This window comes from Pongo abelii, chromosome 3 (genome assembly GCF_028885655.2).
Source record: "Pongo abelii isolate AG06213 chromosome 3, NHGRI_mPonAbe1-v2.0_pri, whole genome shotgun sequence".
Classification (NCBI taxonomy): Eukaryota; Metazoa; Chordata; class Mammalia; order Primates; family Hominidae; genus Pongo; species Pongo abelii.
Genome location: NC_071988.2, coordinates 108,991,491 through 109,063,579, shown reverse-complemented (window position 1 = coordinate 109,063,579; position 72,089 = coordinate 108,991,491). Strand labels below are relative to the sequence as shown.

The window sequence follows — 72,089 nt, the reverse complement described above, 5'->3', positions numbered from 1 at the left end:
CATAGTTAGAAAATATTATATTTAGAACTGTTGCCAGGTAATTTAATCTAACATCATTTCCTTCCATTCCTAAGTAGCCTGAAAAGTTAAGAAAGGTCTGTTTAATTACCTGTTCCTCTGAGCTAACTTTACTTCCTTCTGATGACTCACTGCTCTCCTGAAAGGGGAAAAATGTTTACTTTTCTTTTTAGTAATTTCTTAGGAAAGAAAAAAACATGATGCACATCAATTGCTTCCAGTCTGGATTTACTACTTTCAAAATTGTAAAAGGCAACTGGAAGAGTGTTAAAGTTACTTCATGAGATGTTTATGACAAAAGTAAATGAGATAGTTACCAAGGGTGGTGTTGGTGCCTGAGCCAAATGACCCTGCAGAAAAGGAAAGGAAGGAAAACAAATTACTCCCTCACAGATGGATTTCATTATTGTAATTATTTACAATAATTTTAGGTGATTATTTTTAGTTTCTTGGTAGAGATCTTACATTTACATGAGTAATAGTGAAATTTTATGATGAAATGGTTCCAAAATGAAAGTAAAATGACTAATGGCTTGAAAAGATCTTGGGATATAAGAGACCTAGACAATGTTTATGTTTCTGATATTTCATTTACAGAAATAAATATGCTTTCTTTGAACCTGGCCGTTCATACAACCTAGAGGAAACGTAACACAGGAAAAGCAGCATTGAAACTCAGAATCCAGATTTAAGTCTCAATTAACTCACTGGTTTTGGTTTTAGCCCTGAAAACCAATCATCTTGGTGTTAGCACTGAAAGTCATGTGTTCCAGAAAACCCCTAAGTTCCAGGTAAACCGAGATGGTTGGTTACTCTAGGTGAAGGTGGGCAATTCACTTCACGTGTCTGACCACCAGTTTCTTATTCATAAATTAAGGAAATTAACACCCACTGTGCTTACCCCACAAGGGAGTTATGAGGATGAAACCAGCTAATGCCTATGGAAGTATCTCGAAAACTATTCATTCAACATGATATAAACTAAAGAAAAAATCCATTTGACAACATCCACCTTATAAAATTTAATAGTAAACAAAACTGAATTGAGAAAGCCATGAAACCTTTCTCGAGTCATGTAAAAGCCCTGGTATTAAAAACAAATGCTAAATCAGAAATTTAACTAGTCATACTTCTAATTTATTTCACTATCTTTAGTCTCATAAGCACTATAAGAATGCCTTAGCAACTTCTGGTACCCCTCCCCATCACTTCTCCCCCTTCCCCTTGAGGGAGGGCAAAGTCCTGTGTGGAACACCCAAGGCGCAAAGTAGAGCAGGGAGGAGCTGCTATTGACATGTCTTCAACGTGCGTCTCAGCGGTGCTGGACTGGGGGTATCTCCTTAGAGAAAGGAGCTATAATCACTCTGTCTTTGGCCTGCAACACTGCAGGCAGGCACAATGGCAGGCTGTGCTCCAGTCAATTATCATTTGGAATTAATGGGTAGAAGGGAGCAAGACATTGTTATTTTTCTCATGCCAAGGCTAGACTTGAGAACAGGGCATGTTTGTGTGTCTCTGGTTAAATGAGAGAGAGGATCTAGAGCGTCTGCTTTTAAATTAACCAGCCTATGGATATCTCTGAAGAAAGTTCATAATAAATACTGCAAAGTCTATTCCAGACTCAGGCATGGACAGGACCCCACCTCTGATCGCTGACATTATCTGGCCACCACCAAAAGCACTGGGGCCAAGCTTTATCATATGTAAAAGCCAGTAGGAAACATGGTAGTGAACAAAATGCTCTGATTTCGCATAAGATTTTAACCCTTAGTGCCAATCTTGAGAATTTTCTGACCTCTTAGACCTGGCTCCTTCCTGAGAGGGATATAACACACTGGTTAAGAATGTGGATTCTGGAGCTAGAGTGACATAATATCAAAGTCTGGCTCTAATACTAATCGACCATGTAACCTAGACGATTGAATTACTCTCTGTGATCAGTTTTCTCATCTGTAAAGTGAGAATAAAACATAATGCCTAATTCACAGAGGTGTGAAAATTAAGGAAGTTAATATGTGTAAAACACTCAGAACTGTGCCTGGCAATGATTCTTGAGTTATTGAGAGTTAGTAACTCTCAATATAATAACATGCTAGCAACATTAGCTCTCATTCCAGAGACTCTAGTGTCCTCTCATTCTTCTTTCTTTTTTCACCTTCCAGAACTTGACCTCTTGCCCACCAGATAACTCTTGTTAAAACAGATTTCAAGTCATAATCTCTCCTGAAAACTCTTGGTTCATTGTCATGCCTCCCCTGGTAATATTATACACATCCATTATAAGAAGAAAGCTAACAGAAAATATGCTTCCTTGCCACAGTATACTACTAAGTTGGAATCACAGCATTATTTTCTTCTATGAACTCTATAGCTTAGCTTATTAATATGCTCGTGAAGTCATTAGCAGTTTCAACATTTGCAATGAAGTCAATTTGGTTATAATCATAATAAATTAGAATTAAAATATTTCAAAAAGTCATATTTCTACTCACCTTCCATTCTTCAGAACCCTCAGATTCATTATTTTGATACCTGGCTACCTAGAAAATTTAGTACACATGGTAAATCCAAAGAGAAATTTCTGAAGCAACAGTTATTAACACTTTTCATACATAGGAGTAGGGATAGTCAAATTTTAGGCTGCATCAGAATCACCTGGAGGCCTTGTTAAAACACTGATTTCTGTTTCCTATCCCTAAAGAGTCTGGTTTAGCAGCTCTGAGGTAGGGTCCAAGAATTTAGATTTCTAACAAGGTCCTAGTTCATGCTGATGCTGGTGGTTCCAGGATGACTCTTTAAGAACCACTGCTTATAAGGAAGGAAAGTATGAATGACATCTATATGAATGGCAACTGAACAGAATAAAAAACAACTTGAATGATATTTCTTAAGAAAACAGCGTGCTAAGAAACTACTATTTTTACTGGACTGGAACATACACAGCCATCTTGGTTCGTAGCCAATGAAAATTGTGGAGTTTTAAGTATGAAAGGGTTTTTTCATATATCCCTACCCTAATACTTACTGGGAGAGCACAGGATAATCCCCAAAGGAACATGAGCAGGATGCTGATCTTCATAGTTGGGTGTGATACCTCTACCTGGAATGAAGGACATAGATGTTTCTCTCCATGTTAAAGAAATAAAGTAGCTTCAACTTTTTGACAGTTTCTTCCTACTAAAAATTCATCCAAATGTCCGTGAACTGATGAATGGATAAATAAAATTTACTGTATCTATAAAACAGAATATTATTCAACCATAAAGAGGAATGAAGTACTGACATGTGCTTCAGAGTAGAGGAAGCTTGAGAACACTATGCTAAGTGAAAGAAGCCAGATAAAAAGGCCACATTGGAATGATTCTATTTACATGAAATGTCCACAATAGGCAAATCTACAGAGACAAAAAGTAGACTAGTGGTTGCCCAGAGCTTATGCAGATGGGAGGTTGAGGGGTGACAGTTAATGGGTACAGGATTTGTTCTGGAGGTGATGAAACTGTTCCATGTATTGTGGTGAAGGTTGCACAACTGTGTGAATATACTGAAAACCACTGAGCTATACACTTCAAATTAGTGAAGTATGTGGTGTATAGATTATAACTCAACAAAGTGGTTTTTAAAAACCTCACTCCTAAGAAATAAATTGAAAATGTTTCAATGAGGAGATGTACAAACGCTAACACATAAAGTATGATAAATTGACGAAAAAGTAAAGAAAGAGGAATATAGAAATTTCTGTCCATTCCCTTTTACAATAGTTATGCAGCTTGGTATGGCAGAGCACCCTAGCAAATGTATTCTCCCTAAAAAACTACACTTATTGACACCAGTGATAGGTGGTGGGCATTTGTTTTCACACACACACACACAATGGCTTCTAAGTCACATTTATGACTGCATAATAATGTCTACACAAAACAGATTGTTTTTGCATTTTTTTGTGATCTGCAAGAGATGTGCTAGAGTAGGCTTTGTATCACAACTTCAGAAAGCTCTTAATATCTATTGTGACACATTTAGTCATACATTATACATGATTATGCTAAATTATTTTTGCTGTCATTCACAGTACTGAAGGATTTGGGGAAGATTACAGGTTTGGGATACACTTGTAAATCATGCTGAGAGAAACATGCCAAATCAAACTATTTTTCTGGAGGGTAACTTCATTTCACACTTCAAGAACTGTTGCTTTGGAAAACACTTTGTTTTGTATTTAAAAATAGAAGTACTAGATGCTAAAGTAAAAATTTACTGAAATGGTTTAAGGAACGCAATTTACCCTGCACTAGTAAGCCCTGGTAGCTGCCGTAGCATACTTGTCTGATGAACTTCCATACATTTCACAAATAATCCTGCAAGTTTATTTCACATTTGTTGATTTGTTTCATTTCTTTAAATGTTAAATGTATACTGTGAAAGGAAAATAAAATCTTGGGACCCCAAACTCACTAAGTCAAAGGGAAAGTCAACCTAGGAACTGGGTCACTCCAACCTGCCTCCCATTTTGTTCTTAAAAAGATAGCTACAAGGATAAAAGGCTACGTACCTCCCTCACAATTTTCTCACAGGGAAATTCCTGTGGGCCCTGAAATCTTTACCCTAAAACAGTCTGGTTGAATTTCACCCTCACAATATAAATTAACAGCTTACCTTCATAAGTTCAGGACAAAGGACAGAACTAAAAGTCATTCCTCTTCTCTCCTGAGACAGATGCATGTCTGACAGCTTCCTCTAGTCTATGTTTACTTTATCTTATGTAGAAATGCAGATTCACTGAGCATGAGACAAATGTGTAATTGACTATTCCTCTACCCTCTCCTTTCACATATAAAATGTGGGTTCAGTGAGAACTAAACAAAGACTCAAAGGAATGCAACCACTCGCCTCTTTTATCTATCCTTCCTTTCTCCTATTGCCTGCTCTTTCCCCTTCAAATACTGAAGTCCCCGGACTCTCTTTGTAAAGAAACATGGACCATAGATGTTTCTGGTGGTTTTGTGTTCGTTTTTCCCAGGTGCCTCCTCAATTTTGGCAAGATAAGTCTCCAAAAATAATTGAGACTCACCTCAGTCATTTTCTTTGATTTGCAATAGTTTACAAGTATAGGAACTCAGAAAACAATACTCTATGATGAAGGCCTCAGAAGCAGCCTCAGAAGCAAAAGCTTCTCTGACTTTCCCCTGCCCTCCTATCTCTGGCCCCTCATTCTCCCCTGAGACTAACCATAGAAACTAGAATCCCTCTTCCCAAAGGCAGGTTATAGAAACCGGAACCTCTTTTCCCCAAAGCCAGAAATAAAACCTAAAAATATTACCCTAAGTCCCCCTATCTTTATGTGTAACAACTGGCCTTAAAGAAATTCTCTGACCCACCTAGTTTAATTGTAGGTCATAAGACCCCCATTCCAGAGAAGGTCCTGTCCCATATCGAGAAGGAAGAAATGCTGCACGGAGAGGCCAAGAAGAATCTGGACAGGCTTTGCTGGGCCACCCCACTTGGTCTACTAGTATAAGGTTGAAACCTTTTTGTCCAATCGTATTTCTACCTGGCTGCCCATGTTTTGTTGGACATAAGCATAAAGATGGACAGTTTCTCCTGTATCTTTAGGTCTTCGTTCTGAAGGCTCCTGTGTCACATAAAAATAAATTTGTATTCCTTTTCTCCTATTAATCTATCTTTTGTCAGTTGATTTTCAGCAAACCTTCAGAGGGTGAGGGGGAAGTTTTCCCTTGGCCCCTAAACTAATGATAGGAGTTAAAAGCCAAAGATTCTCAACCCTAAATGTATATTACTATCAACTGGGAAGGGTTTTAAAAATGCCAATGCACAAATCCCATCCCAGGGCAATAAATCCATTCACTTGGGTGGGCACAGGAATAGGTTTGTTTTTAAAGTTCCACAAGAGATTTTAACACTTGATCTAAGAAATAAAAATATCATAATTAGCCAGGCTTGGTGGCATGTGCCTGTAGTCCCAGCTACTCAGGAGGCTGAGTGGGGAGAATTCTTTGAGCCAGGGAGTTTGAAGCTGCACTGAGCCATGATTGTACCACTCCACTCCGGTTTGGGTGACAGAGCAAGACCCTGTCTCAAAAAAAAAAAAAAAAAAAAAAAAAAAAAAAAAAAATATATATATATATATATATATATATATATATATAGCACTCAGTAATGCCTGAATATGCTGAACATTGTCTGAAACATTGGGATCAAGAAGCCATCTAATCTTATTTTTAATGTATTCAAGAAAATAATAGAAATCCTAAGATAAAGAGCCTGAACAGGATTCTCATTTCTGCTTTCACACAACTCAAATGGTCAAACAACCTCTCATGTATATTATGGGCATTATCTCTCCTCAGCATAGTTATTCTTAATTTGTGCTACTTTCTTTATTCTAATTCAGCATAGTGTATATCAGTTCTTATGTTTGATACTATCTTAATTTCTTTTAAAAATCCTTCAATTAATATCAACAGAGAAAAACATATGAAAATGCTTAACTACACCAAAATCAAGCTTAATTTAATAGATGTTACTTCTCTTTAGATATCACAATCAAAACTTTTTAAAAAATTTGTTAGGTTTATTTCTTCAGAAAGCAAAATTTTCTCAAATATGATATTCTCAAAATAACCCTTTCAATGGTTTCAGCTTCACAGATCAAATGAAAATTACCTCATCATTTTAATTTTCAAAGTGAAATTTGAATATGGTTATAATTTCATGATTCTCTGAAAACTAGCAAATATTAGAGCCTTGACAGAAGGTCAATGACTATTGAATTCTCTTGTATTTTCTTTAGCTTCTCTAATCTAAATAATTAGAAAATTGGGAATGCCATTTTGCATTTATTCTAAACCAATGAATGTTGTGTTTTCTCACAAAGAAGTGCATGCCCCGAGTGCTCAAGTTTCTTAGGGATGGAAGATTCTAAAACACAAGAAAGATGCCCTAACTTGCTCAGGATTCTAGAAATACTAGTTAGCACCCTGACCTAAAGCAATAATTTCCCACATGCAAGTCTAGTAAACTAAAATAAGAGACACTCTAGAGTTCTGAGAGAGCTGATGTTGCCACCCAAAAAATATAGTCCAACCTTTTAAGCATTAAAGAAAGTCAGATCTTAAACCCCATATTAGGTTTGCATTTGGTATTTTTGATAAAAATAATTATAATTTTGTGAAGTGCATTTCCAAACAAGAGCTCCAAACTTTTATAAACATTTTGGCTACTATTCAAAAAAGAGTAGAAGCAGATAGGCAGTAGCCATATTCTGAATAATAAATGTGAACCACGGCTACAAGCCTGCAATTAAAAGTCCAGGACTTTGAGTTCTTATTCAGTGATTGGTTAATGCTATTTCTACATTCCACATGCTGTCATTCTACAGTGAGATGACGTAACAAAAGGAAATCAACAACTTGAATTCTGTCTGTTTGGAAGGTGGTGTATTAGAGAATTTCTGCCTTTGTGAATTGTTTTCATAGAGTTGAAAAGAGCCAAATGTTTAGAATGTGGAGAGGGAAACTAAAGTCAAGATTTCAGGTGTGTAGCCAAAACTTCTTTTGGTTCTTCAGTAAGGAAATTTGTTCTAGCATTTTCTCAAGGTTAAGATACATTTGTAAAATATATATCTTCTTCTATGTAAACCAAAATGAAGGAAATAGGCCAAAAGAAGAAAATAAAGGTTTGAAAAGTCATAGACTCTTTTTTCTTTTGGAAAACAATTCATCATATTAAGTTGCTTTATTTGTCTTAGTATTGTTATCTTCAAGAACACAACTGAACAATACATTCATTCATTAGCAGTCAGTAAATATTTATGAACATGCTATGTGTTAGGAACTTTTCTAGCCCATATTCTCGAAATCAACAATTTAAGAAACTCTAATATTTTAGTAGCTTTCTCCATGTACAACCTGTAAATGTACATTAACAGGAAACTTTAATAATAATAAAAAATAATAATAAAATAAGCTGGTTTTATCAAAAATAAAATTAACCAGAATCCAACTAACTGGAACCTGCCATTTTCTATTTGAAAATAGAATCAAACTTGGCCAGGATATGAACTCTACCAGGAATCCAGAGAAACAAACAAACCAAAAAAAATTCCAATTCTTCCTATTGTGTGTGACTTAAGGTCAATTATGATGAATCCAATATTATATGCTCTTAACCACAGGAAAATAACTCTGAGGTGCCCCCAAAATTAAATATAGATTTGGAAGGCCTCTAAGCATCTGAAGCACGTTGTTTTACATCACAATTTTCGGGTAGCTAAGTGGACTAATACCCTTTAGAAAATAGTTTGTTCACATTTTTAAACAACAAGGTTAAAATAGGATAGTCAAGCCTCAGTTAAACAGAAAGTATGGTTAACCACAAGTTACTGCTCTTAAGGAAGACAAGTTGCTAAAACACATGTACTCTTCTAAATGTCATACAGATGAAGAAGTGCACTAAACACAGTAAATAAAAATACATATGGACATTTTAAAATATATGTTTTAAAATGCAATATTTTAAAATACAATTATATTCAACATTTATTGAATTTTAACTGTATTCAAGGCATCATGCTAACATGAATACAAAAAACATAATTATCACACCCTCGGTTATTTCAGTAGTTTAATCATCATTTAGTTACTTATGCAGTTCATAATAAATGTTACTAGGTGCTCTCTAGATGAATAACACTACATTTTTTAATTTTAAAAAAATTCTTTTGAAAGTCCTGCCATTCAATGAGTTCAGCTTTTTTTCACAATCTTGTAGGCCGCAAACATTCCCATATTCATGAACACACTGTAAAAGTTTTATATGTTTTGCTAATTAAAACTAAATTTCAAAATGACCTTCCATCTGCCTCCTGTTCTATAAACTTTCCCTGTTAGAAGTATCATGCAGAGATCTAATTAAAGCATTACCAAGAAAAACACCTGGCTCTGTTGACTTAACGTGTCATTTTAATATCATTATTTACTGTGGCATAAACAACAGGCACGAAAATAGAAACTGTTTTTACCCAAAGCACAGCTCTCCCATCTCTCTATATATGGTATAATGCCTCAAACATGTATACATATTTAATATTTTCCAAACAACCAGCAAAAGTCATTTTAAAAAATTAAATGATGAAAATGACTTACCCTCCGTAGTTCACAAAGAATTTTTTCAAAAAGTCTCAAAAATCAGGTTGTCGTTCTCACAGAGGAAATCTATGCCCAATGAAGCCACTCTTGTGTTGATATCCTGGACACTTCTCTGATGGTGCAGGAATTTAAACTCTGCTGCAGCTCTTCATAGCCAATCAACCTCAGTCTGGGGGTGACTGACATCACAAGGTGTCACCGGGACCCCGGTACACCCACACTTCCTCCAGCTGGCAGAGGCATACTTTCCCTAAAAAGCTCTTGTGGTTCCCAAATGACTAGACTAGTTTCCATTAAATTGAAGATCTTCCCAAAACTTTATTTTGATTTCTAAATATATGTCATTCACATTCAGCAGGCTTATGAACATTATAAACAATGACAATGTCTTCTACCCACCGACAGATCCCAGCAGACCCACGGATGGGAAAGGCGGAGGCAGGGGTGGGTAGAAAGTTTCCTGTTAATGTACATTTCCAGGTTGTACATGGAGAAAGCTACTAAAATACTAGAGTTCCTTAAATTGTTGGTTTTGAGAATATGGGCTTTTATTTCTTCCTTTTTCCTCTTTTAACAACCTCTACTACTCACCTCCTTTTCCTCTCATCTCCCCACCCCCATATACACACAAAGATCCCAAACTCCTACTAATCTAATAAAGCATCCACTAAAGTACCCCCCTTAAGTAGCTATTGTGTTATTCAAGAAATTTAGATCTAACACTTAATCATTCCCCATTTGCCACATTTTAATGATTCTTTGAAATCAGAATTGGATCAAGGGGAATACTAGCTGGGTAGCATCCAAGGAAACTAATCTTGAAGGGACTCTATGCCACCACTGAAAATGTAATGAAATGGATAAAATGATATTTACCAAAACATTTTCGAGGAAGCGTACTAAAAGTTGTAGGGAGCTGGAAATGGGTTTGGCAATTTCCCAGGAGCGTGTTCAAGTGACGGCAGGATGGCCACTGAACAAGTATTTAGAGAATATCAGCTGCTGAACCTTAATTTCCTTAAGAGCAGAGATGTTTGCTTGTTTACTGATCTATAATCAGTGCCCGGATACCAAGAACAGTTCTTAATAAGCACTCAGTACTCTTTGAATGACTGAGTGGATTGGCTTGAAAATTAGCCAAACTATTAACTTGATTACAGTATCTGCATAACTCACTGTGACTTTTTAAAAAATGCTTTAATTGTTAAAAAAAAAAATTAAGCTGATGCTCCTAACATGGATCTAGAAAATTAGAGTGCCCAATTTATTCAGGCAACTAATGTCAGATATATGGGTTATCAACATATTTAGTGTGAACTATAATATGGGGGGGTGGTGCAGACAATGAGGAAAGAGATGTCTATTTTCATTTAGGGTTGATTAGAAAGCCAAAGTCCATATGGGGAAGCTACAAATTCCCTGTGATTTGCTCTGGTTCTGAATTACACTCTCTGATGGTTTCACGGGTCTTGACTGAGATCTATGCTAGAAGAACCTTATAATCTTATGACAGAATTGGATTCTGGGCAGATTTGGGCAGATCGCATTACAAGACATTATTTTAGACTCTCTTCAAATCCCTACATAAAAACAGAGGAGCAATTAGATAACAAAATGAAAACTGTGGAAAACATTTACAATAAAACTAGGCATTTTTGTTATCTGTTGCTGTAACAAAAACCACTTCAATACTTTGCATTTTAAAACAACCACCATTTTGTTATCTCTCACAGCTAGCACTGTAGTCATCTGAAGACTCAGTTGGGGCAGAACGTTTCAGATGCCACTTTCATAGTTGTTACCTGAGAGCTCAGCTGGAGCTGTAATTCTAAGCACTTTAGTTCTTTACATGGCCTCTCCTTGGCTTGGCCTTCTCATAACCTGAAGGCTGGGGGCCAAGAGTTCCTAGAATATCATTTTTCCATATTCTGTTGGCCAGTCAGTCACAAGGAGATCTCAGATTCATAAGGAGAAATACTCTCTACCTTTTGGTGTCAGATCAGGATGCACAAGTATAGGGAGCAGAAGAAATGTTGAGGCAGTTTTTGATTAGTTACCATCCTGTATGACAAGTTATATCCACTAACTCCAAGGTGACTAAGGACAAAGTCCACAACTGCCACAAGACTTAGAGAGTCTATGCAGGAGTGAGCAGAGGGAAGCAACAGGAAATCTGATGAACATGAGAACAGCAGAACCCAAAGCAGTCAAGAATTACTGCTGATGGGTGCCAATCGTTCATAGCACAGCTGAAGGATCTAGAGCAGTCTAGCCCCTAAGGATTCTGAGCCACTACAGCTGCTTTCTAAGACAGACTCACATAGAGGAGAAACTTCTGGGAGTGGAATAAAAATTGCACAGGATATAGGCAATAGAGAAGACACAGGTAAGTATGGGAGAGGGGAATGGATCCAAGAAATCTTAGAAAGCTGCTATTTTTTTTTAACATAACATGAAAGCAACAGAAGAGGGAGCCGTGTGAAGTTTGAAAGTTACCCTGAACCACACTTCTTTCTAAAAGTACAGGAAAACCAATTTCATATAAAACAAACAGCAAAAAACTATGAAGGGTAAATCCCATAGGAGCAGAATAACAACCTGATAGACAATGAAAGTATGCTTAAAAGACACCATTAAATAATAAATTAAAAACTTAAGCTTCTATTTTTAAAATAGTAAAGAAGTATCAAGAAAATGACACAATAGGTGAAAAAATACATGGAAACTAGAATAATTCAGAAAATAAATATCAGGACTCAGGAAAATATTAGAATAAAAGAAAAAATATTTTAGAAATGAAGACTAATCTAGAGGGAACACAAAAGAGAATAAATATAATAGGTAATTATTCAATGGAAGTAGAAGGCAAAAAAGAGGGAAATATTTTAAAGTTAAAAAAATAAAGAAAGAAAAAGTATTTGGGAAAAAGTGAATTATATTAAAGATTGACAAAGAACATCCAAATTGCAGATTATAGGAGGCCTAAAGAAGATAACAAAAGTGAGAGAACAGCAGAAGTACTAAAAAACAAATGAATAACAAACATATCATTGAAGGAAGTTTCCCTGAATTTAAAAAAAGATTTAAAAACTCTTATTTAAAGAGCATATCATGTACCTGAGAATATTGGCCCAAAATGACCAACACCAAAACGTATTCTAATAAAATTACTGAACTTTGAACATAAAGAAAAAGTTCTTTGGGCTTCTAGGCAAAAGCAACAACTGATTCATAAGGGAAGGGATATTAGATTATCATTAAGACTTTGACAGTAATGATTCGTGCCAGGAAAAATAGGGTAATATACTTAATGCATTCAAGATAAGAAAATGTGAAGCAAGGATTTTATAAGTCAGCAAAACTGACATTTAGGTCTGAAAGGCTAAAGCAAACTGTTATCAACAGGCAAGAATTCAAGGAATATTATTTTCTCAAACCATTGCTGGGGAATCTACTAGATAAAGAGCTTCAGACAACGAAAATAACTAGAGGGGCATTGTCGTAAGAACAGGTGATAAGCATAAAACATATAGTTACTTGTAGAAATGTAATTAAGTGAGGCTAAACGGGAGACAGCACGGTATATAATAACTAAATACTTAGCATTGATATAGTGCAGCTTTTAAAAAGGTGGGGAAAATGGAGAGCATATATGCAGAAATAATTTCAACTGTTCTCAATAATTATACTAGTGATGGCAATATTATTGTTATTCTGAGAATGTTGTATGTGTAATGTGGAATAAAATATATTAGTAATTTTGAATTATTCTCTTTCCTTAACCAATGAGTCCATGAGAATCAGGATTCTCAGTGTGAAAGAAAGGAGATACAAATTTGATACAGAAGAGTAAGAGTCCTTTGGGAGGCCAAGGCCGGCAGATACCTTGAGCCAGGAGTTCCAGACCAGCTTGGGCAACATGGTGAAACCTCGTCTCTACAAACAGTACAAAAAAATTAGCTGGGCATGGTGGCTTCCACCTGTAGTCCCTGCTACTCAGGAGGCTGAGACAGGAGGATCGCTTGAGCCCAGGAAGTCAAGGTTTCTTTCAGTGAGCCATGATCACACCACTGCACTCCAGCCTGGATGACAGAGTGAGATCCTGTCTCAAAAAAACAAAAAAAAAAAAGAGTAATGAACTCCATAATCCTATAATCCTGAATTTAAATGGAAGAGATTAGAATTTACTCAGGGATTATTATAAAGACATACTCACGCACACACACACATATCCCACATGTATATCTTAGCTCTGTCGCTGTAGAGACCTAAAAACACAGTCATAGCTAGGACCCCTAGAACCCGGATTGTGATCTAGCATCTGGGGCCTGTTGGGAAATTGGTTGATCCTAGGTCTATGACCCAAAGTATGCAAGATGAGTTTGGAACATCTTGTCTACCCAGATTCCAGGAAAGCTATCAAAGATTACTAAGATTCTGTCAAAGGACTCAGGAGCCAACGCAAATAGGCCTCTACTGGCCAAAGATGGAGCAATGTAGTCTTTAAAATAGATAATTTTAAATCTCTGAGTTCACAATGATATTACAAAAATGAAATAGAACACTAATTGGTCACCTTGGGATGATAACAGGAGCCACTTCATGACCTTGAAAACTTGTAAGTAAGTGGAAAGAATGAGGCATTTGTGCAGACCTCTATGAACTAAACCAAATTAGACATGAGGGGAAGCTTATCTTTGTAAAAGAATTGTGTGATGATTAATTTTAGGTGTCAACTTGACTGGATTAAAGAATACCTAGAGAACTGGTAAAGCATTATTTCTGGGCATGTCTGTGAGGGTGTTTCCAGAGGAGCTCATCATGTGAGTGTGTGGACTTGGTGAGAAGCATCTGCCCCTAGTATGGACAGGCAATATCCAGTCTGCTGGAGACCCCGATAAAACAAAAAAGGAAGTGAAAAATGATTTCCTCTCTCTCTCCTGGAGCTGAGACACTCTTCTTCTCCTGCCCTTGGACATCACAACCCCAGCTTCTATGGCCTTTAGGCTCCAGGATTTATACCAGGCTACTCCTCCTGACACCCAGGTTCTCAGACCTTGGGCCTCAGACTGCGAGTTACACCATCAGCTTCCCATGTTCTGAGGCTTTCAGACTTGGACTGAGCCACACTACCCTCATCACGGGGTCTCCAGCTTGCAGGCTGCATGTTGTGGGACTTCTCAGCCTCCGTAATCACATGAGCCAATTTCTCTAATAAGTCCCTTATCAATTAATATGATATATATATCCTATTTATACATATACATTTACATATCCTATTATATATATTTATATATCCTATTTATATAGGCTATATACACAGATATATATACACGCACATATATCCTATATAAATAGAATATATAAATAAATATACATATCATAAGATATATAAATACATATAAATAGGGTATCTGTATATAAGTATATATAGAAATATATCCTATAATATACACATGGAATATATGTGGATATATACAGATATGTACATGTATATGTGTATATATATCTTATGTATATACAATATATGTATATGTGTATACCTATCCTATGTGTGTAAATATATGTACATATATATGTGTGTATATATATATATATACCTATCCTATGTGTGTGTATATATATATGTGTGTGTATATATAGCTACACAGCTATGTATATAGAGTCGGGGTTCTCCAGAGAGACATATACAGGGGTATATCTGTATACGTCTATGTTATGAGAGTATGTTTTGGTGCTCGTAATGTAATATTATTATGAACTCACAGATTTAAAGTCATTTGATAGGTTTCAGTCTGTTGCAATTACTATCTATCTTAAAGATTACATGGTTCCATCTTTGGCTAGTAGAGGCCTATTGGAGTTGGCTCCTGATATATATCTCTGTACATGTCTCTCTGGAGAACCCTAATACATATTCCAACTAATAAATTAGAGAGCCAGGCACGATGGCTCACACCTGTATTCCCAGCACTTTGGGAGGCCGAGGTGGATGGATCACGAGGTCAGGAGTTTGATACCAGCCTGGCCAATATAGTGAAACCCTGTCTCCATTAAAAATTCAAAAAAGTGGCTGGGTGTGGTGACACACCCCTGTAATCCCAGCTACTTGGGATGCTGAGGCAGGAGAATCACTTGAACCTGGGAGGCAGAGGTTGCAGTGAGCTGAGAACACACCATTGCACTCCAGCCCGGGTGACAGTGCAAGATTCCATCTCAATTAATAAATAGAAAATGACATAAGTCACCATTTTACAACTCCCAGTGAATTTATCCAGGCATTTGCAAATCAATGTCTAGTTAGCTCATGAAAAGAAAGACAACCAGGCTATGTGGTTCCTGGTGAAAGAACGCAATATCACCTATAGTCTGTTAAAGGGATCAAATTCATTGTGATCAAACTTCTGGATCCAGCCATCAAGTTTCAGGAAATACAAATAGCAGGACGATTTTGAGTTGCATTACACATGTAATCGGTAACATTTAGACTGTGGGAAACTCGACAATTCAAATACCCCAGGTTCTTCATCAGATAAATTATTAGGAAAAAAAAAGAAAAAAACGAAGTATAGTTTAAAAGATTTTGAGACTTAAAATACACAGCAATCTTTTTTCTTTCTTTTTTTTTCATTTTCTTTTTATTTTATTTTATTTTATTATTATTATTATTATACTTTAGGTTTTATGGTACATGTGCTCAATGAGCAGGTAAGTTACATATGTATACATCTGCCGTGCTGGTGCGCTGCACCCACTAACTCGTCATCTAGCATTAGGTATATCTCCCAATGCTATCCCTCCCCCCTCCCCCCACCCCACAACAGTCCCCAAAGTGTGATGTTCCCCTTCCTGTGTCCATGTGTTCTCATTGTTCAATTCCCACCTATGAGTGAGAATATGCGGTGTTTGGTTTTTTGTTCTTGCGATAGTTTACTGAGAATGATGATTTCCAATTTCATCCATGTCCCTACAAAGGATATGAACTCATCATTTTTTATGGCTGCATAGTATTCCATGGTGTATATGTGCCACATTTTCTTAATCCAGTCTATCATTGTTGGACATTTGGGTTGGTTCCAAGTCTTTGCTATTGTGAATAATGCCGCAATAAACATACGTGTGCATGTGTCTTTATAGCAGCATGATTTATAGTCCTTTGGGCATATACCCAGTAATGGGATGGCTGGGTCGAATGGAATTTCTAGTTCTAGATCCCTGAGGAATCGCCACACTGACTTCCACAATGGTTGAACTAGTTTACAGTCCCACCAACAGTGTAAAAGTGTTCCTATTTCTCCACATCCTCTCCAGCACCTGTTGTTTCCTGACTTTTCAATGATTGCCATTCTAACTGGTGTGAGATGGTATCTCATTGTGGTTTTGATTTGCATTTCTCTGATGGCCAGTGATGGTGAGCATTTTTTCATGTGTTTTTTGGCTGCATAAATGTCTTCTTTTGAGAAGTGTCTGTTCATGTCCTTCGCCCACTTTTTGATGGGGTTGTTTGTTTTTTTCTTGTAGATTTGTTGAAGTTCATTGTAGATTCTGGATATTAGCCCTTTGTCAGATGAGTAGGTTGCAAAAATTTTCTCCCATTTTGTAGGTTGCCTGTTCACTCTGATGGTAGTTTCTTTTGCTGTGCAGAAGTTCTTGAGTTTAATTAGATCCCATTTGTCAATTTTAGCTTTTGTTGCCATTGCTTTTGGTGTTTTAGCCATCCTTCTCAAGGTAATTTACAGATTCAATGCCATCCCCATCAAGCTACCAATGAGTTTCTTCACAGAATTGGAAAAAACTACTTTAAAGTTCATATGGAACCAAAAAAGAGCCCGCATCGCCAAGTCAGTCCTAAGCCAAAAGAACAAAGCTGGAGGCATCACACTACCTGACTTCAAACTATACTACAAGGCTACAGTAACCAAAACAGCATGGTACTGGTACCAAAACAGAGATATAGATCAGTGGAACAGAACAGAGCCGTCAGAAATAATGCCACATATCTACAACTATCTGATCTTTGACAAACCTGACAAAAACAAGAAATGGGGAAAGGATTCCCTATTTAATAAATGGTGCTGGGAAAATTGGCTAGCCATATGTAGAAAGCTGAAACTGGATCCCTTCCTTACACCTTATACAAAAATCAATTCAAGATGGATTAAAGACTTAAATGTTAGACCTAAAACCATAAAAACCCTAGAAGAAAACCTAGGCATTACCATTCAGGACATAGGCATGAGCAATCTTTTTTCAATGGGCAAGACTAAATTATAGTGTCAAGGTCACACACTTGGGTAATAATACTTTAAAAAGAAAGTCCAGGAAATGATTTCTATAAAAATCAGGATGATTGTTACTTCTTAGAATAAGGTGTTTCATTGAGATAGGGCAAGAGAGGAACTCCGGAGTGAGTTCCCGACCTCTGTCTCTCGACCTGAGTGGTGATTTCAAGCATATCTTTCATATAATAACTCACTAAGCTACAGATTCATCTTGTGGAGCTTTCTGTATCTGAGGTTATTTTACAATAAAAGTTTTAAAATATATTTAAATCCATGTGTTTATGCCTTTTTTAGAGACAGGATCTTGGTCTGTTGCCCAGGCTGGAGTGCAGTGGCACAATCACAGCTCACTGCAGCCTCGACCTCCTGGGCTCAGGTGATTCTCCCACCTCAGCTTCCTGAGTACCTGGGGCTACAGGTGTGCTCCACCACACCTGGCTAATTTTTTGTTTTTTGTAGAGATGGGGGCTGGTCTTGAACTCCTGGGCTCAAGTAGTCCTCCTGCCTCAGCCTCCCAAAGTGTTGAGATTACAAGTGTGAACCACCGTACCTGGACAGTTTATTCATTCTTATTGATACCAATAACAAAATAATGCACAGACACACACACGCACACACACACACACACACACACACACACACAAATTTCCCAACATTAAGAATATTAAAGAACCAATTCATTACTTTTGAACTTTACCTAAATAAAAATAATCAAGCATTTATCCTATCTTTCCTTTATAAACTATACCACTGGGTAACAAATGAGAAGTTTTTCTTTATAGACATAAATGAAGAAGGAATGATAAAATTAGAATATCATCATTTTGCAAACCCAAACCAAACTGCAAACTCAGTAAAATTCAGACAGAGAAAATCTATAGGACAAACAACTTTGTTTATTCAACAAATAAGTTGCAAATAAGAGAGCAAGAAAGAAAGTAAAACCTACAGATTAAAATAGAACTGAGAGAAACAGCAATCACTTATAACATGTGAATTTTATTTGTGTTCTAATTCCAAAAAAAAAGCTGAAAGAGATGACAGTTACAAAACAATTGGAAATGTAAACACTGACATGAAATCTGATGATTTTAAAGAATTATTTTTATTTTTAGCATGATAACAGTATTGTGACATTTATTAAAGAGTACTTAGCTTTTTTTCCCTACTTTTATTTTCAATTCAGGGATGTATGTGCAAATTTGTTACATGGGTACATTGCATGATGCTAAGGTTTGGGGTACAAATGATTCCGTCACCCAGGTACCGACCATAGTTCCCAATAGTTAGTTTTTCTATTTGTCTTTTTTATTATTATGGTTTAAGTTCTGGGGTACATGTGCAGAACTTGCAGGTTTGTTACATAAGTATACATGTGCCATGGTGGTTTGCTGCACCCAGCAACCCGTCATCTGGATTTTAAGCCCCACATGCATTACCTATTTGTCCTAATGCTATCCCTCCCTTTGGCCCCCCACCCCCCAACAGGCCCCAGTGTGTGATGTTACCATCGCTGTGTCCATGTGTTCTCACTGTTCAACTCCCACTTTTGGGTGAGAGCATGCGGTGTTTGGTTTTCTCTTCCTGTGTTACTTTGTTACATGGATGAAGGTTTCCAGCTTCATCCATGTCCCTGCAAGGGGACATGAACTCATCCTTTTTTATGGCTGGATAGTATTCTGTGGTATATATGTGCCATATTTTCTTTATCCAGTCTATCATTGATGGACATTCGGGTTGGTTCCAAGTCTTTGCTATTGTAAACAGTGCTGCAATAAACATACGTGGGCATGTGTCTTTATAGCAGATTGATTTATACTCCTTTGGGTATATACCCAGTAATGGGATTGCTGGATCAAATTGTATTTCTGGTTCTAGATCCTTGAGGAATCTCCCACTAACAGTGTAAAAGCATTCCTATTTCTTCACTTCCTCTCCAGCATCTGTTGTTTTCTGACTTTTTAATGATTGCCACTCTAACTGGCATGAGATGGTATCTCATTGTGGTTTTGTTTTGCATTTCTCTAATGACAAGTGATGATGAGCTTTTTTTCATATGTTTACTGGCCACATAAATGTCGTCTTTTGAGAAGTGCCTGTTCGTATCCTTTGCCCACTTTCGATGGGGTTATTTTTTTCATGTAAATTTGTTTAAGTTCCTTGTAGATTCTGGATATTAGACCTTTGTCAGATGGATAGATTGCAAAAATTTTCTCCCTTTCTGTAGGTTGCATGTTCACTCTGATGATAGTTTCTTTTGCTGTACAGAAGCTCTTTATTTTAATTAGATCTCATTTGTCAATTTCAGCTTTTGTTGCCATTGTTTTTGGTGTTTTAGTCATGAAGTCTTTGCCCATGCCTATGTCCTGAATGGTATTGCCTAGGTTTTCTTCTAGGGTTTTTATGGTTTTAGGCCTTACTTTTAAGTCTTTAATTATCTTCAGTTAATTTTTGTATAAGATGTAAGGAAGGGGTCCAGTTTCTGTTTTCTGTATATGGCTAGCCAGTTTTCCCAACACCATTTATTAAATAGGGAATCTTTTCCCCATTTCTTGTTTTTGTCAGGTTTGTCAAAGATCAGATGGTTGCAGATGTGTGGTGTTATTTCTGAGGGCTCCGTTTTGTTTCATTGGTCTGTATATCTGTTTTGATACCAGTACCATGCTGTTTTGGTTACTGTAGCCTTGTAGTATAGTTTGAAGTCAGGTAGTGGGATGCCTCCAGCTTTGTTCTTTTTGCCTAGGATTGTCTTGGCTATACTGGCTCTTTTTGGATTCCATATGAAATTTAAAGTAGCTTTTTTCTAATTCTGTGAAGAAAGTCAATAGTAGCTTGATGGCAATAGCATTGAATCTATAAATTACTTTGGGCAGTATGGCCATTTTCATGATATTGATTCTTCCTATCCATAAGCATGGAATGTTTTTCATTTTTCATTTGTTTGTGTCTTATCTTACTTCCTTGAGCAGTGGTTTGTAGTTCTCCTTACAGAGGTCCTTCACATCCTTTGTAAGTTGTATTCCTAGGTATTTTATTCTCTTTATAGCAATTGTGAATGGGAATTCACTCATGATTTGGCTCTCTGTTTGTCTATTATTGGTGTATAGGAATGCTTGTGATTTTTGCACATTGTTTTTGTATCCTGAGACTTCACTGAAGTTGCTTATCGGCTTCAGGGGGTTTGAGGCTGAGACAATGGGTTTTTCTAAATATAAGTCAAATTGACTTCCTCTCTTCCTATTTGAATACCATTTATTTCTTTCTCTTGCCTGATTGCCCTGGCCAGAACTTCCAATACTATGTTGAATACAAGTGGTGAGAGAGGGCATCCTTTTCTTGTGCCAGTTTTCAAAGGGAATGTTTCCATCTTTGGCCCATTCAGTATGATATTGACTATGGGTTTGTCATAAATAGCTCTTATTACTTTGAGATATGTTCCATCAATATCTAGTTTATTGAGTGTTTTCAGCATGAAGGGGCGTTGAATTTTGTCAAAGGCCTTTTCTGCATCTACTGAGATAATCATGTGGTTTTTGTCATTGGTTTGGTTTATGTGATGGATTACGTTTATTGATTTTCATAAGTTGAACCTGACTTGCATCCCAGGGATGAAGCTGACTTGGTCATGGTGGATAAGCTTTTCGATGTGCTGCTGGATTCGGTTTGCCAGTATTTTATTGAGGAGTTTCACATTGATGTTCATCAGGGACATTGGCCTGAAGTTTTCTTTTTTTATTGTGTCTCTGCCAGGTTTTGGAATCAGGATGATGCTGGCCTCAAAATGAGTTAGGGAGGAGTCCCTCTTTCTCTGTTATTTGAAATAGTTTCAGAGGGAATGGTACCAGCTCCTCTTTGTACCTCTGGTAGAATTCAGCTGTGAATCCATCTGGTCCTGGGCTTTTTTTGTTTGGTAGGCTACTAATTACTGCCTCAATTTCAGAACTTGTTATTGGTCTATTCAGAGATTCAACTTCTTCCTGGTTTAGTCTTGGGAGGGTGTATGTATCCAGGAATTTGTCCATTTCTTCTAGATCTTCTAATTTATTTTCGTAGAAGTGTTTATAGTATTCTCTGATGGTAATTGGTATTTCTGTGGGATCAGTGGTGATATCCCCTTTATCATTTTTTACTGTGTCTATTTGATTCTTCTCTCTTTTCTTCTTTATTAGTCTGCCTAGCAGTCTATCTAGTTTATTAATCTTTTCAAAAAACCAGCTCCTGGGTTCATTGATTTTTTGAAGGGTTTTTCCATGTCTCTATCTCCTTCAGTTCTGCTCTGATCTTAGTTATTTCTTGTCTTCTACTAGCTTTTGAATTTGTTTGCTCTTGCTTCTCTAGTTCTTTTAATTGTGATGTTAGGGAGTTGATTTTAGATCTTTCCTGCTTTCTCCTATGGGCATTTAGTGCTATAAATTTCCCTCTAAACACTGCTTTAGCTGTGTCCCAGAGATTCTGGCCCGTTGTGACTTCATTCTCACTGGTTTCAAATAACTTCTTTATTTCTGCCTTAATTTCATTATTTACCCAGTAGTCATTCAGGAGCAGGTTGTTCAGTTTCCATTTGTTGTGCAGTTTTGAGTGAGTTTTTTCTAATCCTGAGTTCTAATTTGATTGCACTGTGGTCTGAGAGACTGTCATGATTTCTGTTCTTTTGCATTTGCTGAGGAGTGTTTTACTTCCAATTATGTGGTTAATTTTAGAATAAGTGCTATGAGCTGAGAAGAATGCATATTCTGTTGATTTGGGGTGGAGAGTTCTGTAGATGTCTATTAAGTCCTCTTAGTCCAGAGCTGAGTTCAAGTCCTGAATATCCTTGCTAATTTTCTCTTTCATTGATCTTTCTAATATTGACAGTTGGCTGTTAAAGTCTCCCACTATTATTGTGCGGGAGTCTAAGTCTCTTTGTAGGTCTCTAAGAACTTGCTTTATGAATCTGGGTGCTCCTATATTGGGTGCATATATATTTAGGATACTTAGCTCTTCTTGTTGCATTGATCCCTTTACCATTATGTTATGCCCTTCTTTATCTTTTCTTATCTTTGTTGGTTTAAAGTCAGTTTTATCAGAGACTAGGATTGAAACCCCTGCTTTTTTTCCTTACATTTTCTTGGTAAATATTCCTCCATCCCTTTATTTTGAGCCTATGTGTGTCTTTGCACATGAGATGGGTCTCCTGAATACAGCACACCAATAGGTCTTGAATCTTTATCCAATTTGCCAGTCTGTGTCTTTTAACTAGGGCATTTAGCCCATTTACCTTTAAGGTTAATATTGTTATGTGTGAATTTGATCCTGTCATTATGATTCTAGCTGTTCATTTTGCACATTTGTTGATGCAGTTTCTTCATAGTGTCATTGGTCTTTACATTTTGGTATGTTCTTGCAGTGGCTGGTATGGGTTTTTCCTTTCCATATTTAGTGCTTCCTTCAGGAGCTCTTGTAAAGCAGGCCTGGTGGTGACAAAATCTCTCAGCATTTGCTTGTCTGTAAAGGATTTTATTTCTCCTTCACTTATGAAGCTTTGTTTGGCTGGATATGAAATTCTGGGTTGAAAATTCTTTTCTTTAAGAATGCTGAATATTGCCCCCACTCTCTTCTGGCTTGTAGGGTTTCTGCAGACAGATTTGCTGTTAGTCTGAAGGGCTTCCCTTTGTAGGTAACCTGACCTTTCTCTCTGACTTCCCTTAACATTTTTCCTTCATTTCAGCCATGGTGAACCTGACAATTACGTGTCTTGGGGTTGCTCTTCTCAAGGAGTATGTTTGTGGCATTCTCTCTATTTCCTGAATTTGAATGTTGGTCTGTCTTGCTAGGTTGGGGAAGTTCTCCTGGATAATATCCTGAAGTGTGTTTTCCAACTTGGTTCCATTCTCCCTGTCACTTTCAGGTACACCAATCAAGCATAGGTTTAGTCTTTTCAATAGTCCTGTATTTCTTGGAGTCTTTGTTCATTCCTTTTCATTCTTTTTTCTCTAATCTTGTCTTCACGCTTTATTTCATTAAGTTGATCTTCAGTCTCTGATATCCTTTCTTCCACTTTATTGATTTGGCTATTGATACTTGTGCATGCTTCATAAAGTTTTTGTGCTGTTTTTTCCAGCTCCGTCAGGTCATTTATGTCTTCTCTAAACTAGTTATTCCAGTTAGCAATTCCTCTAACCTTTTTTCAAGGTTCTTAGCTTCCTTGCATTGGGTTAGAACATGCTCCTTTAGCTCGGAGGACTTTGTTGTTACTCACCTTCTGAAGTCTACTTCTGTCAATTCATCAAACTCATTCTCCATCTAGTTTTGTTCCCTTGCTGGTGAGGAGTTGTGATCCTTTGGAGGAGAAGGGGCATTCTGGTTTTGGAATTTTCAGCCTTTTTGCACTGGCTTTTTCTCATCTTTGTGGATTTATCTATCTTTGATCTTTGATGCTGTTGATTGGATGGGGTTTTTGCATGGGCATCCTTTTTGTTGATGTTGAAGCTATTCCTTTCTGTTTGTTAGTTTTCCTTGTAACAGTCAGGCCCCTCTGCTGCAGGTTTGCTGGAGTTTACTGGAGGTCCACTCCAGGCCCTGTTTGCCTGGGTGTCACCAGCGGAGGCTGCAGAACAGCAAAGATTGCTTTCTGCTTCTTCCTCTGGAAGCTTCGTACCAGATGCCAGCTGGAGCTTTCCTGTATGAGGTGCCTATTGACCCCTGCTGGGAAGTGTCTCCCAGTCAGGAGGCACAGGGGTCAGGGACCCACTTGAGGAAGCAGTCTGTCCCTTAGCAGAGCTCGAGCACTGTGCTGGGAGATCTGCTGCTTTCTTGACAGCCAGCAGGCAGGAACATTTAAGTCTGCTGAAGCTGCACCCACAGCCGCCCCTTCCCCCAGGTGCTCTGTCCCAGGGAGATGGGAGTTTTATCTATAAGCCTCTGACTGGGGCTGCTGCCTTTCTTTCAAAGATGCCCAGAGAGGTGGAATCTGGAGAGGCAGTCTGGCTACAGAGGCTTTGGTGCACTGTGGTGGGTTCTGCCCAGTCTGAAGTTCCTAGCGGCTTTGTTTACACTGTGAGGGGAAAACTGCCTACTCAAGCCTCAGTAATGGCAGACACCCCTCCCCCCACCAACCTCCGGCATCCCAGGTCGACCTTAGCTTGCTGGGTTCTGTGGGGGTGAGACCAGCTTAACAAGACCACTTGGCTCCCTGGCTTCAGCCCCCTTTTCAGGGGAGTGAATGTTTCTGTCTCGCTGGGGTTCCAGGTGTCACTGGGGTGCAAAAAAAAAAAAAAAAAAAAAACTCCTGCAGCTGGCTCAGTGTCTGCCCAAATGGCCTCCCAGTTTGTGCTTGAAACCCAGGGCCCTGGTGGCCTAGGCACTCGAGGGAATCTCTTGGTCTATGGGTTGCAAAAACCATGGGAAAAGCATAGTATCTGAGCTGGATAACATCTTCCCTCATGGCACAGTCGCTCATGGCTTCCCTTTGTTAAGGGAGAGAATTCCCAGGCCCTTACACTTCTCAGGTGAGGTGACGCCCCACCCTGCTCGGTTTGCCCTCCATGGGCTGCACCCACTGTCTAAGCAGTCCCAATGAGATGAACCATGGAATCTGGCAAGATGGCCAAATAGGAACTGCTCCAGTCTGCAGCTCCCAGCAAGACCAATACAGAAGGCAGGTGATTTCTGTGTTTCCAACTGAAGAATCCTTAACTTTAAAAGACTGACATGCTATGCTATCTGGAATTTGCTTCAAAATAAATGGGAGTGTATAATTGGGTAGGGAAATAGATAAGACTGATTTGGTTATGGATGGATCACTGCTGACACTAGGTATGAATAATAATGGCTTATTATGCCATTTTCTCTAATTTTGTGTATTTTAAAATTTTTCCATAAAAAGAAGTTAAGGATAAAATATTATGTCAGATACTTAACCAGGTCTTCAGTATCAATACAGTTATCAAATGTTATACGGTCTGACAGCGCTAATATACGATCCAGCAATTCCACTGCTAATTATATACTGAAAAAAAGGAAATCATGTTATTGAAGAGATATCTGCAGTCTCATGTTTATTGCAACCCTATTCACAATAGCCAAGATTTAGAAGCAACTTAAGTACCCATCAACAGATGGATGAATAAAGAAAATGTGGTACATATACACAATGAAGTACTATTCAGCCATAAAAAAGAAAAAGAATGAGATCGTCATTAGCAACAACATGGATGGAACTGGAGAATGTTATATTAAGTGAAATAAGCCAGGCACAGAAAGACAAACTTCACATATTCTCACTTATTTGTGGGAGCCCAAAGTTAAAACAATTGAACTCACAGAGATAGAGAGTAGAAAGACAGTTACCAGAGGCTGGAAGGGGTAGTGAGGAGGTGGGCACAGGGGGAAGTGAGGATTGTTAGCGAGTACAAAAAATAGTTAGAAAGAATGAATAAAACCTAGTATTTGATAGCACAGTAGGGTGACTATAGTCAATAATAATTTAATTGTACATTTTAAGATAACTAAAAGAGTATAATTGGATTGTTTGTAATACAAAGTATAAATACTTGAGGGGATGGATACCCAATTTACTCTAATGTAACTATTACACATTGTATGCCTATATAAAAAATAACCTCTATACATCATAAATAGATATACCTACTATGTACCCCAAAAAATTAAAAATTAAAAACTATAAAAAGGCCTGGCTCACACCTGTAATCCCAGCACTTTGAGGGAATGAGGCAGGAGGATCATCTGAGCCTAGGAGTTCAATACCAGCCTTGGCAACATAGCAAGATCTCATCTCTACTAAAAATTTTAAAAATGAGCCAGGTAGTGGTGGCGTGCACCTGTAGTTCCAGCTACTTGGGAGCTGAGGCAGGAAGATTGCATGAGCCCATGAGGTCAAGGCTACAGTGAGCTGTGATCTTGCTACTGCACTCCAACCTGGGTGACAGAGCATGACCCTGTCTCAAAAAAATTTTTTTAATTTTAAATATACAATCTGGAGAATCAATTCATATATTTCATAATATCAGTATGAAACCTGGATGTATTTCCTACAAATAAAGGGTAATTTTATATAACTATAAAATTGTAAGTCTATACAACTTAAGTATATAAAATTCAGATGGATTAATTTATTTTTATTGTATATAAATTATATTCATTAAAATGCAAATTCAATACACAATAATGAGCATTACATAAGATGCATTCAATAAAAATGTACATAAATATAATTAAGAGTTAATTACAATTATAATTTCTTCCTTATTTATGTGAGATTATAGCTTTGAATTTAAATGGATGGAAATAGGACTCATCGAACCATGCAGTAACCTTCAGTAGGCAATACTCTTACAAATCAGTGTCTCAGTTTTATGTTAAAGCACATGGAACTGGGATAAATCAAGGATTTTTCTAGAGGGAAAAACCAAAACAATTAACTTTTTCAAATTTTATACTTGTGTATCCATTCAAATGTCTACTCCACAGTTGAATTTTGTGCTTTCCTTGGGTTAGGAACTGTTCCAGGCACCAGTGATAGATACAGCCTCTCTACTTTAGATTCACATTCTACGAATAGAAACACGCATGCAAAATATTAGTACAATATAACCTCATATCTTACAAAAATTAATAGGATATGAGAGAGAATGTAATTCCTTAATCCATGCATATACATTTTATAAGAACTGTGACACCATATTATTTGTATGAATTTAAAACACACAGGACAATAGAGTTTTCTAAGATACACGTGTATCTAAAGATATACCAAAATATCAGAGTTCAGCTGTCTGTGGGATATGGGGAAAAACAGCAAGCGTGTGGGGATGGAAGCTAAAAGGAAAAAAAAAATGAAATACTAGCATGTCAAAAACTAAACATAATTAATAACTCAATTACCTGCTACCTGAGGCAAAATGGTGGTGGATAAGGTGGAATGTGTGAAGGGAGGAAAAAGGGAAAGCCCATCTAGAAGTATTACAGATCACTTCCACTCACACTCCATTGATGATCATTGTGACATGGGCATATCTGAGTGCAAGGAGGAGGGGAAGGAGTCCTGAGCCCAGCAAAGTGTCTCCTAGAGACAACCTTCCATATTTTACAATAAAGAGCACATGTTTGGCAGAAAGCCAGATTTTCTGCTTAGCTGCCAAAAGCTGCTGAGCTTAAGACCGTGTTCAAAGATTTATAGTAAAAGGAATTTGCCAACCAGCAGACCCAGTTCAAATGAAGTGGAGTAATTTGCTATTATTGGTACCTTGCATGGATTTTCTCATTTAACGCCTATGTTAACCCTGTGAAATAGGTATTGTCATATCCAAAACTTAAAATGAGGAAACTGAAATGCCATGAGGTTATCTAACTTGCCCAATGTCACACAGTCAGCAAGTCAAAGAGCCAGGGATTCCAAATATTATATTTTTGATGTCTGTATGTTCTCCAGGCTCCAGGAGACACATGCAAGCTGTTTAAGTGGTCTCCTTAATACCTTTCTTACTTGGTTTATGATGAAAAGAAAGCAATCCTCTCCTTATCCCACATTACATTATGAATGGAGACTGGGAGTGGTACAAGAACATTCCAAACCTATCTGAAGGAATCTCTTTTTCTCTTCTCTTTTCTCTCTCTGCACCCGCCCCCCACCACCTGTTCCCCTTCATAAGCTGAAGGTAAATGATCACTAATACTTGTTTCATAGTCTCCTTCTCACATATTTAGGGTATTGGGAAACTATTATATTGGCCACTTGTGTCATGTTCTCAGCCTTTGGAACCTCATTTAGCATTCTGCTTATTTTCTATTTTCACCACTGGACTCCAAACCTCCTTGGAGGTAGTCTAGTCCAACAGGCAATTGTCAAAAGAATATTGTGTCAGGCATTGTGGTGGGGGTCAGGGCATGGAGATATAAGAAGAATGAGTCAAAGCCTGGGCTCTGAAGTTGTTGGCATTCTAGAGCAGCATGTCCAGAAGAGCTTTCTGAGATGACGAGGTGTTCTGAATCTGCATGTTTCAATGTAGTAGCCAGTAGCCATCGGCAAAACTCACACAATAGTATTTCAGAACACATATTTAGGTGCATATTTATATATTAAGTAAAAGATATGCAAGGAAGTGATTGCCACAGTCAGGCTGAGAGTTGTCTCTGGGGGAGGGTTATGGAGTTGCTTTGGAGAGGCAGCAGTATAATTTTTCATAACGTGCATGGTGGTTACACAAGCATTTGTTTTAAATGTTTGTTAAGGTTGGATTATATTTAATAGTGAAAAGTCTTTAAGATGAATATTGTTTTCAAAAAATTAATACTGAATATGGTAGTTAAGATCAGCTCTTCTATAGGCTCATAATGTAATTTCACCATTTTTATGGGCATAACTTTGGTTGGTTTTTCTAATCTTAAGTAAGCAAGTGTTTGTAATGTTTTTATATCAGAATGCATTTGATTTTTTAAAATGTTTATCTCTCCTCCATGAAGGTAGTTTAATTAATTATTTGTCTTAGGATTTGGAAGTGGATAAAACTGGTTTTTTAAAAATGTTTTTATTTGTAAGAACAGTTGAAAGTTGCAGCTATTTGGACATTATTTTTGAATTTACAACACCACAGCTTGGTTATTTGAAAAAGGTTGATTTCACTCTGCCACAAAAATTGATTCTTTTCCAATCTGGAGACCTCAAGATGTTCTGCTTTTGGAGAAAATTGCTAGTAGAATAAAAATGGCTAACACTGAGAACACTATGTCCCACATTTTTCTTTGCCAACTTTAAATAATGCTTAGAATAGATTACAGCATCAGTTCTCCAACATTTTCTCCTTGAGACTTCCTTCCTACCACCCTTCATGGTAAATAAAAGGATTCCAGAAGAGTCAATTCTTAATTAGGAAAAGGAAAAAGATTGGTCTAGAAAAGAGTAGCTTACTCTGAAGATAAGTCTTCTGTCAGTGACAAACCAGTCCAACCTCGATAAAGATGTGTGGAAACCTTCCATTGACATAATTTAATAAGACAGTAAAGCAATGCCATCAAAGCGTCTCAACATGAAACATCAGCCAAATAGTTGTTGGTTCTGGATACAGAAAAACTTGGTAGGGCATATTTTCTTCCAAATGCTTCCTTACTTTTACTCATGGCATTTTTTTTTAAGAGACAGAGCCTCACGCTGTTACCCAGGCTGGAATGCCATGGCATGATTATAGCTCACTGCAGCCTCCAACTCCTGGGCTCAAGCAATCCTCCAAGCTCAGCCTTTTGAGTAGCTGGGGACTCAACATGTTGCCCAGGCTGGTCTCGAACTCCTGCCCTCAAGCACTCCTCCCCCTTTGGCCTCCCAAAGTGCTGGAATTGCAGGCATGAATCATTGCACCTAGCCCTTATTCATGGCCTTTTTTTTTTTAACCAATTAGGATTTTTCACTTTGCTGATAAAGTATGTAATTTTGGCAAACCAGATTATACGTACATTTCTATAAATTTATATATGTATAAAAATATTCATCAAATGCACCATCATGTCAAAAGATAATAAGAAAGGTGATGCTGAAATAGATTTCTGACTTCTCCAATAGTCAATTACATCAATGGTGTTTTGCCACTCTAGGTTAACTGACTTTGATGAGCAGAAGCATAATAATCACTGATACATTTGACAATGGTAATTATTATTATTATTATTATTATTATTGCATTTTTAGTAGAGAGGGGGTTTCACCATAGTGGTCAGGCTGGTCTTGAACTCCTGACCTCAGGTGATCCACCTGCCTCGGCCTCCCAAAGTCCTGGAATTGCAGGCATGAGCCACCATGCCCAGCCCAACAACAGTAATTATTACGAAGACAGGTAAACATTTCACTTAGTTATGCATTAAGCTTCATATCATATTATCATGTTTTCAGTCCTTGGTTTGATTGGTATGTTTAAGAATCCACATGAACCAAGTTAGAGTTGTCCTCTTTAAACACAGGCGTGAAAACTGGTAACCTTCTCAAAGCTTTCTTACATTCCCATTAATTGTAAGACCAAAAAAAGTTTCTCCTTTCTTAGTAATAGCATATCTACATATCTACTAGGTTACTTTTCTGAGTACATAAAATTACATACATAAATATCAACTGAAATCTATGTGCTCATTTTAGTATATTTTCTAATCTTATTTTCAACAATCTAATATATTGCTATTTCTTCACTAACGCTTTTTTTGTTTGTTTGTTTGTTTGAGACAGGGTCTCACTCTGTCACCCAGGCTGGAGTGCAGGGGCACAATCTCAGCTCACTGCAACTTCACCTCCCGGGTTCAAGCAATCCTCCCAACCTCAGCCTCCCGAGTAGCTGGGACTACACGTACATGCCACCACGCCTGGCTAATTTTTTTTTTTTTTTTGTAGAGGGGAGGTTTCACCATGTTGACCAGGCTGGTCCTGAACTCCTGGACTAAGTGATCTGCCTGCCTCAGCCTCCCAAACTGCTGGGATTACAGGCATGAACCACTGCACCTGGCCTGCTAATGCTTTTAACTTTTTTGTTGTTGCTGATTTATTTATTTATTTATTTATTGAGATGGAGTCTCGCTCTGTCGCCAGCCTGGAGTGCAGTGGCGCAATCTTGGCTCACTGCAACCTCCGCCTCCCAGATTCAAGTGATTCTCCTGCCTCAGCCTCCCAGGTAGCTGGGACTACAGGCACATGCCACCACAACTGGCTAATTTTTGTATTTTTAGTAGAAACAGGGTTTCACCATGATGGCCAGGGTGGTCTCGGTCCGTTTTAACTTTTTAAAATTTTGCAATTTCTTCTTCCACTCCTTAACCTCTTTGTCTCTTCTTTCTCTAGGTACTTGTTAATTATCATCAGGGTCAGACAGAATCCTTGTAGGCACTTTGAAAAAAGATAACATTTCCTTCCTTGAATAATTTAAAGGAATGAATAGGTTTGTCCAAGATCATGTTTATTATTACTTTAGGTCAAACTATTTGAAATTGCTGGGTTTTTTTTAATTAAATTTTTAAAAAACCAAAACCCATTGAAATGTAGCAACGAGCATTGCCCTACATTATTTTTTTCTTAGCTCCGTATCTCATCTTCTTTTTCATAATATCTCATGAATCTTATGAAACTTATGCTCCAGGCATGCTGGTTTAGTCATTGTACCCCCAATACATTCTGCTTTTAATCAATGGTTCACCTCACTCAGAATGCCCTCCTTGCTACCTATCAATAACCTACACATCTTTTATTTATTTATTTTTATTATATATATATATATATATTTTTTTTTTTTTTTTTTGACACAGAAGTCTTGCTCTTGTTGCCCAGGCTGGAGTGCAGTGGTGTGATCTCGACTCACTGCAACCTCTGCCTTCCAGGTTCAAGCGATTCTCCTGCCTCAGCCTCCCAAGTAGCTGGGATTACAGGCACCTGCCACCACACCGGGCTATTTTTGTATTTGTAGCAGAGATGGGGTTTCACCATGTTGGCCAGGCTGGTCTTGAACTCTTGACCTCAGGTGATCCACCCACCTCAGCCTCCCAAAGTGCTGGGATTACAGGCGTGAGCCACCGTGCCCAGCCATAACCTACACATCTTTTAAAGCCCCCTTCAAATACAATAGTCAAGATAGTCTTCTTCCTGACAACTCACAAGCACTTCTTCCTGCACTCTTTATGTGATTCAGTATTTAACATGAATTTATTGATCAAATTAGTTTCCAGGCACTGTACTGGGGATCCAAGGAAGAATAAGACACACTGTCTGCTCTTCAGGAATTTAAAATCTGATGAGCGACACAGGCACATAGATGTCTCTCACATGTCTGAAAGAGAGCAGATTAGCTCTCTGGCATCTGCTTATAAGAGCACTAATCCCATTCATGAGGACTCCACTCTCATGACCTGCTTACCTTCCACAGGCTCCACCTCTTAACACCATCACATTAGGGGTTCGAATTTCAACAAATGAATGGGGGGGAGTGGGACAAATATTCAGCACATGACACTATCCCAAAACCTAGTGACTTGAAACCTCAATTTATTATTATTATTATTATTATTATTATTATTATCTTTCGAACTTCTATGGGTCAACTACGGATTCAGCTGAGTGGTTTTCAACTGAGGTCTCTCATGTGTTTGCTCTCAGATGTTGGCTAGGACAGGAATCATCTGAAACCTTCTTCAGTCACATTTCTGGTGACTACAGAGATAGCAAGAATAGCTGAGGACTGGACATCCAAGGTATCTCCCTAACAGGATGGCAGCAGAAAGTTAGCTGAATTTCTTACTTGACATATGAGAACTCTAAGAGACAAACACAGAGGCCTAAGACACAGATGGATCAGCCTTAGACAGATGCAGAAACTATCTGCACCTCAGAAAGAGGAAAGAATGGGTATAGATGAATATAACTTTTATGGTAAGGGAGAATGAAATTATTAAAATATCAATCCCAAAATTGTTCTGTAATATAGATTCCCTCGGTGGCCAGTAACTAATGCAGGGCAAAAAAGATTCCATGATCAGATTTATTTGGGAACTTCCCAGTTTAAAAAAGTCAATGAGCTTCTTAACTATGGAGATTTTCAGAGCCTGTTATGAGCTAATAATACTTACTGGTAATCTCCAGAGTCCCCCTTTTTATTGAACATTCTTCAGAACGGGGTTTTATGGATCACATCCTAGGAAATGCTGTACAAATGTGTCTCCCATCAAGTAGCAAGAAGTTTTCTGGAGTTGTCATTACTTCTTTATCAGTCAGTATTTTCCAGAAAAACAGACCCAGTAAGATGCGTGTATAGAGAAAGAGGGAGAGAGAAAAAGAGGTTTATTTTAAGGAATCAGCCTGCTCAGTTGTGCAGACTGGCAAGTCCACAAACTGCAGGGTAAGCTGGCAGGCTGGAAACCTAGGGAAGAGTTGCAGTTCTAAAGAGTCTGAAGGGAAGCTGCTCTGAATTCCCTCATCTTCCCGGGACCTCAGTTTTTTCTCTATTAAGGCCTTTAACTGATTGGATGAGGCCCATCCACATTATGGAAAGTGATACGGTTTGGCTTTGTGTTTCCACCCAAATCTCATTAGTAGCTCGCATAATTCCCACGTGTTGTGGGAGGGACCTAGTGGGAGATGATTGAATCTTAGGGGCGGCTCTTTCCTGTGCTGTTCTTGAGATAGTGAGTGGGTCTCACAAGATCTAATGGTTTTAAAAATAGGAATTTCGGCTCGGCAGGGTGGCTCACGCCTGTAATCCCAGCACTTTGGGAGGCCAAGGCACGTGGATCACGAGGTCAAGAGATGGAGACCATCCTGGCCAAAATAGTGAAACCCCGTCTCTACTAAAAATACAAAAATTAGCTGGGCATGGTGACACACACCTGTAGTCCCAGCTACTCAGGAGGCTGAGGCAAGAGAGCCGATTGAACCCCAGGAGGCAGAGGCTGCAGTGAGCCCAGATCGTGCCGCTGAACTCCAGCCTGGCGACAGAGCAAGACTTCAAAAAAACAAAAAAACAAAAAAACAGGAGTTTCTCTGCACAAGCCTTCTCTTTTTGCCTGCTGCCATCCACATAAGATGTGACTTGCTCCTCCTTGCCTTCTGCCATGATCATGGGGCCTCCCCAGCCACGTGGAACTGTGATCCCAATTAAACCTTTTTCTTTTATAAATTGCCCAGTCTTGGGTATGTCTTTATCAGCAGCATGAAAACGGACTAATAGAGAGGGTATTCTGATTTACTCAAAGTCTACTGATTTAAATGTTAACTTTAACTTAAAATACCTTTAAAATACCTTTGAAGAAACTTGCAGAATAATGTTTGACCAAATATCTGGGTATAGTGGCCTAGCTAAGTTGACACATGAAATTAACTATCACAATTTCTAAAATAATTTTTAGGGCAAGGGTTGCTACCTCTACATATGAAAAAGAGAATTCTCATTGGTCATAAAAACTTGCCTTAAATCTTCAATGCCTGTAAAATATAGAAAACACCTATTTCATTTACTTAGCAGAAGCTAACTTAGCTTGCAGTGAAGGAATCCTCTCAGTCTAGATTGTCTGTTGACCGTACACTCCAGAAGGGAAAAGAAGATGTCGTTATGGATGAGTTTGTGTCCTAGGTAAGCATATTAATCAATATGCAGCATTCAGATCTTAACTTTGGCTTTCCTGATTTAATTTAAGGTAATTAAACCTAGCCTCCCTTCCAAAAAAACCCACTTCACTGCAGACGCTAATACACACACTTCGCCTGGTTGATATTGGTTAGCTCAGGGATTCTCAAAGTGTGGTTTTCCAGACAATAGTATTAGCCTCACCTGGGAATTTGTTAAGCGATGCAAATCTTGGCCTTTACCCTTACCAAATCAGCAACTCAGCAGGGAAAGACAGGAGATGGATCTTTGTTTAAAACAAGGCCTTCATGGGTTTCTGATACATACTCAAGTTTGAGAACCACTGGACTCTTTCCATCTTTTCCATGTGTGGCTCTTCTCTCAATCACTCTATTGAGTTTCAGAAAGCAAAACAGATGATTACTAATTCAGAAAACAAAACAGGTGATTACTGAGAAGCAGTGAGAGGATGGTAAGGAGTAGAGAGTAGCAACGAAGAACCTCTTACCTGAGATTGCAGCTGACAGAGCCAATCCAATGCTAGTAGTTGTCCCAAAGATTGGCCAAGATAAAAACCAGGGTTGATAGTCCAAAACAGGATCACCTAATACAAGAGATAGGAGAATGTGGGAGCTAAAAAGAGGAGAAACTATAGGAGTTGATGAAGGAGAGGCATTTAAGATAACAACATAAACGTATCTAATAGAATTCTTGAGATGAATACAAATACCCATGTCAGCTTTTTAAATTATCATGCTGAATTGCTTTGGCATTTGAGGGGCATTTTTTTAAAGCCCCACTGAAAATCTACAGGATTATCAGTAGAATTTAGCTAGTGCCCTTGGTGGGTAACTCCCCATGGAAGCTTTTCCTTCCACACGGTCAGTAGGTCTAAGAACACAAAAAGTATTTTTTGGCTTTCCTATATTTTCACTGGTAGAAGTCAGCCCATTCATACCTAGTGAATAGAAAAAAAAAAGTAGCTTTAGGTTAATATTACAATAAATCAAAAAAGGCAGATGGCTGCATCTTCTCAGAGCTACCTCTACTCCTGCCTAAGAATCAACCACATGAGCTTGGTAGAAAGACATTCTGCTAGTTATTCTTTCTTGAAAGACCAGGAACATCAAGAGATTTGGATTTCAGAAAAACAATCCCCTAATTTTTAAGGTTTTAATTCATCTTGTCTTCCACCCATAGCCCAATAATCTCATTTTAACGGATGTCAGATAGTCATGTTAGTCTCAAAGGGGAACATCTCTGAGATTTCTGGCACATGAAATATGAATTTCTCTGATAAATGCTTCAGCTCCTCATTCAAGTAGCCCTTTTACGTAGTATATAGTACGTACATCTGCTGATGTATTTCAAGATAATTTGGATGCCTAATTTTCAGTTGTCATTGAAAAAAAAAAAACCTTAGACCAATTAAGTTTAACAGAGTTTAACTGGGCAAAGAAGGATTCATGAATCAGATAGTCCCCCAAACCAGAATAGATAGAAAGAGATTCCAGCGCTGCTGCACGGTCAGAAGGATTTATGGACAGAAATAGGAAGGCAGTTTACAGAAAGCAAAAGTGAGGCACAGAGACAGCCAGCTTGGTTACAGCTCAGTGTTTTCCTTGTTTGAACACGGTTTGAACATTTGGCTGTGAGTGGTTGAAGTATGCCTGCTGTGATTGGCTGAGACTCAGCTGCTTGTTACAAGGGTAGGCTATAGTCTGTTTACACATCCAGTTAGGTTACAGTTCACTGTGTATGGATAAACCTTTAGGCCAAACTTAAAATATGCAAGGAGGCAGCTTTAGGATAAATTTAGTTCAACCACAGTCATCTGATAGCTAGATATTTCTCAAACTACCTATGGTTAAAAACCGGTTATATTTTTAAATTTCAAATCCACCATGGATCAATACTTCCATAAAATTCAATGAAAATGAATTACTAGAAAAATGATCACATTGGATTTCATGACAGTGTCAAGTTGCTATAAAAGATAGAAATGCAGGCCGGGCGCAGTGGCTCACGCCTGTAATCCTAGCACTTTGGGAGGCTGAGGCAAGTGGATTGCCTGAGCTCAGGAGTTCAAGACCAGCCTGGGCAACATGTGAAACTCCATCTCTACTAAAATACAAAACATTAGCTGGGCGTGGTGGTATGCACCTGTAGTCCCAGCTACTCAGGAGGCTGAGGCAGGAGAATTGATTGAACCCAGGAGGCAGAGGTTACAGTGAGCCAAGATCACACCACTGCACTCCAGCCTGGGCAACAGAGCGAGACTCCGTCTCCAGAAAAAAAAAGAAAAGGAAAGATAGATATACTTACTCTCCATTTCTGTGCTTTTGAACTTTTAAACTCTATCAGATTACAGGCCAACACTACTTCACGGGTCACACTGTGATTGGCAGTGATGTAGATACTGTAAACATCTGCAGGTTGATAAGATTATTTCAAGAATTCTAAAAAGCTAGAACTGGCAATGGTGTTGCCAAAGCTCCACCCAATAGACATCTAGATTCGGACATTTCTCCATCAAACATTCCTCTGAAGATAGTTGTGTGAAGCAAGGAAGACAATAGGTGACAAACTTATCTATACACAAACGCTAGCATTACTGAGCTGGCATTTGCCTCTCTGATAAGTCCAGGTAAGTTTACTTACCTATCAATTGCCATTTTGTTTCAAGCCTTTCTCTTTCTAAGTGGAGAGCCCTGAATAATATCGTGGATGTGCTTTCTGATTATTTGTGTGGATTTTTTGCTTATTTTGTTTGTCCTGGATCTAGTCGGAGTGGAAAAGAGGACTGTGGTGAGAACTTTGGGTTGAACAAAATAGCTACACTCTTCTTTCACAATCCTGAAACAAAATTCAGTACCATCAACTGGCAGATAATGACAGGTGAAGATTTGAGCTTCACTGAAAGAAAGAACAGGTTTTGAAGATTAGACTCTTCTCACTATTCAAAATAGCAAAGACATGGAGTCAAACTAGATGCCCATCCATGGCGGATTGGATGAAGAAAATGTGGTACATATACACCATGGAATACTATGCAGCCGTAAAAGAATGAAATCATGTCTTGTGCAGCAACACGGATGCATCTGGAGGCCATTATCCTAAGTGAACTAACTCGGAAACAGGAAACCAAATACCACATGTTCTCACTTGCAAGTGGGAGCTAAACATTGGGTACTCATGGACGTAAAGATGGCAATAATAGAAACTGGAGGGTACTAGAGGGAGGAGAGGGGAGGGGTTGCAAAACTAACTATTGGGTAGAATGGTCAGTACCTGGATGATGGGATCGACTGTACCCCAAACCTCAGCATCACACAGTATACTCAGGTAACAAATCTGTACATGTACCCCCGAATCAAAAATAAAAGGTGAAGTTATAAAAAATAAAAACCAAAATAAACTCTCTTGGAAATCTTTAAAAAAAAAATGTGTTATTTTAACTGTCCTTCAGACAAGCCAAAAAGGGTGAGGAGAAGAATGTCAAAATTAGAAATTGAACTTCAGAAACCCAGAGCCAAGGAAACCCCTGGGAAAGAAGACATCTACAAAGTTAGTGCACAGAGACCTGGATTCCAGAGAGGACTGTTGAGTTCAGTTTAGAGATGAGAACTGCTACCTCCCACAACTTGACAATTTATGGTGGGCTTCTAGTAACAGAATAGGATAGGCAGAAAAGAGACAGAACGTGAACCTCCATTTACATGGAGTGGGTGAGAAATGAGAGTGAAGAAGCTGTGCCATATTGAGGGTTTAAGCAAGGAAAGCTGTATGCAAAACACAAGAATTCACAAAGTGGCAATGTGTTTTCAGGGTACAGATAATAATTAGCAAAAGAGAAACAGAGATGATGGGAGTGATGCAAAGTCCAACAGGTGATATTGGGTGATATTTAAAGAACAGACAGGCATCTGGGAATCTTGCCTGATTCTGAAGAACTAGCACAGGGGATCTCAACCACTGGGCCACAGACCAATACCGGTCTGTGGCTTGTTAGGAACCAGGCCGCACAGCAGGAGGTGAGTGGCAGGCAAGAAAGCATTGCCGGCTGAGCTCTGCCTCCTGTCAGATCAGCCACAGCATTAGATTCTCATAGAGTGCAAACCCTATTGTGCACTGTGCATTCGAGGGATCTAGGGTGCACTCTCCTTGTGAGAATCTAATGATAAATGTAATGGGCTTGAATCATCCTGAAACCATCCCCTCCCTTCCTCGACCCTGTCTGTGGAAAAATTGTCTTCCAAGAAACCGGTCCCAGGTGCCAAAAAGTTGGGGACCACCGGACTAGCGGGATAGGCAGAGTCTTTGTTTTAACAGAAACGTATGCCCTCAGAAAACAAAAATTAGCTCAGAGTGAGAGTAAAAAATCTGCCCACCATTTATCAGACTATATTAATAAACATATATAAAGACAGCAGCAAACTGAACAGTAAACATTTCTCTTAAGGGTGTTGAAGCTATAAAGCGTCCTAACAACTCCCTTGGTTGAATGACTCCTGCCTTATTAATCATTAAGAAACTTTATTTTTTTCAAAATCAAAGATTATCAGAGACTTTGTTGTTGTAGATTATATTGGTAAGAATGAAACACTCCATTCTTACCTGGAAAGTTTAAGCTCCTTTGACACAGAAGCAGTCTCAATTTACAACCCAGATGCAGAGAGATTCAGATAAGGGGTTTCTGGATACAACAATCCGTCTTCATCTTAACTTTGTACATTGCAAAGAAACAGGAGCCTGGGTCTATTTCATAATCCAAATCCTTATCCCTGTTTTGCTTTGAACCTTTCAAACACTGCTTCATTTAAATACCATCTACATTCCACTCTTTCCCAAAATCCTATAATAATTCTATCTTTTCCTTTACTGAGCCATCTCTGCTCTGGTCCACAGTCGCCTTCATTGCATTGCATCCATAAAGTCAACTGTATCAGATAGCAGGTTTGCTCCTGGTGTTCTCAGGCTGATTGGGCTGGGGAAATTCTCATCTTTTTACTAGAATAGTATGAAGAAGCTAGACAGAAGCCAAGTTAGAAGATCAGGTCACTCAAAGGGAATTGTTGCTTTGGGACAAGGTCCGAGTCTACTTGTTGGAATCAAGATACTAGGATAAGACAAGAAGTAAGTGTGCCATCATGCTGTACCTGAGTGTTGGTCTGTTGCAGTCTGAGTATCTCTTGCCTTCAGTTCTGATTGGTCTCAGAATAAGAAGATGGAGTTAGAATAGCAAAGAAATATTCAGTGGTTTCAACTGAGGAAAGTGCCAGGAAGGTAGGAACCAGCTGGTTGAGACTGAAATCCAGGAGTGTACAAAAAGACCAGTGATATAAGCCCAAGCACAGCAATCCCTGGCCAGGGAGTTTGTCTGGGTTCTCACAAAGGGAGATGCCTGGGAATTAAAATCTGCAAAGGGCAAAGAGTTTCCTCCCCACAGAACTTTCTTAACCTCTTTGAAGAGAAAAAGACTAGGGAGGAAAATAAGGAAACAGAGTAAAGGAGGGATGGGTAGAGCATGTGGCAAAGCCCAAAATAATGGGTTTGAGAATAAGGGAAGTATCTTATGATCAAGCTCTATAAAATCAGTGCTTCATGCTAGAGTGGGAACTGGGCAAACTCATGGAAAACAGATTGAGTCTCACGTATTGATGATCTTTAGACTTTGCACTATTTTTCTGAGCTGCAAGCCTGCCCCATAGGAATTGACTTTTTTCTTTTTTTTCTTTTTCAGCATCTGAACCCAAGATATCTGTTCAGAGGGTACAGGATGATGGGAACATTGTGTTGTTGGTTTGTTTCATTCTCTAGAGGATTTGCTTCCAAGCAGCAGTGAATGGATCACTGTGAGAACACAATGATATTTTCATCTATGACTAAACTATTCTATTCTGTTCCTGCTCCTTTTAGAGAGAGGAAAATTGTTCCTGGTTATTTTGGTCTAAAGTTTTTCAAAACTTCCATTACAAATCATAAAGCAAATTTGACTTCTGGGAAATTACACTTCAGTTAATAATTTTAAATGTATTTGTATGTATAACTTTATAAAGGTTATCTTTTTATGTAAAAAATATATTTTTTAAACAACAACAAAACCTGTCACTGCATTTCCTGATTTGTGGTATGACTGACGCAGAAAGAATTCTCTGGTCAGATGGGGAGGACAAGACCACCTCTGAGAGTAAGTTTTCAGATCCTGTCTTCAGTCATCTGTGGAGTAATCCATGCAGCCAGAAAGAAATCTTGAACTTCTAACAAATCCACCAGCACCATCATGATAGCCTCTTGTTCAAGAGTGACAATGTTTCCTTGGCTCTTTTTACTGTGGTACAGATAAATCTAAAAACGCATTCCACTGACACTCTTCCCTGTCCGTCTACACATACATCCTTCTTTCTTTCTTTCTTTAAAATCTCTGCTTCAAAGTGGGAAAGAAACTTAGAGGTTTCTAACGGAAAAAGTGAATGTGAAAAAGTAAATATAAAATGATTACTAGCAGTAATTATTTTCTAAACTAATGGCTTTCAAACTTTTTAAAACTACAACCAACAGTAAGAAAGGCATTTTCCATCAGGTCCTACTACATGTACACTTGGACATATTTGTGTGTGTACATATATAGATAGATATGATCCAGGTTCACGAAACAGTACAGATGGTACATTATGATTTTTCTTTTTTATTCTTTTGTTTTATAAAATAGTTATCATTAGTCACTAAATTGATATGATCTACTAAATGAGTGGCAACCTGCAGTTTAAAAAATACTGTTTTTGTGGGCAATATTAGCAGACAGCCTATTAATCTTTATTCCAGAAAATAACTCAAAATAAGCTTTGTTTCCTAATACCAGACTTCTTGTGTTCAAAGGATCTACTTTTGCGATGTTCTTTTGTAGTGTGTCTGCTCCATTCTCTCCCTGAAAGTCCAGAAGTCAATGCAGATGTGATTATATAAGAAAATCAAGATCATATCTTTGTTATTTCTGGTATCAACCCTAGATTCTGAACATTCCCCGCCTCTAAATATTTCTTAAAGTCTTTATAAGAACTGGCTAGAAATTGATCCAGCTTAGGCTATTACTGCAGGCAATATCTGCAGAGACTTTTATCAGACTGGAAATGGCTTAGAAAGTGATGGAACAATAAAGGCAGATCAAATACCTTATGGCACTTCATAAAACGAAATAAAGCACACCCATGAAGAAAAATGAAGTTGATCTGTGTGCTATGAACCAATATTTAAGGTATTTGTTAAATTGAAATAAATAAGATGAATGCATTGTGTATAGTAGACTTCCACATGTTTTTAAAAGGGGAATGTATGTACATAGAATATTTCTGAAAAGCTCCACAAGATATTAGTAATGGGAATTGCTTATAGGCAATAGGAAAGAGATATAGAGGGCTGGGAGTGTAGAAGGGTCAAGATTTAAGATAATACTTCTGTATACCTCTTTATGGTGTTTGATTTTTTTTTTATTTTGTGCATATACATATATTACTTTTTTAATTAAAAATAGCTAATTTTTAAAAGAAATATTATACATCAGATTTTGTGATAGAGGGGGTATTTGCAAACTCTTTAGGATGAAGGGAATTTTCCTTGTGAGCAATTGTATAAAAGGATATTTACTTTAATAAATGGATATTTATTATAACACTGAGATTTATCTCCTTCATTTATGTATCTTGTATAGTTTACAGAGTTCCATATCCATTGCCTGACTTAGTGTTCATAGCAACTTTTTGAAATAGTTGTGACACATACTAGAAGCAATGCTTTACAAATTAAAACAAAACAAAACAAAAAACCCTAAAATCTAAAGAAATTAAAAACCTAGAACATATTCCATGGAAAGAGGTTGAGAGTCATGACATGACTGTGATGTAGTACAAACCTGGACATTTTACACTCTTAAGAGTTACCAAGAAGTTTATGAATAGTATTTTTAAAGTCTTCAACAATACTCCTCACAATGTTGATCTCTTAACTAAAGGACACTTACGTAAGGAGGAAGAAGGCAGAAAAATAAACCTCCTGAAACTCTTTTCATAAAATGTGCCTAATATTAGAAGGTAAATGGCCAACTAACAACTGGTTGAAAATTAACGTTAAAGAAGTTGCATTCATAATCTCACTCTATAGATTTTCAGCTTTGCTTTAGAACAAAGCTAAAATAATTACCTCAATGGAAAAAGATGGAGATTTCAAAGCGTCACTACTAAATCTTGAAAAATACCCTTAAGGTTTATGGGTTAGGGTTATAGTATCTCCCAGTTTCCCTGGGACAATCCCAATTTATATCTCCTGTCTCCGTATAATTACTCATAACACCCCTTTCATTCTCCAAAGTGCCGTAGTTTAGATGATAAACTATATCTCCACCCTATTAAATATCAATCTCTATTCTCCATACACCTTTAAGATTGTCATTTTCTAGAAATTGGGCTTCATCTGGGGGCTAAGAATTACCTTCATTCATGCCAAAGCTGAGTGATATATACTCAGATCGTAACTGCATATATGACTCTCAAATAAGAAAGAGAAGTTTTCCAAACCATTACCCATCAGCAGCTTTAGCTTTATTAAAGAGATTAATAGTGGGAAGGGAGACTCAGGGTCTGGTTTAGAAGTTTTGGTGTGTTGAGGTTTTCAAGGGAAATGTGAACTAGGAATGACTTGGTGAGACTGATGTAAAGATAAATAATTGATACCACATAACACAGTTTTTTTGTTTCTTTGTTTTTTTGAGACGGACTCTCGTTCTGTCGCTAGGCTAGAGTGCAGTGGCACGATCTCAGCTTACTGCAACTTCCGCCTCCTGGGTTCAAGCGATTCTCCTGCCTCAGCCTCCCGAGTAGCTGGGACTAGAGACGTGCGCCACCACTCCCAGCTGATATTTGTATTTTTAGTAGAGACGGGGTTTCACCATGTTGGCCAAGATGGTCTCGATCTCTTGACCTCGTGATCCGCCCACCTCGACCTGCCAAAGTGTTGGGATACAGGCGTGAGCCACAGCGCTTCTAAGTGATGCTCCTCCAGAGTCATTCATGTGTCATTTACTGGTTAACATTTGGAGAGTGGCTCCTGGGAGTAAGATACTGTTCTAAGCACTGCATCAGCTTTGTCAATAGTTTTAGGGACTTTGTACTAAATTTCCAGTGGTTTGTTGAGATGTATTTTTTTACATCAGATTTTAACATCAGATGCTATACATCAGATTACAGATCAGATTTTATACATCAACCCGTCTCTGAGCTCTTTCTGACTAGCACTCTTTAGAATTTCTGTGACTTATAACTACTCTATTTGATCATTAGAAAGATTATTCCCATAGCCCAGGTAGTTTGAATAGTAGCTGCAATTTTTTTTCATGTAACAAATAAATGTATTTCTTCCATAGAACAAGCAACTGAATCCAAAGCCAAGTTGGCTATCACAGTACAGCATCTTTTACTCAGTGGTAAGCAGACCACCTCTCCAGAATACATTAACTATGGAGACTTAAGGCAATGCCACATGTTGCTTTTAAGATGTGTCTGCCTGCTACATTCTCTGCAGCACATGGCACTTAAATTGAAGTTATCATGTAGTGATTACTTGAGGTTTCTGTGTGAAGTATTAAAGAATATTTTAATTCTTCTTTTATGTTTAGATTTACACTTTTAACAAAATATTTTCAGAACATGAATATTAACAGGCATGTACCAAAGGTCATGCATTCAGTCTCTCTCTGCAGGAGTTAGGTCTTGGTTCTGAATCCAACTGTTTGATTTTATTCCCCCAGTTGTTTTTGTTTACATACGTCTTATGTTTATTTCTCCCCTTTCTTTACTTTCTTGGAAATCTTTTTTTCCTATCCCATTACCAGACTTTTCACAAAAGGAATCTTATGGGTTTTTCTTTTGTTCTAATCATCACTGGTTGAGTGGTTACTGTCACTGCCTTCACTGTCACTGTCACTTCCATTGTTGTTACCGTTACCAGACTTGCTCTGGCTGTCACTCTCATCATTGCTGTCAGATGTGCTGTCACTATCACTGCTGTCGCTGCTGTTGCTGCTGTCACTGCTGTCACTGCTATCGCTGCTGTCACTGCTGTCGCTGCTATCGCTGCTGTCACTGCTATCACTGCTGTCACTGCTTTCATTGCTGTCACTGCTGTCGCTGCTGTCGCTGCTGTCACTGTTGTCACTGCTGTCGCTGCTGTCACTGCTGTTGCTGCTGTCGCTGCTGTCACTGCTGTCGCTGCTGTCACTGCTATCACTGCTGTCGCTGCTGTCACTGCTGTCACTGCTGTCACTGCTATTGCTGCTGTCACTGCTGTCACTATCACTGCTTTCACTGCTGTCACTGCTGTCACTGCTGTCGCTGCTATCGCTGCTGTCACTGCTGTCACTGCTATCGCTGCTGTCGCTGCTATCACTGCTGTCACTGCTATTGCTGCTGTTGCTGCTGTCACTGCTATCGCTGCTGTTGCTGCTATCACTGCTGTTACTGCTATCGCTGCTGTTGCTGCTATCACTGCTGTCACTGCTATCGCTGCTGTTGCTGCTATCACTGCTGTCACTGCTGTCACTGCTGTTGCTGCTGTCACTGCTATTGCTGCTGTTGCTGCTATCACTGCTGTCACTGCTGTTGCTGCTGTCACTGCTATTGCTGCTGTCACTACTATTACTGCTGTCACTGCTATTGCTGCTGTTGCTATCACTGCTGTCACTGCTATCACTGCTGTCACTGCTGTCACTGCTATCACTGCTGTCACTGCTATCGCTGCTGTTGCTGCTATCACTGCTGTCACTGCTATTGCTGCTGTCGTTGCTGTCACTGCTGTTGCTGCTGTCACTGCTATTGCTGCTGTCGTTGCTGTCACTGTCACTGCTGTCGCTGCTGTCACTACTATCGCTGCTGTCACTGCTATTGCTGCTGTCACTGCTATCGCTGCTGTCACTACTATTACTGCTGTCACTGCTATTGCTGCTGTCACTATCACTGCTGTCACTGCTATCGCTGCTGTCACTGCTATCGCTGCTGTCACTGCTTTCGCTGCTGTTGCTGCTATCACTGCTGTCACTGCTATTGCTGCTGTCGTTGCTGTCACTGCTATCGCTGCTGTCACTACTATCACTGCTGTCACTGCTGTTGCTGCTGTCACTGCTATCACTGCTGTCACTGCTGTCACTGCTGTCACTGCTATCACTGCTGTTGCTGCTATCACTGCTGTCACTGCTATTGCTGCTGTCATTGCTGTCACTGCTATCGCTGCTGTCACTATTACTGCTGTCACTGCTATTGCTGCTGTCGCTACTATCACTGCTGTCACTATCACTGCTGTCACTACTATCACTGCTCTCACTGCTATTGCTGCTGTCACTATTGCTGCTGTCACTACTGTCACTGCTATCGCTGCTGTTGCTGCTGTCACTGCTACTGCTGCTGTCACTGCTATCACTGCTGTCACTATCACTGCTGTTACTGCTATTGCTGCTGTCACTGCTGTCACTACTGTTGCTGTCACTGCTGTTGTCACTACTGTCACTGCTGTTGCTGTCACTGCTGTCTGACTTACTATCACTATCACTGCTGTTGCTATCTGATTTGCTGCTGTCTGACTTGCTTTCACTGCTGTCACTACTATCACTACTGTCACTGCTATCACTGCTGTCACTACTGTCACTGCTATTGCTGCTGTCACTACTATCACTGTCACTGCTATCACTGCTGTCACTGTCACTGCTATCACTACTATCACTGCTACTGTTGCTATCACTGCTGTCACTGTCACTGCTGTCACTACTGTCACTGCTATTGCTGCTGTCACTACTATCACTGTCACTGCTATCACTGCTGTCACTGTCACTATTACTACTATCACTGCTACTGTTGCTATCACTGCTGTCACTGTCACTGCTGTCACTATCACTGCTACTGTTGCTATCACTGCTGTCACTGTCACTGCTCTCACTACTATCACTGCTACTGTTGCTATCACTGCTGTCACTGTCACTGCTCTCACTACTATCACTGCTATTGCTGCTATCACTACTATCACTGTCACTGCTATCTGATTTACCTTTGCCACTGTCTGATTTGTCATTGTCATCATTCCCATTGTTCCCATTGCCATTACTGTCACTATTATTAGTGTCTGATGTGCTATCACTGTCATCATCTTCTGGTCCTTTTGAGTCACTGCCATTGCCATTATCTTTTGATTCATCAGAGTTATAAGAAGCATCTCCTCGGCTACTGCTGTTATTGTCACTTTCTGAATTAGCATCATCATTGCCATTAGATTCATCACTGCTATTGGGATCATCTCCTTGCATGGACTTATCATCAAAATCATAACTGTCATATCCATCACTATTGCTGTCACTACCTGTATTGCTGTGTCCAACTTTATTTCCTGGTTCTGATTTTTGGCCAGGTCCTTCTATGTTGACAACCTCTCCTTGTGTCTTGACATTTCCTTTGCCCAAGATCATTCCATGTTGTCCTTTATCCTCTTTATCTTCATTGACTTTCCCAACTTCTTTGGTAATATTTCTGTTGCCACTGCTGGGACCCTTGATTTCTATTCCCTATGGAACAATGGAGGAAAGAACGATTAACTAGTGAATATTTGCTGCAAAATTGCATTGATCTGAGGAAGAATAACTGGGAAAAGTTGCCATAGGGATAGGGGTTACATTTCTAGTACTTCACAGTTATTTGTGAAAATGTGCTTTATTCTGTAATTGAAAGCATCCTGGTGCTTAGATTCCTTAAAAATTCATCCACATTCCTACCCAGTAGGAACTTTTGTAAACAATTACATGGGGGATCCATGATTTCACATAAGACTTTTCTAGAATTATAACTAAGTTATCAGAAATGTAAGATGTTTAAAGTTGTTCTATCTCGAAGTCTAGTAAGGACTCTAGGTTTCCTTAAATAGTCAAGTAATATGGATGCAAAAATACATGGATGCTTGTCATGGTTTATTTTTGTGTTAGCATCAATAGATGGAGGGGAAGAATTTAAACTGCCATTGAAAGAAATCAGCTTTACAAACTAACCTTATCTTGGCTCTTCCCAACAGTGTGTGGCTCTGATTCTTTGGTGATTCCATTTTCTACACGTTTGCTTTCTCTGTGGTTGAGCTTCTGGGTGTCCTCTACTCTTTGGCTGCCGTTGTCTTCTGGAATACCAGCAGAATTCTCCTCACTCTTGGAGGTCTTGTCTCCATCAACGTCATTATGGGGATCTTCTTTGCCTTCAGGGTCATAATATTCTTTACTATCCGAATTTTGACCTATGCTACTATCATGATCATCTTCTTTCCCATGGTCCTGGCCCTCCTGGCCCTTGCTGTTATCACTATTGTCTTTTCCATTCCCTGCTTCTTCATCTTCATCATCACCAGAACCCTCGTCTTCATCCTCATCTGCTCCATTCCCACTAGGACTCCCATCGGAATTATCCAGGCCAGCATCTTCTCCAGTGCCTGGTGTTACCTCAGCCTCCTTAGTCCCATTTCTCTTGCTGTTGATCTGAGGTGTTATTTCACTTGTATTACCCTCGTTTCTACAGGAATTCTCAATTATTTCATCCTCATTGTCTGTACTGTTATTGCTTCCAGCTACTTGAGGTCCATCTTCTTGGACAACAGCGACATCCTCATTGTGACCTGCATCGCCAACATCCCCATTTTGGGTATTCTTATCAGTATTTCCATTAGTGTTGCTTCTGTTTGTGGCTCCAGCATTGTCAATGATGCTTACTTTTCCCTGGATGCCATTTGCTGTGGTGTTTTCTTCTTTCCCATGTATTCCATCATGACCATATGTTTCTGCTTTTCCTGTGTCCCCATTCCAGCCCTCAATATTCCCCTCTTCGTTTGCTAATGTGGAATATGTAGAAAAACTCTTCCCTCCTACTTCTGCCCACTTAGAGCCATTCCCTTCTCCCTTGTGACCATCTTGGGTATTCTCTTGCCTTCCTCTATCACCTTCATGCACCGGGACACCACTTTCTTTGATGGTTCCACTGGCATTTAACTCATCCTGAAAAAGAAACAATTCAATTAATTATACGTATCAATGATCTTGAAGGAAAGCAAATTGCAATCTTGGGGAAGTTAATGGAATGTAGCAACTCAGAAATAGGAAATAAAATGAAATATATTACATCCTATACCTGTACTGACACATTTGATCTTGCTAGGAGATGCAAATTCATGGATTTTTCGACATGTCTCTGCAGTGGTTTGCTTTGAGGAACCTGCCAAGTAGAAAATACTGGCTATTGAAAAGGTTCTTATTTATGAATATGTGTGTGAGCATGCACACACACACACACACACACACACACACACACACACACACACACACACACACACACATTCTTCCCTCCATGAAGAAGAAAGGTTTAACACAAAGGCCAAAGTATGATCTAATCAGAGAGAAAAGAGAAGTGGCTTCTTACAAGGCTTGTGTAGAATTTAAACTGGGCACACGGATATTTTTCACTGTGGTATTACCAATTTTATGGACGTGTTAGATCAGCCCACTTATCTCAACTGTAGAAGGAAACAGTCTTGTAGAAAGACGAGGGGATAGACCTCTGGTGTTTCTCTACAAAAAGCCTCTTGCACTAGCACAAACCTACTCTAAGTGTAATCCTGATGAAAACTCTTAAGAGAACAGGAGGCGTGACCAGAGCCTGCACAGAAGCAAAATCAAATATTACGCTAGTATACTTCTGTGCTCTGCAAGAGCACATTTGAAATACTTGAGAACATTTTCAACTACATAAATACGAAATGTTTGGTATTATGAAAGCATATGAAAATGTTAAACATGATGGCTGGCTAGTAAAATTATAAATGGTTGAATTTTCTCAATTTTTTATTGGTATTCATCATATAGTCCAAATTTTCCACAGTGAGCACATAAATAATAACTCTGAGTGAAACATTAGTCTCCTATATGTTGAAAAAAAATCTACTTTTTCTTATTATTCTTTCTTGGAAACGTCCTAAACAGCACAGACTTTGTTTATATTAGAATGAAACTCACAGAGTATGAAGCAAAGATGGACAAAGTCTCCATGACTTCTGGGCATTAATTGTAAATTAATCTGAATATATGTTTTAAATAATAATAATCCTTCAGACAAGATATGAGTTTCTGTAGAGGAATGAGACGATGAGTTGGAGTGGTTTTGTTGAAACCTCACAGATATCACATAAAGCCCTTAGTGCAAATCTAAATGTTTAGACTCAGCCTGTTAAAAAAAATATTAAGGAAACATATATACACACACATATATATACACACATGTACATGCACACACACACACACACACACACTACATTTTGTATTAATGTTAGATTAAAAGAGATAACAGAGTGAAGAGGTTTTCTAAGAAAGGCATACTTACTGGAATGGCCCATGCTACTGCCCAAATGCAAAAATATGTAATTATCTTCATTTTCTTTAGGAATAATAATCAATGGCTGTATAAAAAAGGAACAGCACAAAATTACTTATAAAGTAAAGGGATAATCATAGTACTATATTATTTTGATGTGTAAGCATTTGCCCTTTTCCTGGACAAGAAGCATGTATTTAACATGAGAAGACATATGATGGTCCAGAACATACCTGGTGTGGTTATGGGGGCATCACCAGGCTCAGCACTAATGTAGCTTCCTAGATTTTTTCTGCCTGTGCCAATGAAGGAAAACGCCATATAGGTACAAAGGGCATAGCTGTAACTTTGTTCTTCTGCAATTCTTGGATGTAAAAACATCTATTTCTCTTCTGAATAGCTTTAATCAAGTATTAACTAATTCTGCTGAAATTTGTGCTTAAAAGACAAAACACTTGTCATCCTTACTCCAAATCTATAGAATTGAGCTATACCAGACTTTAAGAGAAAGAAATTACTAACATGAGGGAGGCTACACTAGTGGAAAGAATACGGGGTTTGTATTCAGAGACCTGGGTTCAAATGTTACCCCTGTTACTTGCTCTGTAAGTTTGAGAAATTTAAGTAGGTTTATTATCTCTTCACCTGGAATAATAACAACACCTGCACCTCAGGATTATCCTGAAGTTTGGTAGAATTATCTCTGAGAAGCCCTTTCTGACTCCACTTCAAAGGGTATTTGGTATCTCTTTCCTATTTATACCAAGGAAGTTTGCACATCTCACTGGTAACACATTTCACTGTTTAAAATTGCCTAGTTACTTATGTGTTGCCCTGATTTCCTGTAAGCTCCTGAGGCCCAGGAGAGTGTCTTGGTGATTATTGTATTCCAATGCAAAGCACAGAAAAAGACATTTTCTGAATGTTGTTGATAAATATTTATGACTATAAGCCATATCTAGCATTGCTTCAGGCACTTTGCAATTTTCGAATAAATGATAGCAATTATTATATGGGACTTCTAAAATCATGATTCTTCATCCCTGTTAGAATTCAAATTCAGAAATGGTCTAAAACATGTTTCTCATAAGTTGGAATAGACATTTTATAACGTGTGTGAGTAAAAACATTAATTTATATTGCAAGTTGGATTTCTTGAAGTAATGATAGGAAAGAGAGTTTTACTCCTATTTCATGCACTCCCACCGGATGTATAGATTATAATGCTGCATGTCATACAATGGCTTTGTTTGAATTTAATGGTGGTAGTGAAAATATAACAAAACTTCACTGAATATCAACTGTCATGAGAATTATTGGCGTTTTCTCATAGGAGAGATGACACAGTTCCAGAGCTACTGAAGGGGAAAAAAGTGCTCACTCTTATAGCTGTTCAACAGAAAGCCAAGAACAGCTAGAGCTCCTTCTGAAATGCCATAGACTCAAGTGAGGCTGAGGTGACACCAGGACAAGTATCATGCAGAGCTCTGGGGCACAGATGTTGAAGGCCAGCTGCTTACTAAGCCACAGTTATCCTGTACTTTGCAGTCCCAAGCTTAATCATTACATAGCTCTGCAGAAGGCCTGTCTGTACTGTGATTTGGAAGAGCCTCGGCATACTGGAAAGGTACCTGCAGCCAAGGCCAGAGTGATGCGTGTCCAGTTTCTGAGCTACAGTTCAGAAATCTGACCACTACATCTCTCTTTCAGCTCCACTCCGGAACAATTCCATGATGGTTATCACCGTTTCCAAGGCAGGTGAATGACTTCGAAGACTACTATAAAAATGGCCCAGGTGATCTCAGCATGAAACAAAGACTTCAGAATTTGTGAACCTCCATCAGATTATTTCATTTATTGTTACTAATGAAATGATATTTAGCTCCATTTCATTTAGCAATTAGATTTGGCATCATTAGTGATTGCTAAATTTCATTTCATGTGGGACAATAAATAATAAGTAATAGTAAGTAATAAAATACTAAAAAGCAAAGCCTAATTAAAGCCTTGTTTGAAAGCCCAAGGTAGATTTTTTGAAATCTGAGTTATCTCATTTTTTATCAAAATCAAAGTGCCCAGATAGTTAATTGTCAAATTTCCACCTCAGTTGGCCAATTTTTCAGTACGAGGTCTTCTTCTTCCCAATCTATCTCTTCCTTAGGTCATAATTGTCCGCTATCTTTTATACATACTATCAATATGACAAGTCAAAAAGGAAGCAAACAATCTAATCGTTAAGGGGTATTCGCTTCTTAAAATCAAACTGGCTTCATCTTTGAAATTCAAAGTTCTTTCTAAATGAATCAGTTGGTTCTCAGTAAAAAGGATATTTCATCTTACCTTAAAAGGCTTCAAAAGGATTTTGAAAATCCAGAATTTCTTATCTTTCTCTTTGAAGACTGAAAGTGGCCCACTGTCTTGGACTTTTGCATGACAATTTTGTACTTGCCGAAATTTAAACTCGGTTTGATAATTTTCTCAACCAATCACTGTTTAGGATCCCTGATATGGGGTTATAAAGTGTCATCGTGTCGATGAAGCACATAATAACTTCCCCACTTCCTTCACTTGGTGATATGTATTTGCTCACTGAACCGTTCGGTTCCAAAAGGACTAGACTTACTTTCACTTAATTAAACAGCTCCTGTGAGGCTGCTTCACATCTTAAATATAGAGAATCAGTGTAACATACCTGAAAAGAGCCACTTAAACTCTGTCACCCTGACATTTCTTGTCTTACCAAGATTGGCAATCTAAGAAAACTCTAGGTTTCTTTAGTAAATATGACTTCCTATTTAAGACCCCTATCATTCTTGAGGTAGGTATTAAAGTTTCTGTGCTATAATTCAAGAAACTGTCCATATGCAGCAGCCTTGACGTTGCCTGAGGGATCTTTAACAATCTATAAACAGTAACTCCCCTGAAATCTCTCTGATTTAACTGAAATAAGCAGTGACATAAAAGCTTAAAAATCTATCAATTGAGTATTCAAACTACATTTCAAAAACAGATATTCAAAATGTCAAAAGTAGCAAGATGTCCAAAGGTGCATAAAGACAACAGATTTAGCTGTCCATTATCTCTCAATTATCTGTGTTAGCTGCAGAATGCAAAATAGAAAACTAGACTTTATGTCTAACAAGTTTTGCAACACAAGTGCACCATTCTCTTGAACCCTAGATGTACTATAATGCAGGTAGTCCCTAAACTATTTCTTCAGTTCACACATTCAAAAACTTGAGAGTCTTTCTCTATATACTTGTTTAGAATTTTCAGGAATATGCCAATTTTTGTGTTACAATATTAAAGAAGGTGAAACAATAAGACCACTAATGCTATATCACTATGCAGCAGTGGTATCTCCAGAAACTATATATACAAAAATATATGGTATTTATATACAGCATAAAGCTTTATATGTAGGGAAAAAGTAAGGTTAAAAGGAAGTGAATTGAATGGAAAGGAAATTTGCCTTGAAGCTGTTTTCATAGCGAATACTTTGTTTTTATTCATATAGCATATTTACTTGGGCAGATTAAAGGGCCTAAGAACTTTTAACAAGGCTCGAGTCACTTATGGGAGTGACACCCTTACCCACACACACATTCATCAGTGGAGGTTGGTGAACTAACCTGCCTTTCTTTTCCTTAATTTGAATTAACATGAATTATGGTTAGAGATTTCTATAGCCGTCTATTAATAATTGAAATAAAAACATAATGGATATACAAGCTTTAAACAGAAGTATCATCTAATTGACATTTACAGACGACTTCATCCAACAACAGAAGAATAAACATTCTTTTCAAGTGTACCTGGACCATTTACCAAGACGGAATGTAGTCTGAGCCCCAAAATGAATCTCAATAAATTTAAAAGAATTCAAGTCATACAAATTATGTTTACCGACCACAATGGAAGGCAATTAGAAATCAATAACAAAAGAATTCTGGAAAACCGCAAGTATTTTAAGGCTAAGTGGAACACTCATAAATAGTCAATGGGTGGTGAAAGAAGAAACCAAAAGGGAAATTCAAAATATACGGGATGACTGAAAATGAAAACATAGCATATCAAAATCTGTGGGATGTCACTAAAGCAGTTATTTAGGATGAAATTATAGCATTAAATAACCATATATGAAGAGAAGAAGTTTCAAAACAATGACCTCATTTTCCACCAAAGAAGGAAAAATTAAGTTCAAAGTATGTAGAGAAAAGGAAATAATAAAGATCAGAACTGAAATTAATTAAATAGAAAACAGAAAAACAATAGAGAAAGTCAGTGAAACCAAAGCTGATTCTTTGAGAAGTTCAATAAAATTTAGAAGATTCTTTCCAGACTAATGAGGGAAATAAAAGAGAAGACACAAATTAGCAATATCAGGAATGAGAGAAATGACAACTCTACAGATTTTATAGACATTCTATAAATATTCTATAAGGGATAATAAGGAAATACTAGGAACATCTTTATGTTAATAAATTAACAACTTAGACAAAGTGGATAGATTCCTTAAAACCAACAAAGCTCACTCAAGGAAAAATAGATAACTTCAATTGCCCCGTATCTATTAAAGAAATTAAATTCACAGTTTAAAACTTGCCCAGAGAGAAAACTTTGGGCCCAGATGCTTTCACTTGAGAGGCATTGGTTGTTTAGTGGTACAATTCTTGCTGCCCAAATGGTTTCACTGACAAATTCTATGACGTATTTAAGGAAGATATCATTCCAATCCTACACAAACTCCTCCAGAAAATTGAGAAGGAGAAAATACTTCACAGCTCATTATATGATGCCAACATTATCCCAATACCAAAACCAAAAATGTTATAAGCATATACTACTACTGATCTATATCCATCATAAATGTTAATACAAAATTTTTAAATATAATGTTAGTGAATCAAACCCAATAATATGTTTTTAAAAGATGATACATGATGAGCTAGTAAAATTTGTTCCAGGTGTGCAAGGCTGACTTAACATTTAAAAATTAATCAATATGGCCGGCGCAGTGGCTCACGCCTGTAATCCCAGCACTTTGGGAGGTCGAGGTAGACGGATCACGAAGTCAGGAGATCGAGACCATCCTGTCTAACACGGTGAAACCCTGTCTCTACTAAAAACACAAAAAATTAGCCGGGCGTGGTGGCAGGCGCCTGTAGTCCCAGCTACTCGGTAGGCTGAGGCTGGAGAATGGCGTGAACCTGGGAGGCGGAGCTTGCAGTGAGCCGAGATCACACCACTGCACTCCAGCCTGGACGACAGAGTGAGACTCCGTCTCAAAAAAAAAAAAAAAAAAAAAGCAACTTAATTCACCATGTTAGCAAAGACAGAAAACCACATAATCTCATTGGCAAAGAAAAACATTTCAAAAATCCAACATTCACTTCTGATTTTTAAAATCTCACTAGGCAAATAAAACACATTTCAAAAATCGACCATTCATTTCTGATTTTAAAAATCTCGTTAGGCAAAGAAGAAACATTTCAAAAATTCAACATTCACTTCTGATTTTAAACACCTCTTTAGGCGGCTGGGCGCAGTGGCTCGCCTGTAATGCTAGCACTTTGGGAGGCCGAGGTGGGCGAATAACTTGAGGTCAAGAGTTCGAGACCAGCCTGGCCAACATGATGAAACCCCCGTCTCTACTAAAAATACAAAAAAAAATTAGCTGGGCGCAGTGGCAGATGCCTGTAATCCCAGCAACTTGGGAGGCTGAGGTATGAGAATTGCTTGAACCCAGGAGGCAGAGATTGCAGTGAGCCAAGATCATACCACTGCACTCCATCCTGGGTGACAGAGCAAGACTCTGTCTCAAAAAAAAAAACAAAAACTCATTAGGCAAATAAAATACATTTCAAAAATCCAACGTTCACTTCCGATTTTAAAAATCTCATTAAGCAAAGAAGAAACATTTCAAAAATCCAACGTTCAGTTCTGATTTTAAAAATAAACAAAAGCTCTCAGCTATCTAAGAATAGAAGGGAGCTTCCTCAACCTGATAAAAGGCATCTTTTGGTGCAAAAGTAATTGTGTTTTTTGCAATTACTTTTTTTTTTTAATACTTTAAGTTTTAGGTACATGCGCACAATGTGCAGGTTAGTTACTTATGTATTCATGTGCCATGTTGGTGTGCTGTACCCATTAACTCGTCATTTAACATTAGGTATATCTCCTAATGCTATCCCTCCCCCCTCTCCCCACCCCCCAACAGTCCCCGGTGTGTAGTGTTCCCCTTCCTGTGTCCATGTGTTCTCATTGTTCAATTCCCACCTATGAGTGAGAACACGCGGTGTTTGGTTTTTTGTCCTTGTGATAGTTTGCTGAGAATGATGGTTTCCAGCATCATCCATGTCCCTACAAAGGACATGAACTCATCATTTGTTATGGCTGCATAGTGTTCCATGGTGTCTTTGTGCCACATTTTCTTAATCCAGTCTATCATTGTTGGACATTTGGGTTGGTTCCAAGTCTTTGCTATTGTGAATAGTGCCGCAATAAGTTTTATGACAAACCCACAGCCAATATCATACTGAATGAAAGGGCAATTACTTTTAATGGCAAAACTGCACTTACTTTTGCACCAACCTAATAACATCATACTTAATACTTACCTACTGAACGCTTTCCCCCAATATCAGAAGCAAGGCAAATATATCTGCTCTCACCATTTCTATTCAATATTGTTCTTGAGTTTCTAAGAAAGAAAAGAAATAAAAGGCGTTCAGATTGGAAAAGAAGTTAAATTGTCTTTATTTTGTGGACAATATGATCATCTATGTAGAGAATCCAGCTGAATATACAAAAAGGTTACTAGAACTAATAAGTGAGTTAAGCAAGGTTATAGGATATGATATCAATAATTAAAAAATTTCTATTTGCTAGCAATTAACAATCAAAAATTTAAATTAAAAACAATAAATTTATAATTCCACCAACAGTACAATATGTAGTGATATATCTGAAGACTTGAACATTGAAAAACTGCAAATATTGCTGAGAGAAGTTAAAGACTATTTAAATAAATCAAGATCTATACCATGATAATGGGTCAAAAGACTCAATACTAAGATGTCAAGTCTCCAAAAATTTATCTATAGATTCAATACAATGCCAATTAAAATCCATGAAGAAATTTGGAAAGTTATTCCAAAATTCTCATGGAAATACAAGGGAATTAGAATAGCCAAAGTAATTTTTCAAAAGAAAAAGAGGGCTCATTAGGTTAGGTTAGACTCACTCAGGTTTTACTTTAAGGTCAATTGATTAGTAAACTTAATTACATCTGCCTAATCACTTTTGCCACATAATAAGACAAAACCACGGAAATGATATCTCATTATATTTACAGGTTCCACTCCCACTCAAAGGGAAGGGGATTATATAAGGGTGAGGGTCATTGGGGATTATCTTAACATTCTACTTACCACACGTTTTAATCTATAGTGACAGAAAATAGATCAGTGGATGCCTGAGGCCAAGGCGGAAGGAGTGGGAGCAAGGAATTATAAAGGACCACAAGGAAACTTGAATGGAGACTTTTCATTGTCTTGATTGTGGTGATGGTTTCATGGCTGTTGACCTACAACAAAACTTATCAAATTGTACACTTTAAATATGTGCAGTTTCTTGCGCATCTCAGTATTTATATCTCGGTAAAGCTGGTTTTAAAAAAAAGAAGTAATTAACCCATTTCTGCCAGCCCCATTTCAAATCCTGTAAATTGAGAAGTTACAACTAAGGCTTTATAGTAAGGAATTGCCAAAAGGAAACATAAACCCCAATTTGTTGTGGAAACTGAACAATTACCTAAAATTTAAGATCAGAACTCAGAAATCTACCTCAATTTAGTAACTAAATAAGTTCTTTAAAAACCCTTAATTAGAATCAATTACTCTGTTCCTAAGGAAAGAGTTTGAAATTGAACTCTTCACCTAGTTAGCTATTCTATTACTATGATTTTGAACCATTTGCCTTCCTGTTTTCTTCAATTTGGATGAACATAGCTGAGCCAAATAGCAAAACTAAGGCAAGAATAGTAATAGCAGCATAGCCACAGAGGATCATCCAACTCAAATTACTTTAAATTGGTGCAAGACCTGTTCACAAAACCAGCAGAAGACATTTGAGTAGAAGTTCACTGCATATGCAGATTTACAACATCCCTGCTGGGTGTCTTTGATTGGTGGAAGTTTAAAAGGCAAAAATCTTCAATTCAATGTCCAATATTGGATTAATGACACTGCAATTCAGAAAGCAGATACAATATTAATTTGAGAAATAAGAGTAACATTTAAATTGGGGGATTTTTAGTAAAGCAGACTTCCCTTCATAATATGGATGGGTCTCATCCAGCCGGCTGAAGGTCTGAATAAAACAAAAGACTGATCTCCCTCAGGCAAGGAGGAATTCTTCAACAGCCAGTTTTGAGCTTGAACCACAACATCAGCTCTTCCCTAGGCCTCCAGTCTACCTGCTCATTCTGCAAGTTTTGGGCTTACCAGCCTCAAAAACCAAGTGTGGGAACTCTAAACAATCTTCTCTATGATATACATGCATCCAATTGGTTCTGCTTCTCAAGAGAACCTAGAATAATATATTCACCAAGTCCAAGTCCTGTGCTTGTCATAAACTTTCTTAGAATTGTTGGAAAGTGATATATTTTAAATTAAACCCCAAAACTTTGATACATTATTTTATTCAGTATTATAAGTAAATTACTAATCTTTGGTAAAAACAGAAGTTTAGTGGCTCCCATTCTTACTCCCATCGTGGGCGTTGAGGCTCCTAATAGACTCATTTGTCACCAGTCTCTGTTTCTGCCTATCCCAAATCTCCCATATAAATACCAAAAAAAAAACTTTCTAAAATCAAATCTAATTATGGCACTACTTTGATTCAAACTTTTCATTAGTTGTTTAGTCTGGCTTTGAACTTCTCAAATGATCCAGCTTCAGCTTGGGCCACTCACTCTCCTTTGAGAACTCAAAGAAGCTGAAGCACAATCTGTTCTGGGAATATCACAGAGATGCAGGCCTGAGATATAGCCAGCATCTGATTTCCAGGCATCCTGTATATACAAGAGGTGACCTGTACCAAATGATTTTGTCCTGAGTCCTATATTGGCTTTGCCAGGATGCCTTAAATGTCCTGTATTCGGTTTTTTTCCAATAACTACACAAAGCTTGTAGTTAGTTTTCTGCCACAGTTATTGGTGCTTGAATCTTAAATGGTAACACTAGCTAAAAAGTCATACCTCCACAAATAAAAATCTGGACAATCCTTTAAGATTCCTCTTGCAGGCTTGGCTGAGGACAGACCAAAAGGGGGAACTGAAAATTAAAATACTTATTTTTCATATTCAAAAGAGGAAGACTGTCCTTTGGCTAATGTCCCAACTCATGAACAAATAACCACCATTAATTAGCAGTAACAAATCTGTACACATGCTCTGAAAATTAGCCAATCAGCAACTTCCTTGCACCAGTAACTGTTTCCAAAAGTTAGGAAATCAATGGCCCAAGCTCTGGAATTCAGCTAATCATGACAAGTCTATGCCTCTAGATAACAGCCAATCAGTAAATGCCTTACTCTAGTGACCGCATTAAAACATCTGAAAGTCCATCAATCCCTGAATGTCAGGCTTCCCTAACCAACAATTTGGAAAGACTGTGTCTTGCTACATATCTACCTCGTAGGCAAAGGGAAAGTTCACCTTTTTTACATCCGATACTGAGTTCAATTTATTGCTAGTTGGTCTTTCAACATTTCAGCCCCTGTTTATGATTAGCTATGAGTTCTGATTTGTGAGTGACATATTATTGTTACTGTTAGGTTATCAAATTCAGTCCTTTCAATTCTAGTGGTGGCTGCTCTTTATTTGAATTTGTGTGTCTTTAAACATCAAAATGCCAAAATGTAAGTGTAAATTTTGTAATTAATTTTCTGAACAGTGGATATTTATTAAATGAGGGAAAAAATCCTCTGGAAACTATTAATATTTGTGCAGTTCCAAATTGTTCATTTAGTATAAAAAATTATGAAAAGTCAGATATAAACCAACAGATGCTAACTAAACATAAGAGACACATGATTTCGTCAACTACTACCAAAAATGTGATACAATAATAAATTTTTAAGATAAATTCAGATAAGGAAAATAAACTAATCGCAGCAGAAGTTTTGATGGCTTTTCTTAGTTCAGGCTGATATAACAAAATACCATAAACTGGGTGGTTTATCAACAACAGAAATTTATTTCTTACAGTTCTAGGGCTGGGATGCCCAAGATCAAGGAACTGGCAGATTCAGTGTCTGGTGAGAACTCCCTTCCTCATAGGTGGCCCCTTCTTGCTGAGTCTTCACATGGTAGAAGGGGCAATCAAGCACCTTCATTCAGGGCTCTTTTGAAAGGGAACTAATCCCACTGAAAGCAAAGCATGACCTAATAACCTTCTAAAGACACCATCCCTTAATTACTATTGCATTAGAGATTAGGTTTCCACATACGAATTTTGCAGGGGGACACAAATATTCAGACCATAGCATATCTCACATAAACTATGTGAGATACTGTTCTATTCATCATGCTAGTTGTTGCCTAAACATCTTGTTTTTTTCATTGTATTATTGTTTCATAGGACTTGTTGGATTTATGCTTTAAGGAGATTTTGTTTTGGTATATTTTGAAGTTTTGTTTCAAGATTCAGAACTCCTTTTAGCATTTTTTGTAGTGCAGGCGTGGTGGTGGCAATTTCTCTCAGCATTTGTTCGTCTGAAAAAGACTTTATCTCTCCATTTATGAAGCTTAGTTTTGCTGGATACAAAATTCTTGATTAAAAATTATTTTGGTTAAGGAAGCCAAAGTTAGGAACCCAATCCCTTTTGGCTTGTAAGATTTCTGCTGAGAAATTCACTGTTAATCTGATAAATTTTCCTTTATAGATTACCTGATGATTTTGTCTCATAGCTCTTTAGATTCTTTCCTTCGTCTTGACTTTAGATAACCTGATGACTATGTGCCTAGGTGATGGAATTTCCCAGGAGTTCTCTGAGCTTCTTGTATTTGGATGTCTAGATCTCTAGCAAGGCCAGGGACGTTTTCTTCAATTATTTTCTCAAATAAGTTTTCAAAACCTTTAGATTTATCTTCTTCCTCAGGAACACCAATTGTCGTTACGTTTAACCATTTAACACAATCTCAAATTTTTTGGAGACTTGTTCATTTTTTTAATTCTTTTTTTTTTTGTCTGATTAGGTTAATTCAAAAGCCTTGTCTTTGAGCTCTGAAGTTCTTTTTTTCTACTTATTCTAGTCTATTGTTGAAACTTTCCACTGCATCTTGTATTTCTCTAAGTGTAACTTTCATTTCCAGAAGTTGTGATTGATTTTCTTTAGGATATCTATTTTTCTGGATAATTTTTTATCCATATCTTGTATTTTTTATTTATTTAAGTTGATTTTCACCTTTCTCTGGTATCTCCTTGAGTAGCTTAATAATCAACCTTCTGAATTCTTTATCTGGCAATCCAGAGATTTCTTCTTGGTTTGAATTCATTTTTGAGGAGCTAGTGTGATCTTTGAGGATGTTATACAACACTGTTTTGTCATATCACCATAATTACTTTTCTGGTTTCTTCTCATTTGGGTAGATTAGTTCTTAAATTGTTCTTGAATTTATTTTTGATTGGACTGTGGTTTTTTTGGGAGGGGGGTTGTTGTTGTTTTTCCCCTCTTAAGGATCAGATTTAATGTTTATTTTAGCCTAACATGATTGTTGGTGCTTGTAAGGATGAAGTCTCCATATAAGAACCTTAGTTACAGAGAGTCTTTGTGCACTGGTTTTCCCAGATGCTGGATGTAGTAGTTGTATTTTTGGTGTGTGGGTGACTTCACTGTCTCCTATGTAGTTGGCAGGTCATCAAGACAGAAAGTCAACCAAGAAACAATGGACTTAAACTATACCCTAGAACAAATGGACTTAACAGATATTTACAGAACATTCTACCCAACAACTGCAGATGCACATTTTTTTCATCAACACTTAGAACCTTCTCCAAGATAGCCTATATGACAGACCACAAAACAAATCCTAATAAATTTAGGAAAATCAAAATCATATCAAGTATCCTCTTAGACCACAGTGGAATAAAACTGGAAATTAACTCCAAAAATAATCCTCAAAAATAGACAAATACATGGAAATTAAATTATCTGCTCTTGAATGATCCTTGGGTCAACAATGAAATCAAGATGGAAATTTTAAAATCTTTGAGCTAAATGATAATAATGATACAACTTATCAAAACCTTTGGGATATAGCAAACGCGGTGTTAAGAGGAACGTTCATAGCATTAAATGCCTACATCAAAAAGTCTGAAAGAGCACAAACAGGCAATCTAAGGTGATGCTTCAAAGAACTAGAGAAAGAAAACAAATCAAACTCAGCATAAGAAAAGAAATAACAAAGATCAGGACAGAATTAAATGAAATTTAAACAACAACAACAAAAATATATAAAACACAAATGAAACAAAAAGCTGGTTCTTGGAAAAGATAAACAAAATTCATAGACCATTAATGAGAATAACCAAGAAAAGAAGAGAAAAGATCCAAACAAACTGAATTAGAAATGAAATGAGAGATATTACAACCGATATCACAGAAATAAAAGATCATTTAAGGCTATTATGAACACCTTATGTGCACAAACTAGAAAATCTAGAGATGTATAAATTCTTGGAAATATACAACCCTCCTAGATTAAATCTGGAAGAAATAGAAACTGAACAGACCGATAACAAGTAGCAAGATTTAAAAAGTAATTAAAAAATGCCTAGAAAAAAAAGTCCATGACAAGATGGATTCACAGTTGAATTCTATCAGACATTCAAAGAAGAATTAGTACCAAACATACTGAAACTACTGCAAAAGATGAAGAAAGAAGGAATCCTTCCTAAATCATTCTATGAAGCCAGTATCACCCTACTACCTAAACCAGGAAACGACATAACAAAAAAAAGAAAACTACAGGCAAGTATTTCTGATGAACATAGATGCAAAAATCCTTAAAACACTTGCTAACCGAATCAATCACAGCATATCAGAAAGATAACACATCATGATCAAGTGAGTTTCATACCAGGGATGCAGGGATGGTTTAACACACACAAGTCAATAAATGGGATACACAACATAAACAGAAGTAAAAACAAAAACCATATGATCATCTCAATAGATGCAGAAAATGGATTTGACAAAATCCAGCATTGCTTTACGATAAAAACCCTCAGCAAAATTGCCATAGAAGGAACATACCTCAAGGTAATAAAAGCGACCTATGACACACCCACAGCCAACATTATACTGAATTGGGAAAAATTGAAAGCATTTCCCCTGAGAAGTGGAACAAGACAATGATGCCCACTTTGACCACTTCTATTCAACATAGTACTGAAAGTCCTAGCCACAGCAATCAGACAAGAGAAAGAAACAAAGAGCATCCAAATCAGTAAAGAGGGAAGTCAAACTGTCACTGTTCACCGATGATATAATCCTTTATTTAGAAAACCCTAAATACTTATCCAAAAAGCTCCTAGATCTAATAAATGAATTCAGTAAAGTCTCAGGATACAAAAACCAATGTACACAAATCAGTACCACTGGTATACATCAACAACAAACAAGCTGAGAATCAAATCAAGTACTCAATCCCTTTTACGACAGCTGCAAACAATTAAAATATTTAGGAATATATCCAACCAAGGATGTGAAAGATCTCTATAAGGAAAATTATAAAACACTACTGAAAGAAATCATTGATGACACAAACAAATGGAAATACATCCCACGCTCATGGATGAGTAGAATCAATTTTGTGAAAACGATCATACTGCCAAAAACAGTCTACAGATTCAATGCAATTCCCATCAAAATACTGTCATTGTTCTTCATAGAACTAGAAAAAAAATCCTAAAATTCATATGGAAAGAAAAAGAGCCCACATAGCCAAAGCAAGACTAAGAAAAAAGAACAAATTTGGAGGCCTCACATTGCCTGACTTCAAACTATACTACAAGGCTATAGTCACCAAAACAGCATGACACTGTCAGAAAAACAGGCACATAGACCAATGGAACAGAATAAAGAACCCAGAAATAAAGCCAAATACTTACAGCCAACTGATTTTCAACAAAGCCTACAAAAACATAAAGAGAGGAAAGGACACCCTATTCAACAAATCGTGCTGGGATAGTTGGCAAATGACATGTAGAAGAATGAAACTCTATCCTCATCTCTCACCTTATACAAAAATCAACTCAAGATGGATCAAAGCCTTAAATCTAAAACCTGAAACCATAAAAACTCTAGAAGGTAACACTGGAAAAACTCATCTAGACATTGGCATAGGCAAAGAGTTCCTGACCAAGAATTCAAAAACAAATGCAACAAAATACAAATAAATTAATTAATTAAACTAAAAAGCCTCTGCATAGCAAAAGAAATAATCAGCAGAGCAAACAGAAAATCCACAGGCTGGGATAAAATCTTCCCAAACTATGCATCTGACAAAGGACTAATATCCAGAATCTGCAAGGAACTCAAACAAATCAGCAACAAAAAAACAAATAACCCCATCAAAAAGTGGGCAAAGGACATGAATAGACAATTCTCAAAAGAAGAAGATATACAAATGGCCAATAAACATTTAAAAAATGCTCAACATCACTAATTATCAGGGAAATGCAAATCAAAACCACAATGAGATACCACCTTACTCCTGTAAGAATGGCCATATTCAAAAAATCAAAATACAATAGATGTTATCATGGTGGTGAAAAGGGAATGCTTTGACACTACTGGTGGGAATGTAAACTAGTACAACCACTATGGAAAACAGTATGGAGATTCTTTAAAGAACTAAAAGTAGAACCACCATTTGATCCAGCAATCCCACTACTGAGTATCTACCCAGAGTAAAAGAAGTCACTATATGAAAAAGACACTTGCACATGCATGTTTATAGCAGTGCAATTTACAATTGTAAAAATATGGAGTCAGCCTAAATGCCCATTAACCAAAGAGTGGATAAAGAAAATGTGGTATATATACACTGTGGAATACTACTCAGCCATAAAAAGGAATGAAATAGTGGCATTTACAGCAACCTGGATGAAATTGGAGACCATTATTCTAAGTGAAGTAACTCAGGAATGGAAAACCAAATATTATACGTTCTCACTTATAAGTGGGGGCTAAGCTATGAAGATGCAAAGGCATAAGAATGATATAATGAACTTTGGGGACTCAGTGGGAAGACTGAGAGTGGGTGAGGGATAAAAGGCTACACACTGGGTACATTGTACATTGCTCGGGGGATGGGTGCACCAAAATCTTAGAAGTCACCACTAAAGAACTTATCCACATAACCAAAAACCACCTGTTCCCCCAAAATTATTGAAATGCTAAAAAAAAATTATTTTTAAAGAAAGTAGAGGCAAAAATAAAACCAGTTTCAGAAGACATTATGTTAAGTGAAATCATCCAGGTACAGAAAGACAAATATTTCATATTTTCACTCATAGAGGTAGAGAGTGGAATAATGATTGCCAGAGGCTGGGAAGGGTAGTCGAGAGGAGGAATAAAAGGGAGATTGGTTAGTGGGCACACAAATACAATTAGAACGAATAAGATCTAGTATTTAGTAACACAATAGGGTGACTATAAGTAGCAAAAATATATTGTATATTTTTAAATAGCTAGAAGAGTAGAATTGGAGTGTCCTTAATACAAAGAAATAATAGATGCTTGAGGTAATAGATACCTCAATTACCCTGATTTGATTATTACTCATTGTATGCCTGTATCAAAACACCATATGTACCCCATAAATATATTCAACTATCATGTACCCCTAATAATTAAAAAAATAAATAAAACCAGTTCCTGGAATGGCTGGTATTGGAATCTCATCCTCTGTCAAGTTTTCTGATTCAACTCTCCCTCCTCCACTTCCAGGAAAAATTATCAAGTGCCAGGATGAAAGATACTGCAATAATTTTTAAAATGTAATAGTTCCATTTTCTGTTACAGAGCTTATTGAAGACCTAATGCCTTAAATTTTTACAATATATCTAAGAATGCAAGTAATTATAAAGTGGAAAACGCATTCCCTTTGCTTGTGCAATATTTGTCATATGAAAAAGGGTTACTTTTTTTTTTTATTTCCATAGGTTTTGGGGGAACAGGTGGTGTTTGGTTACATGAGTAAGTTCTTTAGTGGTGATTTGTGAGATTTTGGTGCACCCATCTCCCGAGCAGTATACGTGGAACAAAAAGAGTTACTTTTAAGATTACTGTAACATCTCTTCCAGATGAGACTTGAAAATTTAAAGCAAATTTTCGCAAAGCCTCTATTATTTACTAAGTTAAGAATTAATAAGAAAAATTGTACTTCTTTTTGTGGTGATAATATGAATACAAATTTTGACACAAATTTTGATATTTGTATTCATATTATGGATATTTGCATAAAAGTGCAGATAATGTGGCCGGGTACGGCGGCTCATGCCTGTAATCCCGGCACTTTGGGGGGCCAAAGCGGGCAGATCATGAGGTCAAGAGGTCAAGACCATCCTGACCAACCTGGTGAAACCGCATCTCTACTAAAAATACAAAAATTAGCTGGGCGTGGTGGTGCTTCCTGTGGTCCCAGCCACTCGGGAGGCTGAGGCAGGAGAATTGCTTGAACCCGGGAGGCGGAGGTTGCAATGAGCCTAGATCGCACCACTGCACTCCAGCCTGGTGACAGAGAGAGACTCCGTCTAAAAAAAAAAAAAAAAGTGCAGATAGTGTTTATTCAAAGTCGAAGCAAAACATGAATAGAAGGCATTGACTGTCTGACTATATTCCAAATAATGCTGTTGAAACTGCACTTAATGTTCTTTCTATAGACATCGAAGTCATTGCCATAAAATTATTCCCCTACTTCAGCATTTACACTTTTCAGGGTGATTAAAAAATTTTTGTGATTCTGTTGGCATGCAGCAGTCTTCAATTCTCTTGCATTCGGAAACGCATTGGGTATCTTGAACAAGGGCGTTTGAGAGAATCCCCAGGTTATCTGAAGCATTTAAATAAATCATATTTTAATTCTAAAGAAAAGACTCCCCAAATTTTTGTTGACTTCTTAACTAATCCATTGAATGAGGCTTATTTATTTCTTAATCATACTTGTCAATATCTCTTTAACAATATGATTATTCAGATTGAAAGAGCTAACAGTGTTATTGAAGTACTTCAATCCTTAAAGAAAATTGTTGAATGCATTAAAGAAAGAATTGCAGAAAAAAATAGACCTTTATGTGTCAAGACTGTTCTTAAAAGGAACAACATTACCTATGAGCAGGAAAAGAAATTCCAGCTTGAAATGAATAATTATTACAGCACTATTCATGGCTGCTACCTTGTGAAATAATTTCATTCCCTGAAGAGTTTTATATAAAACCATCAATTATTCTGCCCTTTTATTGATACATAATATTTGTACACATTTATGGGGTACATGTGATAGTTTCATGCTTGCATACAATGTGTAATGATCAAATCAGGGTATTTAGGATATCCATTGCCTGAACATTTGTCATTTTTTGTGTTGGGAACATTTAAAGTCTTCTGGCTCTTTCAATATATGTAATATACTGCTGCTAACTATAGTCATCCTACTGTGCTATTAGTAAGGTGATACACAGAACATTTTCCTTCTATGTAGCTTTATGTTAACTCATTAACTAATCTCTCTTCATCCCCTCCATCCCACCCTTCCCAGTGTCTGGTAACTATCATTCTCTGCTCTATCTCCATGTGATCAACTTTTTCAGTTTCCACATGTGAGTGAGAACATATGATATTTGTTTTTCTGCATCTGGCTTATTTCACTTAACATAATGACCTCCACTTTCATCCATTTTGCTGCAAATGACAGGAATCCATTCTTTTTTATGGCTAAGTAGTATTCCATCTCATACATATAACACATTTTTTAAATCCATTCATCCATTGATGGGCATTTAGGTTGATTCCATATCTTGGCTATTGTGAATAGTGCTGCAATAAATGTGAGGGTGCAGGTATCCCTTTGATATACTAATTTCTTTTCCCTTGGATAAATACCCAGTAGTGAGATTCTGGATCACATGGTAGTTCTATTTTTAGTGTTTTGAGAAACTTTTGTACTGTTTTCCATAATGGCTGCATTAATATATTTCCACTGTGTATAAGAGTTCTCTTTTCTCCACATCCTTGCCAGCATTACTTATTTTTTACCTTTTAATAATAGCAATTCTAACTGGGGTAAGATGATATATTATTGTGCTTGTGATTTGCATTTCTCTAATGATTAGTGATGTTGAGCATGTTTTCATATATCTGTTGGCCATCTGTTTGTCTTCTGAGAAATGTCTTGTTCAGATGATCCTTTGCCCACATTTTAATGGAATTGTTTGGATTTTTGCTGTTGAGTCTTTCAAGTTCTTTGTATATTCTAGATATGAGTCTCTTGTCAGATGAACAGTTTGCAAGTATTTTCTCCTATTCAACAGGTTGTCTCTTCACTCTGTTGATTGTTTCCTTTGCTGTGCAGAAGTTTTTTCAGTTTAATATAGTCTTATTTGTCTATTTCTGTTTTTGTTGGCTGTGATTTTGATGTCTTAAAGTTTTTGCCTGGACCAATGATGTCCTGAAGCATTTCTCCTATGTTTTCTTCTAGGAGTTTTATAGTTTCAGTTCTTACATTTAAGTATTTAATTCATTTTGAGTTGATTTTTTATGGATTGAGAGAACGTAGTCTAGTTTCATTTATCTGCATATAGATATTCAGTTTTCCCAGCATATTTATTAAAGAGGGTGTCCTTTTCCCAATGTATGTCCTTGGCACCTTTGTCAAAAATCAGCTAGCTATAAATATGTAGAATTATTTCTAGGTTCCCTATTCTGTTCCATTGGCCTATGTGTCTTTTTATAATAATACCAGGTTGTTTTGGTTACTATAGCTATGTAGTATATTTTGAAGTCAGGTAGTGTGATGCTTCCAGCTTTGTTCCTTTTGCTAAGGATTGCTTTGTCTATTTTTGGTATTTTCTGGTTCCATACAAATTTTAGGATTTTTTTTTTTTCTATTTCCTTCTGTGAAGAATCTTACTGGTTCAGTGTAGTAAAGATAAAATTTAAAGAAATAAAATTTTAAAAATCAAGAATGTTATTGGTATTTTGATAGGGATTTCATTGAATCTGTAGATTGTCTTGGGTAGTATAGTAATTTCACAATATTAATTCTTCCAATTCATGAATATGGGATGCCTTTCCATCTGTTTGTGTCCTGTGTGATTTCTCTCATCAGTGTTTTATAGTTATCTCTGTAGAGGTCTTTCACCTCCTTGGTTAAATTTATTCCTCGGTATTTTATTTCTTTGTAGCTATTGTAAATGGGATTGCCATCTTGATTTCCTTTTTAGCTAATTCATTGTTGGTGTATAGAAATGCTACTGATTTTTGTATGTGGATTTTGTAACCTGAAACTTTACTGAATTCATTTATCAGTCACTCTGCTTTTAGATAAGTCAACCTCTCAGTATCCAATAGCTTTGAGAGGAAAGACATTAAAAGAAAATAAATTAATCTGAAAAGGTTTTCACTGATTTTCAGCTGGCATCAATATGGCACACAATCAGAACACAAATATAAAATCAAGTTTCCTGAAGCAGTTAGAAAAATTATTTTTCATAATTTTTCCAAGACTAGGAAGAGTTTATTGTCCCTACATGCAAAACAATACACTAATTCATAAAGATTTTTAGACAAAGAAAAGGACTTAGGAAAATAAGATAAAAATGGAAACATTACAGTAGTGTTTTTCCAACTTTTTCTAAATCATAGGACACAATAAGAAATACATTTTATGTCACAATCCAATATTGTGTGTGTGTGTGTGTGTGTAGGGTTATCCCTCACAATCCTCTGAGGATTGATTCCAGGACCACCCAAAGATACAAAAATCTGCATACAGGTATGCAAAAATTATATAGTATATCCATATAACCTATGTACATCCTCCAGTGTAATTTAAATCATCTCTAGATGACTTATAACACCTAATACAATGTAAATGCTATGTAAATAGTTGTTATTCTGTATTTTTTAATTTGTATTCTTTGTTATTGTTGTATTTTTAAATTTTATTCCAAATATTTTCTATCACAGTTGGTTGCATCCACGGATGCTAAAACCATGGATATAGAAGGCTAGCTGGATATATACGTATACATATAGTCAATCCTCACTATTCAGAGATTCCATATTTGCTCATCTGCCTACTTGTTAACATTTACTTGTAACCCAAAATACTTGCAAAGATTTTGTGGTAAGTCAGGAATATTCTCATGTGCAGAGCAGCAAAAAATTTGAGTAGCCCTACGTGGATGTTCCCAACTAAGGTCAAGCAAGGTAACACTCAGCCTTCTGGTTTCTAGTTCTCCTATGGTAAACAAGTGTCTTTTTTGCAGTTTATTTAATACCACTTTCTTTGTTTCGGCCTTTTTTTCTTTCTTTTTTTTTTTTTTTTGGTGATTTCCCTGTCTAAAATGGCCCCCAAACATAGTACTAAAGTACTGTCTAGTGTTTAAAAGCACAAGAAAGCTGTGATGTGCCTTACAGAAAAACATAGACTTGTTAGATGAGCTTCATTCAGGCATGAGTTATAGTGCTATGTGAGTGAGTTCAACGTTAATGAATCAACTATATATATATATATATATTTATATATATACACACACACATATATTAAATAAGGTGTCTTTAAAAAGAACAGACATAAAACAAGATTATATACTGACCAATTTACTATAAGACCAATAGGTTCACATGCGCACTGTGACAGCAACAGATCAATTACACTGAGTAACAGACAAGTTACACTGAGAGAGCAGTGTCTGCAGCAGAGAAAGAGCTCAATGATCACAGGGTGCTGAATGTGGAGATGGAATGAGACCCTGAAATTCATCTCCCTGAGGAGTTCTGGGCTAGGATTTTTAAAGAGATTGTGGAAGGAAAGAGGAAAGAAAATTGGGGTCGTTGATTGGTTGGGGTAAGGGGGATGAAATCATCAGGATGTGGAAATCACATTCTTCACTGAGTCAGCTTCTGTGGGGTCCTTCAGACCAGCTGACATCAGTAGTTTCATTGGTATGCAGGACTGGAAGAATAACTCAAATGAAAAATAGATCAGAGAGCAAGATGACCTCATGGTTAATGCTGAATGTGCTGCAAGCTTGGCTTATTTTCATTTCCCACCCCCTTCTTCCCTGATTAATTTTATAAAGTTTATAAGGATGGTTTCAAACTTACACAAATGTCATAACTAGAGGCTTGTAGGACCCTAACTCTGTATTTCCTCGGTATTAGCTAATTCAGTGTTCAAGGCAACTTTACAGACCATAATTTCTTAGTAACAAGAATCAACTCTGTGTGTGTGTCTGTGTGTGTGTGCATCAGCAAGAATTTTCATGAAATGTAATACCATTACTGTGTGACACACATTGATAATTTATATTATGTTCCTCTTTTTAATGCTGGTTGTAGCAGTTTCAACTCCCTAAATTGGTTTTGGGACCCATTAATAGGTCATGATGTGCAACTGGAAAACACTGAGATACTCCAACACACACAGAAAGAAAAAATTTTTCTCAGGTTAGAAAATAAAATCAGTGTTAGAAGGTTATAGAAAAAATAATGGGCCAAGTTTTATGATTGCCTTCTTAAGAAATTTTAAAAATGAGAGCAGTAAGTTCTTAGGTTTTTATTATTTTTGATCCTTTAGATGCCATGTTACTTTATATTTTCCTTTTGAATATGTACCAGCTGTTGAATATAAGAATCATTTAATTCATGAACACCATTTCTGTTTCTGACATTTGAGGGAGTTGATAATCTTCTGGAGATGAAGGAAAAAAGTTTGTTTTGGGATCCAGTTTGATGCAAGAAGGCCAGAAAATTTTCACAGATGAAAAAGTGGGTAATTATTACTCGCATGTGAAACAAAACGGTCTTTTAGCGCTT

General features: G+C 37.5%; 2 protein-coding genes across 3 annotated transcripts in view; both read right to left on the bottom strand.

Moving 5' to 3' along the window:
• Positions 1–9,287, bottom strand: part of DMP1 (dentin matrix acidic phosphoprotein 1) — a 13,722-nt gene extending 4,435 nt beyond the window's left edge. Inside the window, exons 1-5 of one of the 2 annotated variants that reach the window (XM_002814953.4) lie at positions 9,183–9,287; positions 3,040–3,118; positions 2,511–2,554; positions 336–368; positions 110–157 (exon numbers count right to left, since the gene is read on the bottom strand). In XM_002814953.4, the coding sequence (XP_002814999.3) occupies positions 110–157; positions 336–368; positions 2,511–2,554; positions 3,040–3,097 (183 nt within the window). In that variant the 5' untranslated portion in view covers positions 3,098–3,118; positions 9,183–9,287. The remainder of the gene's footprint in view (positions 1–109; positions 158–335; positions 369–2,510; positions 2,555–3,039; positions 3,119–9,182) is intronic. The other variant, XM_002814954.4, reaches the window with a different exon arrangement.
• Positions 9,288–44,467: 35,180 nt separating this feature from the next.
• Positions 44,468–50,033, bottom strand: DSPP (dentin sialophosphoprotein). Its single transcript, XM_024246456.2, has 4 exons — positions 49,983–50,033; positions 48,738–48,821; positions 47,618–48,604; positions 44,468–47,140 (listed from the first exon to the last, which is right to left on the bottom strand). The coding sequence occupies exons 1-4, from the start codon at positions 50,031–50,033 to the stop codon at positions 44,468–44,470; spliced, it is 3,795 nt and encodes a 1,264-aa protein (XP_024102224.2).
• Positions 50,034–72,089: the final 22,056 nt, after the last annotated feature.

Coding starts and splice junctions, on each gene's coding strand:
- DSPP (XM_024246456.2), bottom strand. CDS start 50,033: ATGAAGATAATTACATATTTTTGCATTTGGGCAGTAGCATGGGCCATT. Junction 48,605..48,737: donor GATCAAATGTGTCAGTACAG/GTATAGGATGTA, acceptor TTTCTTTTTCAG/GATGAGTTAAATGCCAGTGG. Junction 47,141..47,617: donor TTGGGAAGAGCCAAGATAAG/GTTAGTTTGTAA, acceptor ATTGTTCCATAG/GGAATAGAAATCAAGGGTCC.